This window comes from Dufourea novaeangliae, unplaced genomic scaffold (genome assembly GCF_001272555.1).
Source record: "Dufourea novaeangliae isolate 0120121106 unplaced genomic scaffold, ASM127255v1 scaffold8, whole genome shotgun sequence".
NCBI lineage: Eukaryota > Metazoa > Arthropoda > Insecta > Hymenoptera > Halictidae > Dufourea > Dufourea novaeangliae.
Genome location: NW_015373923.1, coordinates 1 through 63,513, shown reverse-complemented (window position 1 = coordinate 63,513; position 63,513 = coordinate 1). Strand labels below are relative to the sequence as shown.

At 39.1% G+C, this 63,513-nt stretch overlaps 10 protein-coding genes and 1 long non-coding RNA gene across 13 annotated transcripts; 5 read left to right on the top strand and 6 right to left on the bottom strand.

The window, feature by feature from the left end:
- The first annotated feature begins 15,668 nt into the window (after positions 1-15,668).
- Positions 15,669-22,297, top strand: LOC107194750. The gene is made up of 5 exons (XM_015584429.1): positions 15,669-16,181; positions 19,553-19,714; positions 20,936-21,194; positions 21,458-21,751; positions 22,030-22,297. The coding sequence occupies exons 1-5, from the start codon at positions 15,669-15,671 to the stop codon at positions 22,242-22,244; spliced, it is 1,443 nt and encodes a 480-aa protein (XP_015439915.1). The 3' UTR covers positions 22,245-22,297.
- An 11,209-nt stretch (positions 22,298-33,506) lies between these two features.
- On the top strand, positions 33,507-36,090 carry LOC107195013 (splicing factor 3B subunit 2). The gene is made up of 3 exons (XM_015584761.1): positions 33,507-33,697; positions 33,832-35,940; positions 36,014-36,090. The coding sequence occupies exons 1-3, from the start codon at positions 33,638-33,640 to the stop codon at positions 36,080-36,082; spliced, it is 2,238 nt and encodes a 745-aa protein (XP_015440247.1). The 5' UTR covers positions 33,507-33,637; the 3' UTR covers positions 36,083-36,090.
- A 256-nt stretch (positions 36,091-36,346) lies between these two features.
- On the bottom strand, positions 36,347-39,707 carry LOC107195012 (GPI ethanolamine phosphate transferase 1). The gene is made up of 9 exons (XM_015584760.1): positions 39,694-39,707; positions 39,229-39,542; positions 38,932-39,152; positions 38,637-38,856; positions 38,245-38,530; positions 37,724-38,165; positions 37,328-37,661; positions 36,865-37,255; positions 36,347-36,772 (listed from the first exon to the last, which is right to left on the bottom strand). Exons 2-9 carry the CDS (start codon positions 39,498-39,500, stop codon positions 36,353-36,355), a joined length of 2,586 nt encoding a protein of 861 aa, XP_015440246.1. The 5' UTR covers positions 39,501-39,542; positions 39,694-39,707; the 3' UTR covers positions 36,347-36,352.
- Positions 39,708-40,058: 351 nt separating this feature from the next.
- On the top strand, positions 40,059-40,997 carry LOC107194511 (putative OPA3-like protein CG13603). The gene is made up of 2 exons (XM_015584153.1): positions 40,059-40,328; positions 40,474-40,997. Exons 1-2 carry the CDS (start codon positions 40,187-40,189, stop codon positions 40,995-40,997), a joined length of 666 nt encoding a protein of 221 aa, XP_015439639.1. The 5' UTR covers positions 40,059-40,186.
- A 446-nt stretch (positions 40,998-41,443) lies between these two features.
- On the bottom strand, positions 41,444-42,905 carry LOC107194701 (coiled-coil domain-containing protein 61-like). Its single transcript, XM_015584364.1, has 6 exons — positions 42,882-42,905; positions 42,667-42,818; positions 42,113-42,309; positions 41,752-42,051; positions 41,603-41,680; positions 41,444-41,535 (listed from the first exon to the last, which is right to left on the bottom strand). The coding sequence occupies exons 1-6, from the start codon at positions 42,903-42,905 to the stop codon at positions 41,459-41,461; spliced, it is 828 nt and encodes a 275-aa protein (XP_015439850.1). The 3' UTR covers positions 41,444-41,458.
- Positions 42,906-42,933: 28 nt separating this feature from the next.
- Positions 42,934-43,548, bottom strand: LOC107194702. Its single transcript, XR_001516346.1, has 3 exons — positions 43,452-43,548; positions 43,036-43,205; positions 42,934-42,964 (listed from the first exon to the last, which is right to left on the bottom strand). It is a non-coding gene; the product is annotated as an uncharacterized LOC107194702 (long non-coding RNA).
- Positions 43,549-43,601: 53 nt separating this feature from the next.
- Positions 43,602-47,472, top strand: LOC107194700 (N-terminal kinase-like protein). Its single transcript, XM_015584363.1, has 12 exons — positions 43,602-43,799; positions 43,930-44,076; positions 44,465-44,593; positions 44,664-44,875; positions 45,138-45,228; positions 45,308-45,790; positions 45,870-46,091; positions 46,167-46,419; positions 46,513-46,683; positions 46,762-47,033; positions 47,107-47,215; positions 47,284-47,472. Exons 1-12 carry the CDS (start codon positions 43,686-43,688, stop codon positions 47,433-47,435), a joined length of 2,355 nt encoding a protein of 784 aa, XP_015439849.1. The 5' UTR covers positions 43,602-43,685; the 3' UTR covers positions 47,436-47,472.
- A 397-nt stretch (positions 47,473-47,869) lies between these two features.
- LOC107194510 (probable glucosamine 6-phosphate N-acetyltransferase) lies at positions 47,870-48,699 on the bottom strand. The gene is made up of 4 exons (XM_015584152.1): positions 48,567-48,699; positions 48,423-48,485; positions 48,215-48,342; positions 47,870-48,140 (listed from the first exon to the last, which is right to left on the bottom strand). Exons 1-4 carry the CDS (start codon positions 48,697-48,699, stop codon positions 47,898-47,900), a joined length of 567 nt encoding a protein of 188 aa, XP_015439638.1. The 3' UTR covers positions 47,870-47,897.
- A 2,086-nt stretch (positions 48,700-50,785) lies between these two features.
- Positions 50,786-51,915, top strand: LOC107194898. The gene is made up of 3 exons (XM_015584610.1): positions 50,786-50,861; positions 51,500-51,673; positions 51,759-51,915. The coding sequence occupies exons 2-3, from the start codon at positions 51,502-51,504 to the stop codon at positions 51,830-51,832; spliced, it is 246 nt and encodes an 81-aa protein (XP_015440096.1). The 5' UTR covers positions 50,786-50,861; positions 51,500-51,501; the 3' UTR covers positions 51,833-51,915.
- A 107-nt stretch (positions 51,916-52,022) lies between these two features.
- LOC107195030 (bromodomain adjacent to zinc finger domain protein 1A) lies at positions 52,023-60,395 on the bottom strand. 3 transcript variants are annotated; one of them, XM_015584788.1, is made up of 14 exons: positions 59,983-60,395; positions 59,434-59,572; positions 59,141-59,352; positions 58,564-58,774; positions 58,267-58,496; positions 57,528-58,198; positions 56,991-57,458; positions 56,409-56,905; positions 55,537-56,313; positions 55,244-55,461; positions 54,972-55,153; positions 54,709-54,822; positions 53,828-54,179; positions 52,023-53,378 (listed from the first exon to the last, which is right to left on the bottom strand). In XM_015584788.1, exons 1-14 carry the CDS (start codon positions 60,093-60,095, stop codon positions 53,198-53,200), a joined length of 4,365 nt encoding a protein of 1,454 aa, XP_015440274.1. In that variant the 5' UTR covers positions 60,096-60,395; the 3' UTR covers positions 52,023-53,197. The 3 variants fall into 3 exon arrangements, with proteins under 3 accessions (XP_015440274.1, XP_015440272.1, XP_015440273.1); XM_015584786.1 differs by lacking the exons at positions 59,434-59,572; positions 59,983-60,395 and having other exon boundaries at positions 52,023-53,366; positions 59,141-59,348; XM_015584787.1 differs by lacking the exons at positions 54,709-54,822; positions 59,434-59,572; positions 59,983-60,395 and having other exon boundaries at positions 59,141-59,348.
- Positions 60,396-61,201: 806 nt separating this feature from the next.
- LOC107194794 (probable DNA-directed RNA polymerase III subunit RPC6) lies at positions 61,202-62,503 on the bottom strand. The gene is given in 4 exon segments (XM_015584494.1): positions 61,202-61,276; positions 61,359-61,520; positions 61,587-62,205; positions 62,384-62,503. Coding segments are annotated over 4 exon segments (936 nt in total). The 5' UTR covers positions 62,464-62,503.
- Positions 62,504-63,513: the final 1,010 nt, after the last annotated feature.

The window sequence follows — 63,513 nt, the reverse complement described above, 5'->3', positions numbered from 1 at the left end:
CTTCTAGAGCTCCCTTGATTGACAGGGAGGGAGAATGAATCTTAAAAAATAGACACTTATTTTAAACAGAAGTACAACCCCCTCCCCTAGCCCCTACCTTGAACCGGCGCTGGATTGCTAGACGCGTGATTCGTATACTCAGGTATGTTCGATTCATCGAGAATATCGTGGTGTGAATATGAATGGGTTATTATTGTTGAGGTGGGTGGTGCGATAATGTTGCAAATGGAATTTGCATAAGCTTGTACCCCCACTTCTGGAGTCCCGCAATTGCTCGGCTATCGGGGATACGCGTTCACCCGGAGAGAGCGTGGTCAGCCTCCCAAACACAAAACACACACACACCCCTTCTATTCGACTTCCAGCGCAGAGATTAATAGCCGGTTCTGACCTTGAGGTAACAAGTTTGAAAATTTCCGATTTTAACAATTTAACATGTCGGGTTTGGTAATTGTCTAAATTGAATCACTATGTACTAAAAAATCACCTTTCTCGCACTACGAACATGTCTGTTGCTTTCAACAAAAGATTCGACACGCATGGAACTATCAACGAAGGCCGTAAATAATTTGTGAATCTAATAATTAGATTCGTCGAAAGTCGTGGATCCCACCCCTGAACGTCTGAACGGTTCCTGAATCCTGTTCTGATTTGCGATGATTCCACGGGACGTTATGCTAGGGTCGTTCATGTTTCATTCACCGTGTGTTTCATTATGCAACACACCAGGGGGTGGGTGGTTTACGGGAGTCTATCGCACATGTTTCTGCGGATTAATTGCAATTTCCGACGCGGCGCGTGAACCAGGACCATGTCGAATGAAAACGTACCTCGGTTACAAGCAAATATCGGCTTTTTCTAATCCTGGTTACTTAACGAGACAGAAGATACAGACACGTCGATCCGCTTTATCGGTGGATTTTTCGCGAACGGCCGACACGCAAATAGAGGGACGGGCTAGATTAAACAACCGCCAGGAATATTTTCGTCTCCGTGGCACGGAAAAGGGAAGACGGAACATGCACGGGAGTATTTGTTTATTCGATTTTCTTTGTTTTTTTTTTCTTTTTGGGAATGGGCAATATGGCAGAAAGTTCGTTAATGAGAAACTGAAAAATTGAATGGGAACACCATTTTCAATCAGCGCTGAACACGTTTTCGCTAATAGAGTCGAATTCGATACCTCTCTACAATTTTGAAAAATTTAAAATATTAACCCTTTAACTCCCAATGTTGCACCGGTGCAACATCCAATTTAAAATTGTGCCAAAGTCTGTCGACGGTTAATATTTCATTTCAGTCGTCAAAGAACTTTCTAGAAACGAAACGTTCAAAAATAATTATTCGATGAATTTTGCCACCACACGAGACGGAAACCATGTATTACCGTTCGCGTTCGTTGAAGAGACAGAAAACGATACTTCATAGAGACACAGAAACTTTGTGCGAACTTTGTACAGACTCGCCTGAATTTTTCATAAGCGGTTATTATCTGTACGTCGACAAGTAAATGATTCCGGACTGTAGAGAATGCGGCTAACCGGCGACCTAAATGCGTCAGGGAGTCAAGGTTGCCGCGATTGAGGGTTGAAAACGTGTGCTGGGTCGCCGCCGCGCACGGGGGTGAAGAAAAAGAAATTTTTTCGCAGGGGCACATCAAGCTGTGTGCAATCGATTCCAGTGCAGTCGGCCCCCGCTGCAGATGCGTTCCTACGTAAACCCTGCAACCCGTGATGTCCGACAACATCAGCATTATCCATTGTTTCTTTTTTTTTTAAGGGGTTACATACCTTTGAACTGTTAAATAAGAGGGAAAATTAGAAACATTTTTTCCTATATGCAAAATTATTGTTTATAAAAAATTCAACATGTACATTTTATTATTGTATGTCATTTACTTAGTCATTGTTGAAAACGTCAGCTCTTATATACTTATCAACAGAAAAAAATGGCTGCAATATATGTATACATTGATCGAAGATCAAACGGAAACAGATCGTACCGTGACATCGTTATCCTTGGTTCTAAGTAGAATCAGCGAGCATTAGACAGACCCATTAATCATGTACCTACTACTTATTGCACTAAATGATCGTTCAAAGTCGATTGACTTTGAGGAAGAAAGAATGGAACGTACAATCGGATAAACTGCCGTTCACTATTCATCTATTCACGTTTAATGTACAATCGGAAAAACAGGTACCGTTCTATCACCGGCTATTTAGCTTTTCCACTTCGTGTCCTTTATATGTATCGCTCTCGGTTCTACCCGGTGGTGAAAGGCATAAAACAGTACCGTGTATCGGGCAACGTCGATTTCAATCCAGTAAATAAATAATATGAGGCCAGACAATAAAAAAGAAATCGTCACGGTCTTGACTAACGGGCCTGGTACGCGCCAATACCGTTCGATGTAATTAATCCTTTCGATCGCAAGTGTCCAATGAGTCGGATAATTGGTTCGACGAACGTTGATAAATGGAAGATTGGGAAAAACCGCTGTCATTAACATTAATCGAGCTCCATTTATCACTATACAGATTATCTATTTATTTATCGGAAAACAAAGAATATAGAATTCCAACGAGAAATGGTAATATTTTAGTACAGCTTGGATCGTATAAAGTAGATATTATATGCTGAATTATGGAAAGTGTTAAATTAACGTTACGATATGGAACGAGTATGAATAAAAACGATCGATTCCTGTTGCAGAAATGCTCGTTTATCGAGCGATTCTTTATTCGATACGTACAGATGATGAACCGCCGTAGAACGTAATTCCTCACCGAAGGAACGGACGTTTCTGTCGTTGTTTCGGGATTGTGAAACAAGTATTTTCGACGTGAAACACGAGTTCGCGGCTCGAGGCGGGCCAATACGGTTGATTAATATCGAGGTTAACGGCTCCGGGCCGCGCGGATCCTTATCGTATCTCCCGACAATGTGTTATAGGAGTCATATTTTCCTGCCAAAAATATTCTACTCTTGACCGAGAGCTCTAGAAACCCGGTTTGATCGGTGGGACCAAGTGGTCGGGCCACTCAGATTGTATCGCTTCGCAAGAGTTTCCACTTGTTCCGTCGAATCTCGCTCCTGTCGCGACTGTAACAGCATGAAGTACCAAATGGTAAACGTTTTCTTTTTTTATGAAGCAGTAAAATGGAATAAACTCGAGCATTCGATATATCTGCTATGTTAACTTTTAATAATAGTCCGTATAAAAATATACAAAGCACGGTGAACCAATATATGATTAATTGAGAAGAAAAATAAATATACTCGCAATAGCTGTTTTGTTGTTATAAATAAATACATTTAAGTATTCATCTCAAGCGTCCATAAATTCAACAATTCGGTCATTCACTGGTTGGTTTACCCTATGTCGCTCATCGAATTCAAGGAACCTTACAGTTTGGCCCAATTTGTCTGGACTCTGTGTCGGCCATGTTTCAGTCGATATCGTTCTCCCTCGGCGCAGATCAAGGGCAGGACGAACCGAAATGAGAAACAACGCAATCGGGGTGTAATTGTCGGACGCGTATGTCACGTCAACTGCTCTGGCAACGGAAACGTTTCGCCGAGAATTTATTCCGGGCGATAAATTTCGGAACGGATCCATGGCCCGAAGCTTCGTGTTTGCGTCAAGCGTCTGACAATTCTACTACTTGTTGAACCCACGCGGCCACCGTCAGAAGCCCGTAGAGGATCTTTCACTTTCACTCGTTTTCAACGTTCACGCTCCATAAAGCAGTCTTTCTCCCGTTTCCGCTTGCACCAAAAATTCATCAGCTTTCGAATATCGCGCGGTTACAAACTGTTTTCCTTAACCGAACAATTACCACGGGAATTCTCGAAGTGCGAGCGTGCAAGCCGGCCGCCATCTTAAATATATAGTGGCTGTCAAAAGTGCCCGGCCAAACTGTAATTTCACATTTCTATTAGAAATAGATTATTTTTATACAAGAAAAATGTGTAATATCACCAAATATGTCCTACCTAATCCGGACCTACACAAAATACCTAAACCCCTGCTTCAAAGTCACCCCTTTGTGCACAGCTTAGAACGCGATTAACACTTACCTTTTCCATTGAAAATGACCTCTGATCCCAATCAGAGGCGCGTTTCGAATGAAAAATCATCGGGACATTACGGTGGCGCGCTACGTTGACGTACATTAGACACAGCCGGTAGAACTGAAAATAGAATGTAATTGCGCGCGCGGAGGAATTGTGAAGCAACGGGTGGATAAGTTCGCTTCAAGGCCGTACGCGAGCACGGAATGCAGAGACACACGCAGGTGTACATTTGCGTCGCGATTGTTTCCTTTATATCCCCCCCCCCCTCTTCCCGCCGCCCCACTCACTCTTTCTCTTTTCCGTTGATTCGCGGGGAGCGTTTCCGCGTCGCGGCAACGAATGGGGCCCTGAACCGCGTGGCACGCGGCGATGACGTAGAATCGATTGAAGCCGGTTTTGCAACCACGAAACGCCGTACAGTGAGTCGGATCGAGAAATTCAGTGACATTTTTGTGTAACTTTTGAACCATAGAAGATATTTATATGAAACTTGGACTGAATGATATAGGAATGTTTGGTTGCAGGTAGATCGAATAAAAAAGAACATAAGAATAACAATATATTTATATAGGGGAGAGTGGGTAGGTTTGGGTCGTAGTTTAGTCTTGAAAGTTGAATTTAGTCTTGTGCAAGTATAATGGCATTTTCATGATAATTTTAATACAAATTGCTAACCGAAATAAATCGCTGCTATAAAGTCAGATAAGATATATCGTGCTGGTAAAAATTTTCAGGGATGAGCTTATGTCACAGCAACAATTATAGATAATAAATTATAACCGAAAACACGCGATTTGAGTAACAGAAGTGCATCACTATGAAAGTTCGGATGCGGGTAGTATAGGTCAGAAGTGATCAAATAACGCAGTTGGTACAAGTAGAACACAGAATGTTATTAAATTCGATATTGTCTTGAGTAGTTTTGAAAATCTACAGTAAAAATTCAATTAATAGTTTTCAATATCTTTTTGTATGTTGCGTTATTTCATCACAGTCTTTATTTCATGTTTGTTACGTAATTGTTTCAGACTCTGTATTTCATTTATTCATTTCATTAGTTTTATATTTTATAGAAAACTGACCCAAACCTACCCACTCTCTACCACACAGTCGTTCACGAAAGTGTCCTACCATAAACAGCGATACATTCGTAAAATCCTCGAAATATCTGCGCATACGACTTCGAAGTGGTATCGTGGTTGTAATTCAAAAACAGAACGTAGCATTTTTACGCTCATACTGCCCCAAAGAAATCGAATATACCTTCCCACGATATCGGTTCCCGTCGTTTTTATTTCGTCGGGGTGTTCGGACACAACTTTTGTACTGTTCGACGATTGTAAAGAAGAATCATTTAGGGAAAAGTACTTTTAGATTCGAATCCCCTTGACATTCGTTGGGTTCTTCGTTCGCGACACGTGTAGACGGGGGCGGGGGAGGATCGTTCGCGACGTCCGCGTCTGTCGGGAAATCAACCTTCCCGTAACATTGTTCCTGGTCGGTGGTATCAAACAAAGAACACGAACGTTATTTGTATTACAGCAAGCAAATTTCAGTAACATCGATGTAGCTTCGATGGAACACACAGGCTCGAGAATTAAATAAGATTCGAATGCAGCTCTTCTTCAAGCTCGCGTTCGCGTCATCACGTTGTAAATGGAATTTAACGAAACTAACTTAGGAGGAATTATTTTAAGCGGCGCATCGAGATTCATTTAAAATCTGATTGGACGACGAGCCAGGCACCGTTCCAGCATAAGAATTAAGAACATTTACATAGGCTCCGCTACGGAGTCGCGAAATAATTAGAGACCTTTGTGCACTAACAATATAATAGTACCTCTGAAATGAAAGATGAAAGGAATTCGTTTTCGAAATTTCTGAGTTCAAAAAACAAAATATAAAATATAATGAAATCAAATTGTATATAGGCAATAAGTTATTTTAGATAGTAGTTTCTTATTGACTCACCCTGTATGTATATGCGATTGGTTCGGAGCAAGATCAATGGCCTGGTTATGTCAGTCAGAGTTGTTACACGAGGAAATCAGTGACAAACGGTTTTGAACTGTGCACTTGAATTCCGGGTTCAAGTTTAATGTCTTCGTTCTACTTTCGCTCGGGCGGCAGCTTGGATGCCGAACCCCGTCACCGAAAACTGTAACGCGTGTCGCGTTAAATCGCGTTAAAGGGTTAAAACCGACGCTTGAATAATGCATACACGCGAATGTATCGATGGCTTCCATGGTCATCGCACGACGCACATGAAATCCAACAAATCGAAGCCAATACCTTCTATCGAGTCCTTACTCGGAACTCATCCACGTGAATCTCGTGGTTCTTTCGTAAAAAGGGGGGGATTCCATCGCGATCGCGTGATCCATCCCGTAAAATCAGCAGAACGGACCTGGGAGAACCTCGTCGACGGTGAGATCGTTCCCCCCGCCCCCGTGAAACACGGTGGGACCGTTTCCGACCATTAAGAAGATTAACGAACGTCGTTCCATTTCGATAAGCCCTCTAGATCAAGGCCCATCGATCGCCGTGACATTGTAAGATCGATGGCGTTTCTCGGTGATTTCGGTTTTCTCTCGCGGCGGGAGCCTTCGCCCTCTTCCACGGTTTCGTTCACCGTCCACCTTGAAGCACCTCTATTCATAGTTTTGTCGTATCGCCAGGACGCCCGTTGATGCGCGCAGCACGGTAACTTTAGTTCTCGGCGACGAATGCCAAGAATATAAACGCTCGCCGGTTCTGTATCGTGTAAATAATATTCTCCTGGCCTTCCCTTCGCTATGGAAAACGGTATTATTTATTCGTTCTTCTGCCATTCGATATCTATTGGACGGTAACTGGTACAGAGTTGACGAGTTTGGACCATGTTTCGTCACAAGAACCAGTCGGTTAGATGGGAAAAAAATTAATCTATTTAGATACTGAGTACACACATACTAGATGCAAATTCATGTTTTTACTGGCATGTTTTAACCCTTTTAGTACCTTCAAGCCGATATGCCGGGTTTGTAGGTTTTTCAAAAAATACCTTGAGCCGATATATCCGCTTTACATTTTAAATATAATTTGAGCACATGTAATGATACATTATTTTCAAAAATAAGTTTATATAGTGGAATTACTGAATAGGAAAATACATAAGTAAATACGTAAATACATTTACGGGATAGGAATAATAAAATTTGTTAAAAAAGTAAGTTTCGGTTTTAAGTTTTGGAATGGGAGATTACATTCAGTTTGACTGGTGTTACTTTCGCGCAAATGAAGAAACAATGCTTTTTCCCTGACGGCAAGTTGTCGGTCTCTCTGAAGTTGTTAATTGGGAATTTCATGGGAAATATGGGAGGCTACTCCACTAGTTACGAATAAGGCCGTTGCTCGTTAGAGGCTCGCAGTAGAATACGCCAGTAGTCAGACAGTAGTACGGACAGAAACTTCTCGGCCGGGGAAGATGATACTCCAGCGTTCCTGAATGGGACTAATCAAACAGCGCTTGGAATATTTTCCCATTTCGGCTTTTCTCGCCGAGTACCGCCTTACTCTTATTATGTCGACGGAGTCTAGGTGGCGGAGAAGTAGGAAGCAAGGAGATTTCCGGATAAATTATTAAGTGACTATACTAGATTCTCCGCAATTGGTGTTTCGTTGATGCAGTCTTCTGACGAATATTATGTAAAGAACAACGCTAAGATCATTTCACGATAGCCTCTCCCAAAGGAACTTGAATTTAAGTTGTATACGGCGATCCAGGCATCATATATGTATATCATTTCTTTTATCGCGGTGAAGATGGTGCCAAGTTGGCGATCGGTCCGTAGATTCTTCGAAGTGCAAGGATCGCGACATGGTAGGACCGACCACCGATTTCTTTTAACATTGCTCGTGTTCGCGTGGTGCTCGATGACCCGGGAAAACGGAGATTCAAAAAGAACTCGCGACCACTGCCAACGCATATTCGGGTGGGCGTGATTTTTGGCTAAGCCTCCATTGGGCACACGAGATTTTCATTTCCATTTCGCGGATACCCAAGTAACGCTCTGAATTATGGTTGACGGTGTGTCGTCGTAAATTTCGCGAAAAGCGAACAGGGCGGTTCACCGCGGCTGTCTGGGCCGTTTTTCAGGATGACCTGATCGTGACGGACAACCGTCAGCTTGACGATAATCGTTGAAAACAAAGTATTTCTGGTCGAACGAATTCGATGTTCGTGGAATTCTTGGGAAGCTCTCGTAGGATCCTTCTTGAAAGTTATTTATATCGGATTTGGTAAAAATGATAACGGAATCTCGAGTAGACTAGCTTCGGCTGAGTTTCATGTAAGTCACAACTAAAAAGCATAATGGAAGATCGATGGCCAACTATATTTTTATGTTCTTAGAATGCACCCGAAGCACCGTGCACAAAAGATGAAGATACCAGGTTTTCAACCCGGCTGGAGTTTCCATTATTCTTTTCGTTCATTCTCTCTACGAAACGATAAGTCCATTAAGTGCAATGAGTCACGTGGATTTTAGAATCGCGGTTATTTTTCAAGTCTTTCTCGCCCGTTGAGATACACTCGCTGTTCGATAACGTATTTTGACGATTACGCCGGCCATTTTTCGCAGACAATAGACGGGGCCAGCGTTTGGACGTGCGCGGGATAAAAAGCGTCACAATGTGGAACGTTAAATTCCCCGAGAAGCTTAACAATGTTCAGCGGCCTTTCACGTACGTACACATTCAGTTATACAAACTGCAATCTCAACCTTGTCGATCAACAAACGATTGGTATTGATCTTACAAGGGATGCTCGCGAAGCGATAGACACCGATTGTTCTGCAATTTTGCTGAATTTCACAATATAATATTCAATTCAATTGAAAAGTTTAGTTTAAAAAATAATTTGGTAAATCCCAAAAAGAAACTAGTAACATACATATAAAACTCTCTCACAGCTTGCATATCTAGCCCAATCTAAGATTCCCAAGCAAATCTCAATAATTATTCCATAATCCCATCCACATACCTCTTCGCCACTAATATCGAACCACCGCCAATAGCTTCACGAATCGTTCATTCGAATCCCTTTATTACCGTTCTGAACCGAGATATTCATACTCCGTTCGGTAAACAAAACCGAAAAAAAACCGCCAAAATACGCAGCGCAACAGGGTTGCGTCCCCACCTCCGCAGCACGGCGAGCACTCCCCGAGGGGGTATTCACGGTCCTGGCATACGTCGCGACGCCTCGTGGCTCGCGAGCCAGTGCCAATCGGTCGTCCGAAAAGAACGCCCAAGCCGGTAGTGATCTTGAACGTCCCCCACTTCCTCTCGCGTGGAATGTAATCGTACGGGTCCGCCGTCTCCGTTCGCGGATATACACCATATTGCTCCGGGTGAAAAACAATCTCTACAGTCGTGACAGTTCCGCAAAAAGCAAACGAAACACTGCGAGCCTGGAAGTGTATTTTTAGCAGGGATCGAAAAAGTTATGGAACTTTTTGATAGGTTCCATTTATAACATGAACCGAGGAACTTTTTTCAAAAACGTTCTCGTATTATAAGTTCCTGTAAGAATAGATAAATAAAAGTTTTTGGAAATAAATGTTTTAACACTAAACATACCACGACCGGTCAAATGACCGGTTTTGCCGTTCTAAAACCTTCCTTTTTGAAGGTTTCGGTAGATTTAGTGTTAATTTGCATAGAACTTAGAATATATAAAAATAAAAATATTTCTATAACAGGATCAGACATATAGTTCATCAATATTAAAAAAGTTTTTCACGTAAAATCACCTTCTGCTCGCTTGTACTACCAGTTACGGGACACCCTATAATATACAATTTAATTTACTGTATCTGCAACGTTCGTAGGTCTACTGTCAAACGAAACATACAAATTCGAACATGGGCGTAGCCAAGAGAGCAGGGGAGGCACTTGCCCCCCCCCCTGGACGGAACAAAGTGGCTTTTGCCCCACCCAACAAGAAAAAAATTGGACTTTCCCACCCCCCCCCTCCCTTTCCAGAGTTACAAACTTTTTGCGTACTATTTAATATTGCAGTATAACTTGAAACACGTCCAATAGCCTCTATTAACAAAACGCATACATTTTCAACGATTTATGACTTTAAAAACAAAATAAAGTGTGTCTGGTTACGTCCAGCCTTATTCACTGTGGCAGTCGATATGTTAACCCTCATCCGTCCCTCGTGTTAGTTTGACACATTTTTCTTTTAAGAAATGATGCCATTCTGTTATGTCTGGCAAATTTAGCTGAAACTCCGTGACTTTATTTTGGAGAAATTGCAAATTTAAATGTTATCTCTTCGTTATATTAATTGTTTACCATTATGTCAATTTACCACTGAGGGACAAATTAAGTTCGGAAAATGAGGGACAGATAAGGGTTAATATTTTTGCCCCTCCCTGAGTGATAACCTGGCTACACCCATGACTTCGAAGACAATTTTGTTGAAAAACGGAACATACAAATTCGAGGAGAATTTTGTAAAAAAACGAAACATAACTGTTTATTACGATCCCTGGTCTCTAGTCGTGTGACGGTGTGCGTTGCGACGCGAGTCTGATGGTCAACAGTGTTGTCGCGACGCCTGGTGAACACAAACGGTCTGCGGGCGCGGGAGGGCGATAGATTGCGGTGTCGGGGTCGCGGCGCGGCAGGACCAGCCGCGATGCCTCGGCCCACCCTCACTTTCATCGTGTCGGGCGTCGAGGACACGTGTGTGGTGCACCGTCGCTGTCAGGGGGGATCGATCGATCCTACGCGCGCGTGATCGAGGCCCCGCGGAACAAACACCGTCTATACATACACATATAGCACAGTGCACGAGGAAGAATCGTGGGTAGGAGATAACCGGCCTGACCGTCGATCGGCGGCCTTGATGCTCGGCGACACACATCACCGCGACGCCCGTGAATATTTCACGGAACGGTGTATCGATCGATCTAGTGCATAACAGAACACGTGTGTGTGTGTATGCGTGTGTGAGTGTTGTGTGTGTCAACCGCGATCGTGTCTCGGTGATTCGGCATCGGTGGAAATCCACGCACCCCAGAGCGCCTACAGGTACCCAAATAAAGATCGGATCGGTGGACCAGCAACCACATCCTTCGTTATACGTGTCGCGCAATATAATTGTCACACACACACACACACACACACACACACACACACACACGCACACGATCTCAGACACTTTATGGCTTGTTTACGTCCAATGTACCGTTTGTCCTGTTCTTGTTCCTATGGATTGTGGCGTGGATCGTGGTGTGGATCGTAGTACAACGTGATTATACGTCGCATCCCATTGTGTGTGTTTCTGTAAGGCCTATCTTGCCAGGGGGGAGGGGATGATTCTGTGTATGATTACTCGTTACGTGTTGATCCCTGAGGACACCTTTATCGCACGGGACCTTATCCCTGGGGGCAGACACATATGTTCAATGGTAGTAGACTTTGCAAACACCACCGGGGGCTGGACGTTGTTCGGTTCTAATATTCGTTCTGTGGCTTCGCTGTGTTGTTCTTTTTTGTTCTTTTCTTGTTTCCCTAGATAGTAGTGAAATAATCGAAGTGTTTTCCTCGAAGTGTAACCGGCTGGTACTCTCTGTGCACTGTGCCGTTGCTTGGGCTCTGTCTCTGCTTTCCGTGTGTGGCCATCCAGAGAACAGTTTGTGCATGTGACCGTACGGGGAACGCCATGGAAGAACAGCGCGGCGATGAAAAGGTGGTCCATTTTTCCCGTGCCTCTAGGCGAAACGGGAGGAACGCACGATTTTTTTTTTTTTAAACCATCGAGCTTGTAATCTTCGCGAGGCGCGCCTAACGACACATTGGGACGACGGTTTTGCCTTGTAAATCACGACCAGGGACGGTTACTGTCGCGGGCCAACCGAGTGTCGTAACTGACGGCGAGTCGAGACTTAACGGAGTTGGAGGAGAAACGGCGGTTTAACGAATGACGTTCATTAATTCGGGACGCTGACAAGTTGAGATCCCCAGGTGTAATGTTAACTTTTTAATAAGAGTTTAGCACAGTGATAGAGCTTGAAAGTCTAAAACCAATGATGTTTCTTTCCGTCGTATTTGGCCATTAGTTTATGAGATATATAATATTAAAGTTATAGCTAGACTGCGGATTTTTGTTTGAGAAAAACTAAATCGCTATAATTACATGTATCCTAAAACTAAAGGTAGACTGTTCGAATCTGTTCTGTGATATTTAAGGTTTCTGATATCCGTTGTTTATTGAAAGAAGTAGGAAGAAAATTGTATTTCTGGCGTGTCAATTTAAAAATAGACCAGCGAAATTATTCCTCCTCGTTCACCACGCTACATTCGACGCAATGGGATATTCTAGAAATGTATAAAGTCCGCTTTAATACCTTTCTTTACGATCTTGGCTCTGTTTAGTACTTCGCCGAATCACCTTCGAGTATACACGCACGGCCAGATCGAGTAGGGAAACGTACAAAATTGTTCTGTTGCACTTGCGCCGCGCGACATCCAGATTCTCATTCAATTCTTCACACGCTATAATCGATTCGAAGATTTCTTTATAGGAGTGTCGAAGAGGAAGAATGGATTTTTTGGTCCACGAGGAAGAAAAATCGTTTGTCATCGTGCACGTGGCACCATTAGTCTTCCTCCCTCGAAAAATCCTGAATGAACGGATCCGTGACTCCATGGACCGTTCTTCTTTTTTTCTTTTAACCGGATGGTTGATGATGAAGAACTGGATTTCGTTGGATCCAAAAGATTCTGAAAACTCAATTTATATTCCTCCATGAATAACACTTTCCACGAAGTTAATGGTGAGAATCGAACAGATTGTGGTACAATGTTAGAAAACAAATGATTCTCGATGTCATCTTATTCTCGTAGCTTCGAATTCGAAGATCAATGTCACCAGTTCCGAAATATCGTTCTGTTCGACTCAGGGAAAGCTTAAACCTTCGATTAATATGTATAAAATAATCTTGGATCCATAGTATTGTTGTAAACGTTCACAACAATATCGGACGAAACATTTGTAATTCCAACATTAACGGTTGTTCTCCATCCCTTCAACCGTTGTCAGTATTCTCCAAAAATCGAAAGCTGTCCACAGTATTTCATTTAATTTTTACGGGTAACAGCCCTTTTTTTACAATCTTTTACAGTGTACGATGGAAATGTTCTTATCTATCCAACATCGTAAGGTTCGTGACAATCACATCAGAAAAGTAGACAGTATATCATCAAGTACGTGCACTGTAAATTTGTTGCTTAAAGTTGCTCAGTGAATTTGTAAAAAAATCTATTCGGTTCCAGTAGAAACTTGCAGTGTTGTAAATTCTGGTGATAGGGTCAGTTGAGTGGAACCTCGAAGAGTATGACGTTTCGCGATTTTCCCCGACAATGAATTTATCGCCAAGATTGTATGAATCAAACGCTAACCGTGAAGTGACAACAGCTCCGCACATGCACACTCGAGTCGACGATTTCGTTCGGGGAGCTGTTCGCGATCCACCAGCTGCGCCGTGGACGACGGAACGCTGTCGTGACTAGATAGTCCTTGCGGCTGCGGGGCAGATCAATCGGGACGTCGCCGACTATTAAAGTCAGCGTCGGCCCGATCGAGCGAACAGTCCTGGTGTGACGAAGAGGCCGGCTCTCTTCGAGTTTACTCGTCGATCGCGCGTTGATACCGTGATATCGTCGCTCCGCTCGAAAGGCCGCCTAGGAAATTCGATCGACATCTACAAGATCAAAGTGACAACGAAAACCATCGGTTTCGAACGTGTACAATCGTTTCACGTGTTAACCACCGAATCCGAGCCCGATTATCATCTGCATTCCCATTCATAAGTATTAGTATTAATACTTATTGTACATGAAGTAAATTAAATAAGGCATTGCGAAATTATTAAAGGTCTGAAATAAATATTGTCTAGGGAATTTCAAAGCTCTATGGAGAACAGTTACAATAATGTAAACTAGTTAAAGTGGCATCAAAACATTTTCTTCATATAGGCCAGCTGTCCTAGTACTTATGAACGGCAGTGTACATTCTCGAACCTGTTTCACTTGACTTCGATTCGAATTTATAAAAAATGAGTTCCACGGAACGTAATTCCAGGTTCCTAGGGATATCGTGAAATAGAGTCGGAAGTTTCACAGTGTCATGAAAATAGCTCCCAGGGAAAGTGTTCCCGAGGCGTGAGTTGCTCGTTGAAACCCGGTCGCAAATAAGTTTCGAAGCTGGTGAGAAAGAGAGAGAAAAACTATATAAATCAAATCGGAGATCCCCCGTAATAGGAAATCAACGAAGATCATCCACGTATGTCCCCAGGATTGACACGCGATCCGTCATTTCCCGTTCGACCAGGCCGCGATTATAATCCCGAGAACCTTGGTGGTTCTCGTGCCGAACTAAATCGAGCGTGTACCATCTTTACGCTAGAGTGTCCGACGACACACAGTCTTTAGATTTGTGTTCGTTGTGAGACAACCGACAAAATTGTCGTTGGGGTCTTCCTTCGTACAGTGAAAACACGAGGGGTAGAAAAGGGGTGAAATTAAGGTGGATAAAAGGCGAAGGGGTGTGTGTGTGTGTGTCTGTGTCGGTTGGTCCGAGGGTAAAAATAGACACCTCATCTATGAGCACTGAGATTGAAAGGTCTACTAATTGGCTACCAGTCAATAAAGTATTACAATGACTACTGGTTCTTGATTTAATGAAAAAACAATTGTCCTACAAGATACCAAAAAGATGCAGCGAGCGGATTAACGTCTCTGCAAACCCTTCTGGTTGACCGATCTAGTCTACGAACCGGTTCTGTCTGCAGCTGGGAAACCCCTAGCTTTCGTTTATTTTTCGTTCCTATCGTACACACGTTTGATACCATATTCACAGGTGGAGGAAAGTACGTTTCCTTAAGGCCTTAGGTCTCGATACACCCCATTTGGACAACAGCCTTGTTGAACCCACACGACTCTCGGGCGCAAGTGCAACAACAGTTGCGGGGTCGGAAGTCTCGGCAGCCTTTCTATCATCGCTGACTACAGAAACACGGTTTACGGTGCATTTATATTGTCCGTTCCGACACCGACCGGTACCGACGCAGGCTCACGATACAACGTAAGCAGGAAGTATAACAGGATAGTATAAACATATAGAACGGATAGTATAAAAAGCCCTATAAGAAAAATACCCAGAAGAAAGTCTGTCGGTGCCGGGCCATGTTTGATCGGATAATATAAATGTACGTTTAGGCACCCCCGTATGGAAAATCGCTCCAGGTGTCTCGAGAGTACAAGAAAGTATATCGGATATATCGCAAGGGACTGCGAAAGGGAGACAAAGCGTGTGTAGGTGACGGTCTGTGTGTAGGGACGCTTTCGTGATCATCGAGCACCACCACCACCCACCGCCGCTGCTTTGTTCCAAGCGTTTTCCAAAAAAAAAACAAAAAACCAAAAACAAAACAAATCAGTCGAAACACGACTGACCATCTGTCACATATATATACATATATATAACACAGCGACAACGTCGAAAAGCACAGTCGTCATTGTCAGTCATGAATCTTATGTTCCGCAAGAACTTCGCCGGCGAGAGGGGGCTCGGTGGTGGTGGAGGAGGAGGAGGAGGAGGAGGAGGCGGAGGCGGATTGGAGGGTCGTACGACCCTCGGCGGTGTATACGGGTCCGGCTCGTTGGGGTACACGGGTACCAGATTCGGCGTGGTGCGCGGCGCCGGCCAAGCGGCGGTCGGGCCCCGCGGACAGATCAGACGTAGCAAGGAGTTCGGTTACTTTCCATCGATGGCCGATCACGAGCACCAGGGATACGCGTATCGGACTCATCTGTTCCTCACTCCGCCGTCAGGCGGCGCCCTCGGCTCGCCGCCCGAGGAACCGTCCGAGAGACTAGGACCCCCACCCCGGAAGAACTCGGGGCCGCACGTGATCAAATGGGGCGGGGGCGGCGGCAGCGGACTGGGACAGGGGTCCGGGGCCGGTAGCCAACCGAGGAGGAAGATCCAGCAGCCGAAGGAATTGTCCGAGCCGCCGACACCCACTGCCTCTAGACAGGTAGGCGGTTCTTGTGATTCGTTAACACATTCTATGCGGGACACCGTATATAATATATATATATATATATATATATATATATCTATATATATATATATCAAATAAGGTATAATATATTTCAAATATATTAGGAGCGAGTAGTTTTACATTAAGAATGTACCTAAACAACAAATCCTACTGCCGGATGAGAGTTACAGTTCTAATTAAAAAATGTGATAAAGAAAAGTATTTTTTATCGTTTTGAAGTCTATTGGAATACTTATAATAACATATTGATACTAAATACAGAAAAAAAAGAAAAACTTCATTTCTCCAGGCCATGGAGTCGGAAAAACGAAACACATTAAAAAGTTATAACTTTTGGAACAGTACCTACCCCCCAAACGTGTATCGTCCAGCAAATATCCAAACGACGAGCAACTCCACCTGGAAATTATATCTTGTAACCTCATCCCTCCGGACAAGCCAGGTCTAGCTATCGACGAATGTCCGAGCAAGGTCGGCCTGGCTACCTGAAACACGGCCATCCGGACACTCGTGACGATATTTCAGCGGAAAATGCACCGGGGGATGCACGTACGACGGACACGTACCTACCCGCCGGAGAAGAACGACGAGCAGTGGGTTCGAGTCACGGGATAGGAGGCCGGAATTATGGCGGAAACGAGCGGCCGTGCACGGAAAGGGCAACATAAAGTTACACCTACGCCCCCATCTCCCCTTCCCCTCCTTAGATCGCTGACCGGCACGCAAACTCCCTATCGTATTGCACGCCAAGGCGGATCTCGCGACGTGCCATAAATTTTGGGGGAGCCGGTCGACCATGTCCGATACTCGCCGCTCATTGTGCCCATTCCGCGGCCCTCCCGTTCCTGTTCCATTCTGAATTCCGTGTTGGATCGCCAGCTCCGACTTACCGTTTCGCCGACTGGATCCTTGGGAGTGGCCCCTGGGCCTCGTCCAATCGAACGATCGCCTTTTCTGAAACGACGACGGTGTGGACTTGCAGACGAGTATCAAAAAATGATTATAGTAGGGCAATCTTTCTAGATTAAAAGAACCGAAGAACGAACTCGATACGATGAATAATTTCCGAGATATAAATTCTTAAGCACATCCCTGTTTCAGGAAAATAGGCAAAAATCGTTAACTTCGACGGCCTGTATCTTTATAACAAAATCACGAACAGAAAAATAATGACTTAAGCAACCCTGACTTGACTTGACTTAAAAATCCTTGATAACGAGTGCAAAAAGTGATCGATTTCGCGTGGAATGATCCAGAGGATAGGAATCTATGGAGAATTGAGGGTGGCAGAAAAAGGTGGGACATGTCCGTATATAGAGCAATAAATGTTGAATGACTTAATGTCTACACGGTGGAAATGTAACGTTCCATATGAATACAATGAACAAAGGTAACAATCGTAAACAAAGGTGTGTATATGTATTCCATCGCGCATGGCTGCACCGGCGGAAGCAACAGTGTTAAAGTTTTATGGGCGGCGCTCGGGCAAATTTGAAAATTTGTTCACCATGCATTCAGTTCCCCGGTGGAACGTGAAAGGAGCCCACCGTCCGTCAGGCCGACTTTTACAGCATCCATCGGCAGGATATACACGAAGTCGGAGCGTGCACGATACCAGAGTGTAAATGTGTCCGGGGCGCCGACGTCTACCTTCGCAAACGTGACACGCCGCTGCTTCGCGAAGACACGACGAACTGTCCTTCAACAGAATAGAAAAATGGGGGACGGGAAATTGGAGTGGAAATTATTCCGCGTGTCAACCTAGAAGACAACTCGCGGAACCACGCTTCGATTACCGTGTCAGTCTCTGCGAATACGTTAATACGTTACGAACCTAGTTCTTGATCACTTAAGAGTAACAGTCGCGATTTTTTAAACGTATAAGTAAAAAATTAACCAAATCCATAAGAACTGTTGTTGTTCGAATAAATATATGTTTTATCTTTAATTTGGTATTAAGAAAAGTGCAGAAATAGTAATACAATGAAATTATAAATTAACATTTAAAGTACAAAGTGCAAAGGGAGAAATTTCTGATCACCTCAACCATATGTCTGTATCTCATTTGGAGCTGTCGAATTTTACGGTATAAATTTCAAGATAGTAATAATAATTATCAGCTAATTGTTTGGAAAAAAAACCTTTATTACAGTAAAGACACCGGAGATAAAATAGACACTCTCATGAGGAACTTCTTATCCAACTCTCATCGAGTCTTTACTGTATAAAGTATGTATATGTATACTAAATTGATCAGGAACTGGGTTCTGATCGAGATCTGGGTCCGTGATAGTAGTACTATGATTCTCTGTTCGATGAAACGAAAATGGATACCTACTGAGTAACGCGCGCGCGCACTCCCCGAACCGAAATGTCAAAAAAAGTTACCGGGCGTCCAAATGTCACCATAAATCACCGGGACACCGCATCGGACCACCCCGAGAGAACAATGAAAGGAACTGCGTTAACCTACATAACGGAGCGGACCAGGTATCGACTTCTGAACTCACTTGTTACTAGTGGGTGCCATTCGACGGGTACCCGGGACCGTTAAAAATGCAACGAACCCCGTTGTGCAGGGGCACGAGAACCTCCTGGTGAATATGGAGTCGAACCGTGACGCCTACCTTCCTGTTTACAATCAGTAGTAAAGGAACATGCATCCGGCTACGTGCTCGCGTACGACGTGTTCCTTACTTTATTCCTTTCGCGGAACAACGTTATATAGACGGTTGGGGACCGTTTTATTGTGTCGTCAAAGACGGAAGATCATTCTTCGGAGGATTACGATAGTGTGTACCAATAAATATGTAAAATTGAAACCGAACCTAGCTCTTTTTTGAAAGGTCTCTTCGTCGAATTCTTTTTAAGTGGTAGAGTTAAACGAAACACCCTGTATATCGGGTAATTAAGGAGACTCGATGTGTTTATAATACATACGTTTTAATCTATAAATCGAAAAACTTATCTTTATCGAAGTATAGTAGACTCTTACGATATTACCGCCTGGACTATTACCACGCGAGGCACTTCCCCTGCACACGTACTTTCACGCAAACATTCGTTTTCCCACCTCGTTGCGTACGACGTCGCCACGACGGGAGCTCTCTACTCGACGCAATGCCGTTCCCGAGAATTTTCCGGTCGTGGCCATATCGTAAGAGTCCACTTATTATATTATTTTCCTCGGGAATCAGTACCCAGTGAATATACCGAAATATAACACATTTGTCGCTCGTTGTAGGGTACTTTAGACCCGTCGAGCAAATTTCCCGGGGTTTGGACGGAATTCCTCAAGTTTCGGGCAAAGTTAATTATCAGCTTGTGTTGTGTGGTGCTCGTAGGTCTCCTTCACCGGGAACCGAGCATCCGGCGCCTACACGCCCCTGGTGGTTTCCGGGAACAGTCCACCGCGCGGCGAACCGATCTCCCTGGCTACCTTGGACCGAGACTGCTTCATCATTCCCCTCGCCTCTCTCGAACGGTTTTTACCGGCTGGAGTACCGGTACGTGTCACGAATTTTCCCTTGGAACACTTTCCGTATAACAACTTACTTGACTTGCTTTGAATTGGAGTGGTAAGTTACTGGTTTAGTTTACACACGGTACTTAAATGGCTTTCGATGCTTGCACACCGTAGAAAATACATAGTATGTATGTAGTATGGATATAGAACCACAGAGGGTTAAACCTAATCCTAATAGCAACACATAGAAAATAATTATTAGATGTCGAAGGAAAAACGAAGTAGAAAAAGGTAGACGAAAGTTCTAAGTGACCAGAACCAATATTTTACCGCAGTAGAACGAAGAACGTAGTACCACACTATATTAATGTTTATTTTTGGTATACTCTTAATTTTTCGTGATTCTCTTTCGATACGTTCGCCGTGCCTTTCACAAAAGCGTGTTTCGCAACGGAGCTATACATATTTCACGGCACGATCACCGGGACGTTGTTGCATGCGACGATGATCGATTAAATTGGATCGCTATAAATCGTTCGAATCCGGGGGGATGTAGTCGGTTCCTCGGCCAGTCGAGGACGAAATAATAGAATCCGTCGACACGTACCTCCGCGTCCGATGACGCATCGCGTTTTGGCGAATCGGGTCGACGGGATAACTCTATCGTCACGAGATAATATTTTCATGCGTTCTGAGAATTTCTGCGAACTGTCCGGCCCTCGGAGCTACCGTTGATCGGGACCACACCTGCTAAAACCGGAACGCTCGAGTTATTGGCCTTAGGTTGTCTCTTTTCTAACCACGACCAGACCGCGACCTTGCTGGCCCGGCCTCAAACGCTTAAAAATAGACGAAAGCGTCAGAGACTCGGAACAACAGAACGCGTGAACGGACCAATAACGCGTCGTCGAAGCGGAAGTGATACGGCGGCGTACTGCTCGTTAAAAATAAAATATACCATACTTAACACCATTCACTATTTTAACACCTATGAACTCGTTTGTCGAGTGTGACTCGACATCAATTTCATTCATAGGTATATACTCCTATGTCGAATCACACTCGACATACACAAAGTGCTAATTTACGTATACATATAATTAGTAAAAAAAAGTTTGTTTAAATTCGTTCCGATCAACCAACTGTCTTTTGAAGTGCCATTTAAAAGAAAACGCCTAAAATAGTAACGTTTACTTGGAACGAAAATTGCGCAAGTACTAGAGGTGCAAAAAGGGTTAATGCATTCTGTTTCCAATCACAGCTTTATTCCAACTGGTTCCAGCACGCGCCGATCGCGGACAAAAAACGACCAGGTAGCCCGTTGTCGGTCCTCGAGGTCGAGGATCCGAAGCAATGTGTTCTGGCGCACTTCATGACGCCGCTGGAGCCGTTGGATCCATTGGTCGAATCTCCAGTTTCCCGTCCGTTGGTCCTGCAACGCGACACGGCTGCCGAGCTGGTCGCCGAAATCGCGCCATCCGCTTCCCAGAGCATTCTGCTCACGAACATGGAAAAAAATGGTAATTCCTACGACCACGGCACGTAATAGATTAGATTTGATTTTATCAAATTATGTCCTCTTCGATACCAATCAACTTTTGTTTGAAACACTTTACGGTATCACAAATAACATCAGAGATATTCGAGAGGGTCGATCCAAATGGGACACCCTGTATACTTCCTTCGTAGAACCAATACGGTAGTTTTCGCATGGGGATTGAAAAGCGAGAATGCCATTAGTGGATCATAGATGTAATTTAATCCTCGAATGGGATAATTTCAGCCGATTTCCCGTTCATCACGTACTACCTAATAAACAAACAGAACACGGATCCCGTGGATTTTTACAACGAGGTCCAATGCGCCGCCTTGAGGAAATTCGATCCTCGTGATCTTCGATACGCGGCCAGCCACACGCTCGATTTATTCAACGAAGTGGCGACCATAGCCAGGCCGCCGTTGGAACCACCTGGCGTTCGACCGCCGATTCCGTCCACCGGTTACATTGTCTCGATCTTCAAGGTATTCGAGGGCGATGACGGCCTAAAGTTCGAACAGAACTGGCTCTACTGGACCGGTACATGCTTTTACTGTCTTTTAAATTCGACCTGCATTACCAAAAAGTAGCACGTTTCATTTGAATTTCAAACAACAAAATTTTCCAAACATTTTTTGTCTACAATTGTTCAGTCCCAGATGAATTGAAGGTCATTTCAAGATCACAGTGTATTAGGTGGTTGAACCCGCCCAAATTGCGATAAATCGTCCAATTTGGCGACACTTCTTTAGCTCGTTGAGATCTCCTTCAAGAATACCCACGTGGTCTGAACCAAGGCAAATGGTTTTTGTTCGCAGGTGCCCGCATGATGTACCGATATCTCCCGAAATCGGTGGGCTTGAGACGTATCACGCTGCATAAGTCGATGTCGCAGGGCGACAAGATGTACCTATTGATCTGCGAGTGCTCGCAGCTCCAAGACAATCTATCCGCGGCGGCCATATTGTTGCCGGCGTTACGCGCCCGTCTGTGCGGCTACACCGGTCTCTACAGGCCTTCGGTGTGCTTCTGATTCCTCAAGAAACGCCGACGACGCACCCGTAACGGCGTGCTTCAACCATCCGGCCGGGCCACCCTGTGAAACTTCTCCGTACAGGGGAATCACGAATATCATTGGAGAATCAACAAACTACGTCTGTATACATATGTATGTATACATATATACAGTGACACGCGAATTTGTTCATATACTTTTGAAACAATAATTATGTGTAAAAATTTTGATGCATTCTCCATTTCGACATGTTCTGTTGTCCTTTCCTGGTATATTTTTCATAATTCTGAAGTAAAATTCATATTTTCGCTACGTAATATGGTCCAATAAATTCTGAAAGCCTTCCATAAACAAATTTTTTAGTCACTGTATATGTATACGAAAGAAATCGCCGGGGTCGTTTGCTCACGTCCACGCTCAAAAAAGAGTGAACAATCCGCAACATGCATATTCCTCGTGCAAATACAAATCCATTTCCCATATATTAGCAGTTAGACGAACACCAATCAGCTAAGCGATGACTTGGTTCGTGCGCTTCTTGACTGTGTCTGCGCGTATGTGTGGCCCATCGCTATGCTAACTGGAGTTGGTCTAACTGCTAATATCTCGGAAATGGAGCTGCGGATTACAAAACGGTAAAGGACTTTTCAATTGGCATGAGGAATATACATGTTGCGGATTGTTCCATCTTTTTAGAACACCATGTATAATAGTTCAGTCGCGATACAATACACACTAGTCAACCGTGAGGTTCAATCTCGAGAGGAGCGTGTGCTTGCAAGAGACTCCGTGGAGCATTGTTCGGGGATACGAGGGAACCTTTATACAGTGGCTCGTTTCCTCAAATCGTGAAACCGATGCCAGGTAATATCGGTAGCCAGCCAGCTCGAAAACGATACGATCTTCTGGTTCCCTCGGTTTTATAAAGTTCATACTTATTTTCTTACACCAACGTGTGTGTACTATCAACGATGTTAGGCCGGGGGTTCACGGTGACGTTGCACGCTTCTTACGACTTTTATCGAGCTTGGATGCCCATTTCAAGTTCAGTTGACTCGGCCGAAACGACAGCCACCCCCAGCCACCCTCCCGGTGATCGCGGCGAAGGGACATACACATACTCGTGTTACGCTTTAGGGGAAATATCTCAACGAAGAAAAGAATCTTGTACGCTTCGAGGGGGGCCCGCGCAGCGCAACCCGTCTAGTTACGCCTCTGGCCAGTTTGTATTTTTCGACTTTACACATTTCATCCGACGTTTATGCGATAAACGTATTATTGCAAAACGCGTCCCGCTCGATACCCCGAGGGAACGCGCGCATCTGCATGTATATAGAAGGACACAGACAGCAGACAGATATATAAACACTCACATATTATACTCGATAAAACTGTGATATTCGAACGATTCCCGTATATATCACACGGATGAGAAAACGAACGTATCGCGAGATACACTTTTTGACCGATACCACACCCCCTTCTGCCCCCTCGAATCTATATATTATCTCTCTTGGTAAACGGTAGTAGTCTTGCGATAATCAGTTAGACGGAACCGGAAACTCTCGAACGGTTTCTAGAGGTCACCACGTGGCCGAGGAACGCTACGTAAATTAATCCGAATCTTTTATCGATTAATATTTCAACACCATTTGATATTACATACCCTTGCCTGGATTCGTCGATACTCGCGGTGTTTCGATTGCGTGTGACACACAGGGGTCACGGACGATCTATAACTTCGAGGCTTAAATGGCGACTTCCATCAAAATCGACCCCAGTAGAAATCGATTTGTGATGCTCTATACTCTATACCGTTTTTCGTGATCGATATCTACAAGAAAATGGAACGGACAAACGAGTCACTATTTAATTTTTTAATTTATAGCCCGGACGACCCCTTAAGATCGAAAGGATATATCTCTCTCGTCCTTTTTCTCGGGAGTGGGTATCAACGCAGGGAAAGATTATTTAAAAAAAAAAAAAAGAATCGTTCTTAGGCGCCCGGTAGAAGTTTCTAGAAAGAAGACGCGCGTAGCGTGAATTGGCGTTGTAGTACAAAAAAAAATGAGAAATCGTACGAAAAATCAAAATAAAAACGTATAGTCAATATACGCTTGTTGCATACAGACAATAGCTAGAATGATTGCGCAGGCGCGATCGGTAACGTAGATTTTTAAAGACACACGTGTCGACGGCGTATACTTACAATACGTCCCCTTACGTACTCGCTGAAACAAAAACGTGGAACAAAACGCGCACTTTAAGTATAAGACGACGAATAATAATCATTGGATCGTCCGGTGAATTGGTAACGATTTTTCGACTAGGCACTCGGATGAGCGTTGGATACGCAACCCTTAACCTCTTGAGGGTACTGGCTTCAATCATGGTTTTCATTCATTCCAGCATACTTACTTCCAAAGATATACTGATTGAATAAACACTCACTCAGAAGTTTCCTAATAAAAAAAAGAATAACCTACCAATTGATTGTCATTAATATTCATAAATATGTTTTAATACACCGAAGGAGAATGTAGGAAATTGTCCAAAATAATCGCATAGTTACTGATTCTATGGGACGATCCGATCGAAGATGAATTAAAAACAAAACACACACAAGTGAACAAATGAAAACTCGCGATTTTACTGTGATCCCACGTGTATCGCGGCGGAAAACGATACACGGAATTTCGTATGTGCGATTGAGTGCGGTGGCGGCGGCGGCGGCGTCGGAAACCGCACGCGCGACTGTGTGTCTCGATACGTGAGGTGTGATTGGTGTCTGCCACTTTTCAGGCGAATACGCACCGTTTCGCCCGAATAAAACGAGTTTCTTTGCCTGCACAAGTTTGGCTACGTGAATAATACCTTTGCTCCGCGACGGGAGTACGCCTCTTCAGGGTAACTTAACGATCGGATCACGAATTTGGATCCAAACGGCGATCCACGGATATCGTTACGTCGAGGACAAAAATCAGATTGTTCGGGACATTGATACTTCGCAATTACAATAGGTTTATTATATCATGTACAACGAATACGATGAAGTTAATAATAAATCACTTCTAATATTACAATCATAGGAACAGTGCCTCTTTTCTGTCCCCGTGAACTGTCACGCTGTTTGCCAGTAACTGATTTTGTAGTTATTAGTAGATCACCCTTGAATCATTAATACGCCGAACAAGTTTTCTGTTTCAATCTATGTTTCTCTGAATTAGTTCGTAAAAATAAAGATTAATCCTTTCGCTACGGACGGATTCTAAGGCACGGTAGTCCCGCGGAACGGGCCGCCGCGCCACAAGTGTGCACTTGCGGAAAAACTAAAATCGCCTGCTGTACGTTAAATACCGCTGCATACTATGCAGAGTGACTGTAGTCGCTCGTAGAAAGGAAAGGGTTAACAAATTATCACATAACAATAAGCAAGCATACATAGTGAATACCCGTACATAGTGAACGTCAGGCGTTGGGTGACTATAGTCACCGCTCGTAGCGAAAGGGTTAAATAAACACACTCGTAGTCTGTCTGGAGAATATAGTGCGAAAACTGGAGTGTACATCGCATAAAACCAGAGACTAACCGTTGTTGTTATCATTCAGGACTAATTTGACTGAGTACATAGTGTCAACTGACGTCGTCTGTGTCCATATGATATATTAATAATTGCTAATAATAGTGTTTCTCATTAATATTACATTGTTCTGCAACCTAATAAAGAAATTATCAAAAAATAGTACTTGTGCCGCCATCTACGGCCATATGTCCAAGCTATTAGCCAAATAATACATACAACTAGCACTAGATGGCACCACTGTGTCATTCTGCGTGTGTGTGTGTGTGTGTGTGTAATATGATTAGCGTGCGTAAAAGACCCCGTGTGTGTGAGATGTACTGGGTTAGGCACAGACGAGGTATAGAATAGACTTATCATCTTATGGGACTTTGTGTCGTAAGTTCTGAAATAACAATCGTGCAAACAGTCAGAGATTTTTTGCTGGCCTCTACGTTATAATAAATGAGAGTCCGTTAATTGATCACTAGGAATTCCCCTCGCTACAATGTATCCATCGCACGTGCGCGCACCCTACTCTGACGCCTAGCAAGGAAGGAACGGAATACATACGGCTTGTCACTAGTATCATATTCAGCAACAGTCCCGAGGAAACTTTGATTTTCGCAGAGACATTCCAAAAATTTACAAAAATGAACAATATTTTGATATCAATGGCTTTTGCAAATTACGTATAACGATTGAAGAATTGATATATCACCAACTCTAACAACGAATAGTCACTTCTAAGGACTCTAATTAAAATCAAATCTATCATCATTGTCGATACATAGATTTTTTAATATGTATTACAAATTGTAACAAACATTTGCAGAATTATTAAAAACAGAACATTTTGTTTTGTAACATAAATATTCTTATCAACAGTATTTTCAACGTAAACACTTGTGGCACAATAATCAATAACAATAATTCAATACAATAACAACAAAAATAGAAAAGCAGCAGCCACAATAGGGCGCTAAAACAAATGAAACAATCACAGCCTCGTAGGGCGCTCAACCTATTCACTCTTTGCATTTCATTTACTTAAAAGAAAAAACCGTGAGTGAATCATTCGTTTCTCCGCAACACTAATTTATCAAATATGATATAAAAAGATCCCGAGAGCAGCCACATAGGCGCTTATCACTCGCAACACTAATCATTTGTCAATAACTATCCAAATTCTCAAAAAACGCGATAGGTGCCTCTTTTATTCGCCATTCTAATTTAATGAATCCAAAAATCAAGAAAACTCCCATGCACCTTCAATCTGCAAAACGCAACACTAACTTTAGATTGATGCAGTTAGTGCAGCCACTTGGACTGTCGTGAACCACATTTTGCAGCTATTTCAGCTGCCTTGTGGTTCTGCTGTGATTCCAGCATTGGGCATTTCATGGATCGCAACGCTAAAACAAACCCGATCAATCCATATCGCAACACTAATTCAACAAAAGAAAACGACTATTTGAATCAATCAATGCTGTGAGTTTTAATTCAGCAAGACTTTAATGTAAATAAAAAGTATAGGTAATCGCGTTCAGTCATTTTCGCAACACTACCCTGAAAATATAAAAATGATCTTAATGCAAACACGATCTCATCATTCGCAACACTATTTTTTAAGCAACTAAAAAGATCAATATTTAGAATTTACAAAACTAATGCAACCCGTGATTTAGTCTCATCCGCAACACTAATTCAATCCGCGATTTTGCCCAATATTGCTGGTCGTTGGGCCGATATGACGGCCAACATGCAAACTACTGCTAGAACTACAGGCGAGTACAGTGAAAATATATGTATGTATATGAATGGTAATGACTCCACAACCGAAGATGCAGAGCCATTCGTTGCTGCCCTCTTGAGTACACAGTTTGTGCTGGGCCTCTTCTTTTTTTCGGCGGACCGCCCACCTTAAACCCTCATACTGCTCGGTTGTGGACAACCAACAGAACTCCAAAAGTCTGTATGATCGTACCACAAGTGCAATCGAGCAGGTCGTTCGTTTCGATAATCCTATCCTTCCGACCGCAACCGCGACGACGACCCCCTTGGGGTTCGCCGAATTTGAAGAATCAAAATCGAAATCGGAAGCAGACAGCATGCTCCGTCTGGTCCAGTTTCGAATCGACGCTACAAATCATCCCGGTAGCAGGACTATCACGCGAAACCTACGCGAGCCTACCCGATCAGAGAATGTGATAGCCTGCCCCGGCCCCTACCTACTTACAGTCTAATCGTACACATTCACAAACCAAAAAATATGCTACCTACATGCCTAACCCTATATTTAAAAAGAATTTGGCAAAAGACAGATTCTCACCAACACACAACACTCCACGGTTCTCAAGCATACGCCCGGGTGCAAATTAGCCTAACACCTAGGGAGGTCGTCCCGGGACGCCTTCGACACCCGAACGTGATATTCAACTTGCACACTCTAATGTTATTGTACGTACCATTTTCCTGAAATCGACTGACAAAGGCTAGCATCCATTGCGAAAATAGAAACATTTTTAAGCAATGTACATATGTATACTTGGTATACTTTATATCGATTACGTGTTAATTTTCTCGTCTGATAGCGAGGTACCCTAAACCGGTACATATTCCATGGAAATTTAATCATAGACATTGTATAAAGTAATAGAATATGTACGAGCAATACCGGAAATTGTGTTGTTATGAAACGTTAATTGATAGAAATCTAACCGACGCAATTCCACTGCCTAACCACACACGCACACATAAATGGAAAATACGTCGTGCACGGTAAGCTAACGCATTGCCAGTCGCATAGACATGTTATTATTATATGAAATGAAGTCATCGTTCCCAGTTGCTCTCGCCCAACCAAGTAGCACCTGGGCACGTGACAGGGTTCGAGCAACGAACACGGAATAATTATCCTGAAAATCCTGATTAAAACAATTATTACTTTTTGCTCTTGTAACGGGCTACTCCTCTTTGATTCTTTTTCATTTCATTTTGCAATAAAAGTAAGTCGACTTTGTATTAATAAAAATTGAAAATCAAAGATAGACTATTTATTAATATTATAGAATTTAGTTATCAAGACTCTGCGATAAGATAAATGACTACGTATTAAACAAGCCTCGGGTGATCCCGTCGTCAAAGCCAATGGAAGACATAACATAAGTGCAACAGACATGTTACTTTGACGCAGAAATCTACCCGGCGCGAAATGCCTTTTTGTACATGGTCTGTAATACCATATTAATCTTAAATATCTTCACAGTAAACTGATATACACACATATTATGCATATAGGTACTGTATTCAAATAGTAAATAAATTTTAGTTATATTCCTTTGCGTTATTTGTCTACACGCATGACGGTATAACTGTTGAAAATAATAATTAACTCACTGACGGCTGAAATAAAATTTTACTAACATACTAAACATCAATCTAAAAATCATAAAAATTAACTCTAATACCAAAGGTGTCCAAATGGTACCCACGAGCTACAAGCAATTACAAGCTTCCCCTCGTAGGTTTCCCCGACTACCGACCTCAGATTGACTCGAGCGGGTCAATCCAAGTCCCATAGTGAGGGTACCTCCAGAGGGGAAGAATGCTGCGTATAAGTTGTAGATGGACAACTCTGGGCCTGCCCTTTTTAATGGACAGAATACAAATACTCAATCCTTCTGAGTATATACGTCTACCATACAAATATGTTTATACATAATACATGCTGGTGAAACACAGTAGTGCCTTCCCTGCATTTAACGCTCACACTACATTAAAGTGGTCGTGAGTACACGCCAGTACGTCTCGATACTCTACCGGTGTACGTAACCGTATGCGTTCTTTGCCAGTGGCAACGAAAACACCGGCCACGATAACTGGAAATCGCAATGCACTTTTCAATGGTCATACATGCACAACGTGTTAAATTATTCCATAACACGCGGTTTTTCACTAGGGCGTGCATATCGACGCACAAGTGACATAACTTAATACGTCATCTTTTTATGCACCGATACTTTATTGCGATTCCCAGTACACGTGTTCCACTATTTCATGGAACTTGCAAATACGAATGATACCTTTGTGTCTCGCGACACTGGTTCCGGGATTGAAATGTGCTGTCGCGTCTCGTGGTATTGCGCTAACTGCTACGCATGCCTATCCAGGAAGGCACCACCACGTTTTCCTCTCTATCATAAACATACCGGTTTGGTTTTCGTTCTTTCTACTCTGTATTAGAATCTACCGACGATACTTATTTGCACACATTAATGATTTGAATATTATTTTTTTTATCAGCTGACCGTTATTTACAGGCCATTGCGAATTTATTGTATTTTCTATATTCTGTAATTCTCTTTATGTAGAACTATTTGATGCTATATTCATAAATGGAAATGAGTACACAATATACTGAAGTGACTACAATGAAATTATTGTACGCATCATCTTCAAATTACTCCATTTTTTAGTGAAATGTATAACGTACTACCACGATATATACTCAATTAATAAAAACATAACAATTATATAAATAATAGATCGCTATCTTGAAATGTCAAGATCTCATGTTAAATTGAAGCACTAAAAAAAATACAACATATCCAATGTGGTTTCGTTTGCATCATACCAACATTGAATATTTAACTCATAAATATACTTTAAATACAAAATATTTATGAATTATATTACTAATAATAAGCGCGGCGTACAAGAAGACCCTAACCTAACTAAGAAAAATAACAGATCAAATACTACTCGCGAATACGCAATCGTACGATTGCATATCCGCGTTCACTGTACTCGCCAAAAGCACATATACAACCTGTCGCCCGTGCCGCTTCGGACCAATCGTCCTACGACATGATTGGGGACTGGAGGAATAAAAACATGCACTCACCCGATGACTGAAGAGCTCCCTATAAGATCGAAGAATCTCGAGAAATCGTGTAGCTTCGCCCAAGAACGTCCTCTGTAGTGGTCGTTTATGCAGCATCTGTAAAAATCTGAAAAAGAGGAACAGAATTCGTTATAACCTCTTCTCAAAATTTTAGCTGTTTCAGTTGAACAGTGTAATATAATATAAAGATACTTACAATCTCTCTTTGCAGAGCTTCGCCCAAAACATCCTCTTCCGTGATGCACTGACTTTACTTTTCCGAACGAGTACTTTCAAATAGAAAAAAAATTAAAATAAAAGACTATCGCGACCGAACATCTAAGCCGGCGAACAAATGACTTTATTTTCGTGACTAAAAAAGCAAAGAGTGTCCCGAAACTCTGAAAGTAATCGATTATACGCAAAAAACACTGACTCGACTTTCGCGAGGACCTAACGGCATCTGCGGTGAGATTGTAATCTAAGAGTTCGCTGCGCGTAACCATAAAAAACTTGTACGATTGTAAACACTGACTCAACTCGACCGCCTTGCACGCGGCCACCAAACTCTGGAAAAAAAGGAGGGGAAAGAAACATAACACGGCGCACGTGCACCGGCTTAACCTTTTTAGTTTTATATCGACCAAGTGCTTACCTTGAAAAAATTGTCATTCAATGATAAATAAGCGTTCAAATGCAAATGTCAATTTAACCACGAAAAATATTTCAGAGTAATTCTCAAATTTGTTCATATATATTATTCATTACTCATATATATTTGTTATTACTATATTATATTGAAGACATTCGTTATTAGAATTTAAGAATGTTCGTACTTTTTGTCTAATTCGCGAACCGAATTTTATAAATATTTAGAAAATTATTGCAAATATCAAAGTTTCGTAATTTAGTCAAGCTTCGATGAGCATGAAAAATTACGCAGCTTCTATATAATTACACTTATATCTGAAACCGTATATACATGCAAATACGATGACATCATAAAGATAAACCGCTAAAGTTATTAAAATTTAAATAATTTCGCGACCGAGATGCTGTACGGTACGAGTATTTCTAACTGAAAATTCTGGAAGCATCTCGTTTAAAGTTTCTAACGGTTTCTAACAAGGAAGCCATGTTGAATGCTTCAATTACGCGTTTGAATGTGCAATAGTTCTCCAAAGTATTCTGATTCGATTTTAGCAAAGCTAATCATAAAGTCGCGATTATGTTTACGGTAAAAGCAACGAAAATACAATAAAAGAGAAATATGTGTAACCTATTTTGTTATAAAACGTTACCAAATGACACCAATTTCCCGCCGAATTGCGTCTAGTGGGAGTCCAGTCGTGTCATCGGTGGCGCGTTCCTTCTAGCCGGCATTCTGAAACAGAAAATACACGTTAATACGAAGTAGTTATACTAAATTCACAATGATTGAATAAAAAAGAAACAATTATTGACTCAAGGAATGTTGCCAAAGATTGCAAATTGATCAAAAACTGCGTAAATACTAAGTAGTATCGGGGGGACAACAGAAATCGTGAAGCCGGTTCACTTTATCCAGCAATACCGAGTTAATTTACGCTTATTTACGCTGAATCGAATAGATACTAGACGAAAGTAACAGTAGAGTGCTAACGAAGATACCAATAACATAAATAATTTAAACAAATAAGTAATAATACTTACTTCCCCACGAGTGAGATCACTTCACGTCTAATCACTTCACCTTCACCGAGAAGAATGACCGTTACGCTGCCCATGACTGGCTATGATTGGTGGATCAGTGTGTGGAACGCGAGGATTGGTTCCCTCTCTCCGCGCGCCACTTCTTATCAATACGAAATAGAATATTTACCATTGAATTATATTTCAATATATGTTTCTAATATGCATCCGAGATTAATTCAGAAGGGAATGACTATCATAAAAGGGAAACAAAGAGGCACACACTATCCCCAAAAATGTGATATTCCAATTCGTTTTAGATGAAAAATATTAACTTTGCTACCGTCTTCTCGAAGTTTTCAATCGTCCAATAGTACCTCGAACGCCATCTATGATATCCTGTCAATTTCACAATGATACCAAAGTTTATGAAATACAATACAAAAGATATTACTAGTTAAATAATAGATCAAAACTATTCTTTATGGAGAAAACTTGACTAGCTGAGCTGTAGTTAGGTCGAAGTTCTTATTTAATTACTTTCTCACCAATTGCCAGAAAGTAATTGATTGTGTGTATTAAGATTCTTAAGATTCTAATAAGCATCGAAAATTTTTATTCCCACCAAATCATATTGGATACACTACATTTATGAATGGAATATATAACACTTCATTTGTGCTAATAATACTCACAATTCGATGATAGGTCTATTCTATACCTTGTCGGTGGTAGTAGCTTGGTAACTGGGGTCATAGAACCCCCGTAGAATATGTAAAAGACCCCGTCTATGTGTTAGAAAGTGGGGTCATGAAACCCCCGGAACATGCATAAGTGGCCCCCTATGGGTGAGAAGGTGGGGTCATAGAACCCCCCAGAGCAACGTAAGAGTATATTTATTTTATTAACAGTAAATTTATTTCAAATACTGAAAGAAATGTTAAACCGAATGTTAATTTCGCATAAGTTTTAATAACTCCTAGACCAAGTGGTAGGTCTTTCCGTTACATCACTTTTTCCCCTAGCGAAAGCCGAGTTTGCTCGTCGGTGTACGCAAGCCTTCCAATAATATATATACATGAAATCCTCATCCTCATAACTTTTTAATAATACGGTTCATACTCTACAGTTCATGTTGTCTAAGTTTACTCTGATTCTCACAGCGCTCATCAGCGAAGGAAAGTGTTTTATGGATTTTTTCTAGTGCGTCATTTATGGATTTATTGACGTGGATGAAACTTCTTCTGACAAGAGAATCATTCTAAATCGCGAAGGAATGAAAATTTTAATATTCTATGCATTATAATACTAAACATAAAAACTTTCATAGTATGGAGAATATACCAGGAAGTGAGGTTAGTTTTGTTTTCTTTTGTGGATATGACTGTCATTTATATTTCACTTCCTCAGATAAACTTCTAACACAGTCAGTAATACTGATATTTCTGTAAATTGTGATTTAATGTTTATTTCCCAATGTTAAAAACAGAATCAAATGCCCCATCAGTTGCCTCCAATGATGAACATGCCACCGAACAGTAATCACGGAGTACCAGGAATGGAACCCCCCAAAATGTTACCCAGTTTACTGAGCTTAAAAGTGAGTCCACCAAGCGAACTACAAAATCAGAATTCAATAGATGATGGAGGAAGAGAAGCAGATGGTGATTCTGTGAAATTACCAGCAGCTTTAGAGCAGGCTCTAGCTTTCAAAACTGAGAGGGCTAAAGAGGTAGGAGGAGATCCTAATGATATAGTTTCCTTAGAGAAAGCATCAAATCATGAAAATGTAGGGGAAGATGCATCTCAGTTAGATGATGTTATAATTGAACCTGAAACAACAACAGAAAAGACAAACACAAAGTTAGCTAAAACCAAAAAGAAGAAGAAGAAAAAAAGGAAGAAGCACAATATAAGCAAAGAGGGAGAAAATAAGAAAGACGATATAGAGAATTCAAAACCTAAGGATGATTTACCAGAGATTGAGTATGTTCAGGAGATTCCAAGTATTAATGATTTGGAACCTATGTACCGTCAGTTCGCTAGAATTTTTGAAGCATTTAAATTGACTGAACCTGAACCAAAATCTATGGAAGCAGACAAAGGAGAACCGATAGGACAGTATCCTCCTGTAACGAGTTTACAAACAACTGGTACTGTACCCAGTAAAGTACCACCTTTAGATGACTTTGACGACGATGCGATTCAGCAGCAGCAACAGCAGGGAACCGGGGAGAACGGTGCTCCCCGTCTTTCCAAGAGAAAGTTAAAAAGGCTAACACGTTTGAGCGTGGCCGAATTGAAGCAACTTGTTGGACGACCCGATGTTGTAGAAATGCACGATGTCACCGCTAGAGATCCGAAGCTGCTTGTACAGTTAAAAGCGCATCGTAACACAGTACCAGTCCCTAGACACTGGTGCTTCAAGAGAAAGTATCTTCAAGGGAAACGTGGTATCGAGAAGCCGCCTTTCGATTTACCAGACTTTATAAAACGTACAGGTATCACGGAGATGAGAGCGAGCCTTCAAGAACGGGACGATACACGCACGTTAAAAGCAAAGATGCGAGAAAGGGCAAGGCCGAAGCTCGGTAAAATAGACATTGACTACCAGAAACTGCACGATGCGTTTTTCAAATGGCAAACGAAGCCTCGCATGACCATTCACGGTGATCTCTACTACGAGGGTAAAGAATTCGAAACACGTTTGAAGGAAAAGAAACCTGGAGAACTATCCGACGAATTACGTACTGCACTCGGTATGCCAATTGGACCTAATTGTCACAAGGTTCCGCCGCCGTGGTTAATCGCCATGCAACGTTACGGGCCACCGCCCAGTTATCCGAATTTAAAGATACCTGGTCTAAACGCACCAATACCAGAGGGATGCGCGTTTGGATATCATGCTGGAGGTTGGGGTAAGCCCCCTGTGGATGAAACAGGACGTCCTTTATACGGCGACGTATTTGGTATCTCCCGTGCGCCGGGCGGAGATGCTATGGATGAAGAAATCGACCGAGGTATGTGGGGCGAGCCTGAATCAGAATCTTCCGGTGAGGAGGATGAGGACGAAGATGCGGAGGAAGGTGGCGAGGGTGAAGGGGAAGGAAAGGATGCGGACGGTGATGCGAGTGGACTGGTTACACCTGGCGCAGAAGGTCTGATAACGCCAAGCGGTATCACATCGATCCCGGCCGGGTTGGAGACACCGGAAACAATAGAGTTAAGGAAAAAGAAGATCGAAAGCGAAATGGAAGGAGGAGACACGCCTGCTCTGTACACGGTTTTGCAAGAACGACGAACGGACGGTCTTGGCGCCAGCATGATGGGTAGTACACACGTCTACGATATGACCGGTGCAGCAGGAGGTCAAGCGCCACCGTCTGTGATCGCTGCACGCCGTGGTGTCAGTGGCACAACGTCCGACGGAAGAACAGAAAAAGATGGGGCCGTTGAACTGGCATTAGATCCGAGCGAGTTGGATCTAGACTCTGAGGCAATGGCGTCACGATACGAAGAGACCATGCGGTCGCGACAAGCTCATTTGAGGAGAGAAGACTTATCGGATATGCTTCAGGATCATGTACAACGACAAAAAGTAACTATACATTTATATTTACCTGTTAGCTAACGAACGGTACTGAATTGGACGATTTTCTTTTTCTTTACAGAGTAAACGCAAACGGCAACAGGGTCAAGACTCAAAAGCTTCTAAGAAGTATAAAGAATTTAAATTTTAAACTTACTGAACTGACGTATTATTCGAATAAAAATTACTTATTCAAAGAAAGGATGAATCACACGTTATTGAAATGATACTACCTATGGTGGATTTCTTGTATAATGAATTACCGACGTTGCATTGTCCGAAACTTCTTAATTTAACGATATGTAAAAATTTTTCTAAACCTTATTGTAATATATTAATCTACGAAAAAACTATCGGGTATTGTTTAGTCACTTTATTTAAAGAATAACAAGTTATCGGAATTCACGCACGCATTTTTTTTTTATACAATATGTTTCTTTTCTAAGAGCATACGGACCTTCAATGTATACAGAGAAAATGTCATAAGTGGATACGATATATAATACAAAAACAATAAAAGACATGGAAGGGATATCGCGATTGTGAATCTGCTAATAGCGCTACCAATATCTAACCAACTTCCTTCAGGGGTGACACAGTACACGAATGGTAATGATAAACAATCCCCTAACAGGAGCACTGCTAAGAAAATGTTTGATGAGCCTATCATGTGGCTTACACAACCGACTAGCATTAAAGGTATGCTAATTTTTAAAAGTATCAATGAGAACATTATAAACGGCGAGAATACTGTGATAAAATGACGGGTCCAAGAAGGATCAAACGAGCTGATACTTGCCATGTTGCCAGTTCCAAAAAAGCACAGTAATGTATATAACATCTGTAATAAACAGTTGAGGATGCATAAAACTGAGATCAGTTGTCAAATAATTACGATGTAATTAAGTACTTGTACTTGAAAAAAAAGGATACAAAGATAGATGCTTTCAGTAATTCTTCCCTTGTTAAGGACTTCTTAGTACTCTGGTGACTTTGACTAAAATATGTGTTAGTTCGGGGCCAATATGATAGGTGTATTGCAAGGAATACAAAAAAGAAAGGCTCATAAGATGCTGATAATAATGCAAGTGGACAGAAAAGACCTAATATCACTCCGTCCATTCTTTTCTCTAATTTTGTAGAATAAGTGCAGATATGCAATGGCGTTGTGAATAAGAGTGCCCATGATATCCACCTTCGCCCATCTATGACCTCAAAGTACGTCAGTCCTGTAATTATTAGTCGAGAAATTTCTATTGCTTTTTTGTACTTCGATGGAATTTTTACAGCTACGATCGCAATCATTATGCATATGCTGAGAAGTCTGAAAAATACGAAGCTGATATAGAAATTATTTAACAGGATATGGGATAATTTCACGCATGTTCGACCTTACACGATGTAAACGCGCGGATAGGGTTCTACAACAGGTAACAGTGGGAAGATTGCTAGAGACAAAGCTGTCCAAAACAAATTCCTGGCATTCTTGAACACAATTCTTTGAATAATTGCAGTGCTTAACATTCCTATGCTTAGAGCAGACCTGTGTATTAAGCCCATGAACATTGTTGCTAATAACAAAATTATTACCGTGAAGTCTATCCATACTCGTTTACTATTTTTCATTTTCAAGTTCACGGAATTCCTAATTATACTTCTAATTGCTAACCAAAAGGATATTACAGATAAAGATGCATAACAGGGAAGTCTCCAATTTCTGCAATCTGAAACTATTTTTTTTTTTAATTAATAGTCTTTTCGAACAATTGTAAATAGTAATGGTAAATATTACCTTTGTGCATAATAAATATTGTGATTAAAATACAGACGAATGCGACATCTGCAACCCATAAAATTAAACGATTAATAGTAAGTCGCTCCCTTCCAGCTATTTTAACAAATAACAGTACTATCCATCCTAGCCACATTGTGGACAAATATATTAAAAATCGTGATCTTTGATACTGACGAAAGTATAACAAAGATTCTTTAGCTAGTTCAATTGTATCAACTGTCTCTTTCAACCTTCCTCTCGAATCTGTGGTCAGGTATTTCTCTAACACAGAAATTTTGTTATACAATTGTGCTTCTCTCCAGTCTGCAAACCCGTTGTCTTCACAATTCATTTCACGGTTTGCTTTGACTTGATGAGTTAATTGCTTCAAATTATTCAATAGAGCATTGTTCATGTATTTAAGATTGGTGGCATTTAAATATTGCCATGGCAGAACACCCTGGACAATACATGGTACATATAAATACACAGAAGAGACAAACATTACAATTTACAATACACTTAAATACTGTACATACTTCATTATTAGTGGGAACAGGAGCACCAATCAAACTTGATATCAATGGGGTGATATCTACTTGCTCCACATCTTGTCTAGAATTAAGTCGATTAATTCCAGCACCCCAAGTGATTAACGGAGTTTCTGTTTCATCCGTGGAACCACTTCCATGTGATCCCCAATCAGTCATTCCGTGATCAGCTGTGAAAACGTATGCTGTAGCATTATCTCCGAAAAAATTCTCTGTCATTTGTACAACTTCTTCTATTTTCCGATCGACATAGTTCACGTTATCAGTGTATTCTCTGTATTCAAATTTAATGTCAAGCTAATGATATCACAGATACATTAAAAACATAATTTTTCGGTGAACTCTTTTATCAAGAATCCGCATCGGTAATTTCTGGATACCTAGAATAGGGCTTCGCCGTATGCCCGGTGGTATCGCAACCGAGAAGATGAAGGAAAAGAATCACGCGATCGGAATGTTTTACTTTGTGAGCTTCTTCTCGAAGCCAATTCAGATACTTGTCAAACACCCAGGAATCCAAACGCCAGATTTGGCCCTTCATTATATCAAAGTCTTGCCATTCAGGTGGATAGCTGTCTCCCCTTATGTTGTCTTTTGCATCTATATTTAATAAATAAAATAAAAATTCACCAGTTACACAGAGCTTTAATTAGAGTACATCAAATTTATTAATACCTTTTGTGAAAATTGGTATAATGTCAGGACTTCCCCATGCCCATGAAAATTGGCTTTGATTAAAGATAGAGTCAAAATCAACAGGATTTTCCTTCCAGCCTTTAAAAATGGCACTAGGATCTTCATACAATCCTGCACAAATTGCAACAATGCCTGGCCTAGATTCTGTAGGCATTCTTGTATGAGATACTCCCCAAACACCTTTATCTGACATCACGTACCTGAAATTAAAATGAGCTCATTGTATACATTTAAATTGAAACACACTTTAAATATTGAATATATTAAGTTAATTACTTGAGGAAATTTGGTGATTCTTCAATGAAGGTTCTGAACCTTAAACCATCAGCCACAAATAAAATTAATCTCTTTGCTGGAGCATTTTTCAAAACTTCTACACTTGGTAAGTCTGCTATAATAGGCGAGTGGAAATTCACATCAAGTACACCCCATAACAGTATTAAATGCATTAAAACACCCCATATTATAAATGCATAATTGTGGTTCATTCTACTAAACCTGTTATCATACATTTCTTTGGCCAAGAAATATGATTTCATTGAACGCATGATGTATTATTTTTAAAGCATCCTTCCTTCTTTACTTATAGTCTGTAATATAAATATTTCTAATTGTAAATTTTTAGAATTATAGAGGTATCTTTAAACAATCAATTCTATTTAACAAGATTTATCAATATGCATGAATTGCAGCGTGAGGCTATCATTAATTCGTGGCCATATAATAAAAATAGTACTTAACGTTTCGTGAGTTTGTAAAAATAAGCATTAATAGCGAAACAAACATTCAATAATATAAACGTATGTCTAACATAAGTACATATCATGTCAAATGATTTCTTTTAATATTGAGAGGATCTAAAGTAACGCGAATCGCGTGGATCGCACGACTTCTCTGTCATGTCATAATGGCCGTCTGCTACACTCTGAAGTAATATCAGAGGTGAGGTATTTGTTTTCAAATATAAAATACAGCGTGCAATTCAGATTTTTCGTGATGACATCCAGTACGAACGACATCTCTTGTAATAATATCGAATTTATTATATTTCATAGATAAATATGAATGAAACAGACAAGAAAAACAATCAATGTACTTACTTGGCGAATCATTTGTAGTCACCTGTGTACGTTTTAAGTACATATTACAGTGTTTTATGTGCATAATAATTTTCAGGTTGTAACTGGACTGAACACGTGTGATTTTTTAACAGCCTTGAAAATATCAAGAGAAAATGGTAGTCGGCGTTTTTCCGGCTCTCAAATTGGGAGTGTTATTTGTTAAACAAATTAGTAAACCCTTAGCAAAGTTTCTTGTTAACCAAGCGAAAAATCATCCAGTATTTAGGACTTACTTCATCATACCTCCAGCACAGTGTAAGTAACAAAATTTCATGTCAGTATTTTCACAGTTTTCAATTTCGTCATGATATAATCGAGATTGATGTCATTGATAATAATAGTAATTTAAGCTCCTCATACCTGTACAACTATATATGTTATTATTATGAATTAATTATAGTTTATCACTGGGCCGAAGTAAAAGCTAAAATGTATGTAATGAATCTTGGAAAGCCCACGAAAGTTGCAAAGTTAAACGAAGCTATGGCAATAGAGTTAGGAGCAAATCTAATGGGTGAGGTTATCATATTTAGCGTTGCTGGTGGTTGCTTGGTGTTAGAATATAATCGTCAGGTAGCGAAAGAAGCAAAGAAAGAGGAAGCACGTCAAGAACAGATACAGAAGTTTACAAATGACATTGAAAACTTGAATAAAATTACATCTCAACAACAAGCTGAAATTCTGTATCTACAAGAAGCTGTTAAGACTTTGTCAAAGCATACAAAACACAAACTCCCTTTAAATCCTATAGCAACAGAAGTAAGTGGTCAAAAACAACAATTGCACACAAATGGAAAACAAGATTTGAACACTAGTAAGATAATAAACATGGAAACACATAGTAGAGGGAATGAGAATCAGTCATTGATTGAGACAGCTATTATATACTACCAAAATGATGTAAGAGCTGATAAACTCAATTAACTGTAATTTTATAATTTTATTAACAAATGTGATAGTTTAGGTATAATACTAATAATATAGAAAGCAACAAATAGTGAATGTATTTATAATGCTGCAGTGTACATAAGGAATATTTTGTACATAATTGAAAGCATAGTTTCATGAAGCAACATGTCATCCCTGCATGCTTGGAAAATATCTAGTATTTTCTACTTATACTTTTACAGATGTAACTTATTTTTTATCATCAATGGATTCTCAAAAGCAAATACATTGTTTTAGAAAAATTTATACAATACATAAAATGTTTTTAAGTCTAATATTTTGAACAGTAATTTAAATAGATGATTTGTTATAACTCTGACAGGTTGCTTAAATTCATCTCAACTGTATTATACACAAAGTACAATAATAATAATGATAATAATGACAATAGTGTGTATTAATATATACTTAATTATGCGCATGTTCATAAGAGATTTTCAATTCAGATTTATTCCTTCCTTTAACATTTTCTGCAATGTATGAATTCTTGATTCCAAATTCTCAAAGTCGATTTCTGCAAGGAAATTCTTTTCACTTTTTGGATTAGAAATATTGTATGTGATTGAATCTTTAATACTAACTTGAATTTTTTGTCCTTGTACACGTTTTCGTATTTTGAGAAGGAGAGCTGCGAACTCTAAGTGATTCCATTGAGCTGCCTATAGACATTAATGTTTCAAACAGTAATTCTTGATTTGAATAAGAAAAGTATTCTGATATTTATTAATACCTGGTGACAAACTAGATCTAGAAGTTTTAACGCGACTAGAAATCGAAGAGGAACGACTTCTACTTTGTCTACAATTTGTATAATTTGTTCGTACAGAAGGGGAATGATTATAACGTTTCAATGCAGGGCTACCATCTCCGGGTTTTCTACCAGCAAATTCTGTGAGTTGTTGCATCTTCAAGAGTAGGGCTGTATTTTCAGCCTTAAGTTTTTGAATTTGTATTCGAAAAGATACACGTTCCTTGGCAACATTACTTTCTAAAGTCTTGATAGACCCTAATAAATGCTTTAAACCTTTTCCTAGATATTAAAAACGTACTTAAAAGACTTATCTACAAACAATTAATATGTTTGAGACTACCTCCACTTGTAAGTCTCTGATTCTCTTGAATAAGTTTCTGATTTGCAATTGTAAGATGTTCGATTCGTTTTTGTAAATTTTTATTCACTCCTGTGGATTGCAACTTTTCAATTTCAGCTTGTAATCTCCTGATGGTAGCTTGTAGTATTATTGGATCGGGTAAACCACAGTATTCCAGAGGTAATGGGTAATGGATTCTTAAGAAGGTGATTGTGTTGGCAAATACTTTACTTTTTTTAAAAACAGTCTATTTGTACAGATTTTGTGAATTTTCTTGTATTCAATACATCTTTACATACAGACTTTGAAACATTCAAGACCGATAACACAGTACATGAGTAATGCAAAACTGTAATTGTTCAGCCTATGAGTCACTACATGGGTCACATACAAACAATATGTAAATATTGTTGACTTCTGTCTTGTAATGACACATCGGTTTTGAATGTGAGTGATGATTGATGAACTCAAATCTAACTATATCTAATTTGCCTTTATATAACATTAACATACGTTAAGAACAGATTTCACAAAATCTGTTAACTGGTGCATACCTATCAAACTCTACCGTGTAAGTTAATATAAGGTACCGACGATTGTTTGTTGCATTACCCAAACTTGAACACAAGTTACGCTCATGCCTACGTGCACGTAGAAATTCTAGATCTTCGAATGTAAGGAGATCCAAGGTTATAGATTCACTGGTCTGCAATTGAATTCTTATTGAACTTCATTTACTTCACTTCATCAGATAAATTATAAATTTTACTTTCAACAGTCCAGACTGCAGCATAGCAACAAACACATCGAAGTGCTTGTAATTCCCCGTTTTGTGTGTCAAGTTTTCAATATCTTGAACAGTAAAAACAATAAAACACAATCCTAAAATAATAAACACTTAATAAGAAAGTCAAATAACAAACATGCAGCATCGTAGGAAGATTGCCAATTTTCGCCGGTGTATTTATCAGTGACAGTCAGGTCCAAATTTCGCTGGCATCCCTTAAAAGCGGTAATTTTTATCTTGACGACGTACTCTTTACCGTTTTTGAACGTGTAAGTTGTTACTAATGATGGACCAACTTCGTTCATACTTAAGAACAGACATTAAAGTAATATTAATACAGACCGTAAAAATATCGAGATTGATTCTTTGATTCGAAATATATATAATGAATGAACTTAATAGGTCCACTTGTTGAAATGTCACGTCGTTTATGTGATAATGGAACAACGTCGTTCATACTTAAAAACGACCATTAATGTAACATTAATCGTGAAACTATTGAAAAGTGTTATTTAATCCAAAAAATATAACGAGAAAACTGAATCGACGCACTTGTTGACATTTCATACCGATTTACGCAGCGTTATCACACATCGAACACATCCACCGCGAGCAAGAGCACAACCAAGCACAACTGAGCACAACTAAAATAGTGACTCGAGTGTGAAGATAGGCTGAGATAGGCTGATGGCTGATGCGTAACTGTCATGTCAGTGACATCACGATGTGGTATTAGTCGAAGAATGAGCCTGATTTACACTTTAACAATTAATTAAACCAGCAAGAATGTGGTCCTTTTTTTCAAGAGACCCCACCAAGGATTTTCCTTATGAAATTGGCGAACCAGTTCCCGGTTTGGATGACAAAAACATCTGGACGTTGCACAGGGCCAAAAAAAAGGTACCATAACCTGGCACGGTAAAGTCATAAATTACGATACTTGCTAGATATTTACATTTCTGTACCTTTATGTTATTTCTCTTATGTTTAGAGTGTGTATATCTGTATAATTTGATAAATTTCCGTACAGGGCTCGACAGGAGGCGAAGATGTTTCTGTATTTGTATTTGAGGCTAAAAACGGCAATGAACATCTCCTGGATTTAGCACGTTCAGCAGTGAAGAGATTAAAAACCCTTAGGCATCCTAGTATACTTGCATATCTCGATAGCCTTGAGGTATAATGACAATACATTATAAACTGTTACTGTATTGGGCGAATGTGAAAGTACTATTGATTTTCAATGATTACTTACAACAATTATTTTAGATTTTTTCCTATCTAATTTTAGATTTAACACTACAATCATTTCCTTGCATTTTCTTTCAACCAATCAAAATCCATTGGGATTAACAACAAATAATCTGGGTTTTCTTTTAATAAATTGGTAACATAGTTTAATTTCAAAACCTTATTTCTTATTGGATGATGTTAAAAAGCAAACATAAATATTATTGAAACAACGTAGGCTTTAATTTCCATGAAAGTAGATATTGAATTAAAATAAAAATAGTGGATTACACATTGGCACACCTAATAATCTCAAATGTTTCTTATAATTTCAGACTGAAAAAATGGTTTATTTAGCAACTGAACGAGTGGAACCTTTGTGCAACCGTTTGACAAAAAACTCTAAAGGTGATGAAGAATCCAAAGAAGAGTTATATTTTTCTTGGGGAATATTTCAAATTACAGTGTGTATGAATGCAAACATTGTAATCTCATATATTGCAAAGTACAGATATTAATTCATATTGTTGACAGAGGGCATTGAACTTCTTAAATAATGATGGTAATCTAAGACACAACAACGTCAACTTATGGACGGTTTTTGTCAATGAGGAAAGTGGCGAATGGAAACTGGGAGGAGTTGAATATATGACAGCAGTAGATGCTCCTTACAATACACTGCCATCAACATTTCAAGCATACTATCCCCCAGATACTAAGGATAATGTAAAACCAGCCACTAAATGGTAATAAAAGATTCCTGGTGGTAGAAATATAATGTATCATTTGTGCATTACTTTCTGTTAGAACTAAATTATTTTTGTTCATAGCTACAGTTCTTATTTAACACATAAAGCATTGACAAACGAAATTCTCTTGCTTGGTAAAATAATAAAAGTTAGTTATCACGTTATTATCGAAATTTACATTACAATACCAGCTTTTCTATATGTAAAAATTTAGGTTTATTGTTAACGCTATGAAACTGATGAATAAATAAAAAAACAGCTCGGTTGACATGTGGGGACTTGGATGCCTGATCTGGGAGACATATAATGGTGCACTGACTGCAGACACACAATTAAAAAACACTGACAAAGTAAGAATCTGAGATTAATATGAAAATTCGAAATAATGGTTCACGTCTGTCTACAAATAGTAAAAAACATCGATTACAGATTCCGAAACAGTTACAAACTGTGTATCGAGAATTGACCAGCGGCAATGCTGAAGGAAGACCAAATCCTGCCGATGTGATAGCTCGTTGTCGTAGTAATGGGGGATTTTTTAAGAATGGGCTTGTAGACGCACTTTTATTCTTAGAAGAGATTCAAATGAAAGAGAGAGGGGAGAAAGGTCGTTTCTTCTCTCAACTCGCTGGTCAATTGGAGTCGTTCCCGAATGGTGTTGGCAGATATAAAATTTTACCGCAATTGCTAGCCGCTTTCGAGTTCGGTGATGCTGGAAGCGCAGTGTTACCACCTCTTTTACAACTTGGTTGCCAATTACCTGATGCTGAATATCAGAAAAGAGTTGTACCGTGTGTAGTAAAGTTGTTTGCATCGAATGACAGAGCAACCAGATTGAGATTACTGCAGCAATTAGACAGATTTGTTGATCATTTACAACCAGCAACTGTTAACGAAGCTATCTTTCCACAGGTAATTGTGATCACAATTTCTTTTTTATTAGTGAAAAATACAGAATGCTTGAAATATATGTTAACATTATACGTTGTAGGTAGCCAGAGGTTTTTTAGATACAAATCCTGCGATTAGGGAACAAACCATAAAATCTGTTGTACATTTAGCACCGAAATTAGACTATAATAATCTCAATGTGGAAACGTTAAGATATTTTGCGAAACTTCAATCCAAAGATGAACACGGCGGCATACGTACTAATACTACAGTTTGTTTAGGAAAAATTGCTCAGCACCTTCATCCTCAGATCAGACAAAAAGTAATTTAAAATTTAAATATGAAATTACCGAATCTATAATCGTAGCTAAAAATCATAATTAATATATAATCGTAGGTATTAATCGGAGCGTTCATAAGAGGTACAAGAGACACATTTCCACCAGCTAGGACAGCAGGTATTTTAGCATTGGCCGCGACGCAGCAGTACTTTCTGCTGCAGGAAGTTGCGAATCGTATTTTGCCAGCTTTGTGTCCGCTCACTACAGATGTGGACAAAGGAGTGAGGGACAATGCATTTAGAACCATTCGAGGATTTTTATCTAAGCTTGAGAGAGTATCTGAAGATCCTGGGTTGCGGGAATCTATGGGTACTTGCATGAAATCCCGTTTTTTATATAAAACAAATGTACTAACAAGTAAAGGTATTAATATTCACTTACATTTAAATGATTTAATTGCAGAGGCAGATGTAAATACAGCAACACCTAGTCTTAGTAATGCGGCAGCAACGTGGGCAGGATGGGCTGTAACAGCGGTCACAGCCAAATTTTATCGTAGTCAATCGGATACACCTAAGTCATCGAATCCTCATAATGCCTCGAGAATCTTACTAAATAAACCTGCATCACTAGGTACTTATAATTCCTCATTTTTTTGTCGTTGTACACTTCATTGTTAGATGTTATTCTTAAGGCACGATTCAATTATAGAACAGGCCAGCAGTTCACAAAGTAGCGCCAGTACAACTGCCACGACAAGCAGTGCGACGAGTATGACGTCACTGGATCACGATCATGAGCATGACCTACAACATGCCACAAATACGAATTCAGATTGCGACTGGGATTGTTGGGATGCTGACAATTGGGGTGACATGGAACAACAGCCTTCTACCACCTCGACATTTGGGACACGCAACGTCTCGCCATCCTCGCATTCGTCCAAGGCGAATGATCAGTGGACGAATCTGGAGGAAGAACCGGTTTGTCTCGACAATCTAAATATGCCATGTTTTATGTTCGAAAAAGAGCAAAACTTTAAAATGTTATTCGTAGGAGGAAGAAGCAGCACAAAGTATAGAGGACAAAAATGAATCTACCGAGGTAGTTTGGGAGGACTCAGAGTTTCAACCTTTAGAAGATTTTCAACCATTAGAACAACCAGGTATGGTTGTATTATTGATATAGGATTCAAGTTATAGAATGATATTCATTTACTTGTTTTGTTATAAGGAAATACTGAAAGTACCGGTACGCTTAATGGAAATAATAAATTGGAAGAAGCTAGAAGAAAACGTGAAGAACGCAAACTAGCCAGGCAAAGGCAAATGGAAGCCAAAAGGGCAGTGAAATTAAGAAATACTACCACTGCAAAAAAGATCTAATTTAAACGCTACAATTCTTTAATTACACTCGAGTATATGAAACACAATTTTAATTATGGATTGAATTATGATGGACGAGAAATTATTTTTTTTTCTATTAATGGTATGATCTGACTGTTTAAAATGTCGATTTCCAACTGTTTCTCCAATATCATTTATTATACATTGTTAGAAAATATTATACATCTATCCAGTAAAATATAATAACATTATTTTTACAACCTGTGTAACTCGGAACACTCTGTTTTATTCATTCAATATATTTTTATTCTATTTCATAACTCTTGTAAAAAAGAATACAAATATTTGTTGAAAGCAACTGAAACAGAATTAGGGGCTATTCTCTGAGATTTACAAAAATGGTAAAAGATTTTTATTATTTGCTTTTTTACATTAGAATATGCAACTTTAACTAATTTCAAACAACAGCCTTTTGTAAAATTGTTAAAACATTGTTTATTGTCATAAATGAGATTGCTCTGTAGTGTTTTCATTAGGAAATCTGATATTGAGATAATTAGCATTGCTAGGTTCACGTTTGAAACCTAGACTTTCATAAAATGGTATCAGATGGTCTTTACAATCTAATGATAATTTGTAACAGTGCAAGTAACGTGCTAGTTGCAATACTATATTTACTACTAATTTGCCCAGATGTTTACCCCTATATTTGTTATTTACCACCACATCTTCTAAACGTCCCCTCTGCAACAAATTTCTCATTTGAAGTATCCCAAATTTATACGCAAAAGAACAATAAAAAAGAAATAGTAACGTACCATGGCACAATTATGAATAAACTTTTGTTCTGCGACTAATGTAGCACTTGCTATAATCTTTCCAATGCTCACATCTTCTACCACAATAATATAGTAGCTACCAGTGGTTCTCATCATATGAAAACGATCTATATGTTTTAAAACGATATCAAATATTTTCTCATAATCATACTACTAGTTGATCAGAATTTAATTTCAAGGAACTTACTCAGGAATTGTTCTCTATTAACATTTCCAACTTCAGTCAGTTGAGTTAACAGTTGAAGAAAACCTGTCACACAAAAAATACATCAGAATTAACAATGTACATACATTTATTTGTAGCTACAACATTATTTCAAGATTAATTTACCTCTATCGTAATCACCAGACTTTAAAGGTCTGATTAATAAACCTTCGATCTTTGACAATGACAATCGCTCCAATATATTTATGTTAAACAATTCCGTTTCTGCATCCCCGATAGTCGATCCCTGGATAAACATATTGAACGAAGGTTAGTTTAAATGCCGCAACATACGACTGATAAAACTGGCGTGATAAAATGAAAATTGTAAATTCCTGAATGTCAAAAATTTGTTGCTATACCTTCCTCAACAAACTAACACTGTTAAAATATTATCACATAAAACACACAGACTTTTCTTGATATCAAATTCGAAATTAGATTAGAAAGTATACAACCTGTATAGTATTCATGGTAATTGCAGATACTGTTCTAGACTTCCCGTTAAAATTAATTTCGTCTCAATGCTTGTATCTTCTGCACGTGTCCAGTTTTTCGCATACACAGAATTATACACTGAATTCTCTGCAAATGTTCCAAACGACCCTTCGTCGTGGCATAAGGTGACACTTTCACGGAACTGACGTGAGCTCCTTCCAGATTTTTATGCTTTATATCAAGGAGTGGATTAGTAATGTTGACATTGAAATTCCGTTCTTTTCAGTAGCGTAAAACAGGTAGCAGTAGAACAAGTCCTAGTCCTACCTGTTGCCAGACTGAACCTAAGCTTTCATGTGGACTAAATGAACATTTTTTCTCAAAACGGATGTTAACGTAGAGATCAGTAGAGATTAATATCTATTAAGTCTATTAATAACAGCTATGTAAGATAAATCCATTAATAACAATTGTAAAAGTTATGGAATATCTTTTTATATAATGAAAACGAATCGTCAGTGAAATTTGTAATTCCCGCAAATTTTGGTCAATCGTCTCCTATGTATCTAATCTCTCAGCATTAAATGTTTTCAAGTAATTTCGCAACTATTCTCCTTCAAAAAGCTATTTATTTAAATATTTAATATAAAATTTAAAATATATAAACATAAACATATGTATAAATTCCAAACAATATCCGTCATATAAGATATACACGATAAATAAATATGTATGTCGGGACTTGATTGTAGTTTTGCGCGTTAATTTTGAATATTGAAGTTTGTTAATAATTTATTGATTATTTCAGATGTTCAGTTTTGATGTTTCATTTATCGATCCTAAGTTTTGTAAATAATTTTATTAATAAATTTATCGTTGAGTTCAGCCGTGTGTACTTTTATTTATAAATCGTTGAAATTCTAATTATACATCATACATCTCACATACACGGGGTCTCTTCAGCATGCTTCGGGGGCTCCGTGACCCCACATTCTCAGCCCACGTGATCAAAGGCGCCTCCACCAGGGCCGCCGTGCAGGGTCTATGGCGCCTCCACCGGGGCTCCGTGACCCCACGCTCTCACCGCGCAGGGTCTATGGCGTCTCCACCGGGGGCTCCGCGACCCCGCGGTCTCTCCCCACGTGATCAATTGCGCCTCCACCGGGGCCTCCGTGACCCCACGCTCTCACCGTGCAAGGTCTATGGCGCCTCCACCGGGGGCTCCGTGACCTCACGTTCTCACTAGAGATGATGTGAACTGCTACTTGTTAATCACTCGTGATTCGATCACGTTCGTTCTCAATCACGGTAATTTTTCACAGTGATTTGTGATTTCTCGTGATCGTTTCTCATTGGTGGAGAAACCTAACAGTTCTTTACACGCAACACATAATCTGTATATTTTATATTTTATATTAACGACATCAAAACAAAAATTCGAGTTATATCGTATAAAGTGAAAGAATAATTAGAAACAATGAAGAATAATGAATAAATTAATGATTATAAATTATAATCTACATGTTACCTAGCAAATCATTCTTTTAGAATTTCTTGTTTTTTCTACTGATTTTTACAAACACAGTAATGTAATTCATCGTAAAATCATATTGAATACGTTTTTCTGTTTAAAGATTAATGACTTACGATTTCAGTGAGCAAATTCACTCAAGATAAAAAAATCGCAATCACGGTCGTGAATGAAATTAAATCACGATCGTGATCGTGATTCGGCGATCACTGTGATAAATCACCGTTAGTGATTTTGCACGCCATCTCTAGTTATATTCTTTTCAAAGTTGTCCAAATCTGAACCAATAAACCGTTTAACTACAATCGAGAACATTCAACGATACGATATTCTTCGATATATTTTAGTAGAATGCCGATTATATAATTTTGTTCCATGACTATGAAGTGTGCAGACCGTTGAATTTATCGGTGAAGGTTCGTAATTTTGTCTTGGTTGAACAAAAGGAAAAGGTAAATATTACTTTATATTCCCTATTCAGCTTTGTAAAACTTTAACACGGTTCATTGTAATTGCGTTTTAACAATTAAATAAATCATTTTATAGAAGTTTAAAGAAAGATAATGAAACGAATGGATTAGTAGCGTATATATTAATTTATATAAACCGTAAAAATTATTAATAAAAGTGAGACTCGTTTCTTGTACCTGTAAATATAACAATGCTAAATATTTAATGCACGATATAACTTTACAAAAGTGTCATAAATTAAATAATACACTAGTTACTCACAAATATATGGTTGAAAGAGAATGAACAAAATTTCATTATTTACTAATATATTGGTTTAAAGCAATCTTAAAAATCTGTTGCTATTATCATGTTGTAATTTCTGTAATATAAAAATGTATTTGTCAAAATATGCTCTTTAACATATGGCATCACAAGGGATCCTTATATTAATAATTTTTTGTTTTATTATTATACTCATTTGTACTCATCAAGTGCAAAGTAACATAATCATTATTATGCATATCATAACAATCGTAAAAATCTATAATGCTTGTAATTTTCTTAAGTATATAAAATACATTTTGTTGAAAATATGAGAACATAGAATAATAAAAAATAACGGTTACATCATTTTTAGACATGTCTCAAGAAGCCGTTAAACGACCTATGAAATATCCATATACACTCTCTGCAAAACTTGCGCAATTCCCATATGCATATTATTTCCATAACAAAAGCAGTTGGGTGTTCAAATATTGGGCAATCAGCTTTTTCGTATGTCTACCTGTTTTCTATAAAATCCAGAAACTCAGTAAGTATTTAGCTTTAACAATATTAAAGAGTATTCTATCATAATTAATATTTTTGTTATTCTCATTTTCCTTTTTTCATTCTAGGTAACCATCCAGACAATGTGAAGAAATGGGATGAAATACATAAAAAAGAATTTTCAGGAGAGGTTCATCACTGAACTGTACACGATAATAGTGTAGTATGATGTATAACAAATATGTAGGAAGAAAATACATTTAATCTTCATACATTAAGCTTAAATTCATAATAGTTCCATGCATTTCTTTGTATCTACCACTTTCTCGAGCATTGTGTTATAAACAGATTTCAATTACAAATCTATTTTAAAAGTTTATTACCAAATTAATTGTATAAAACGTACATGATTACAAAGAACTGTACCTACAACTGCTGTACAATATAGAGAATAATAATAATTTGTACCGTAGATTTTGTGTAGGGCCAGCCTAAAATTTTTAATTTTCTTAAAATAGGCTGATCATTTGGAAACAAATATATATATGTAAAAAAAAAGGGGGTAAGAAAAAATCATAAGTACCATTGATACGTTTAACAATTTGGCAGAATCGAACATGAGAATTGTTTAAATAAAATTTCCAGTTTCCAATGAGTGCGTGCAATATAGGACGTGTTATACTCGAATCTCTGATAAAATCTATTGTTTCTTATAATAAATACACGTGTAGACGTAGTAACTTGTTACGTATTAACGCGAAATATCGCATGAATATTTTCCTCGATAAAAAAAACCGTCAGTCGTGTTACCACGTTATCGCACGCCGTGTGTTTTAAATATACCTACGTAAAAGGCAGGTAATGAGTAACACGTCACGTAATGCGTGGACTTCGTGTAAGTAAAAGCGTCAAGGGTCTAGAATACCTTTAGGAAAGCCCTTGAAACGTTTGCAATTGTGAAACTTAAACGTATGATGCGATCGTACACAGTGGTGCTAAAGTAATAAATAATTATTATAATGTAAAAAGACTGTCCGATAACAAAAATTTGTTTCCATTATAATAATACTAAACGCAAAAAAAACTATATGTTGTACTGGCTCGAGCGAACTGAAAGTTATTTGCTCGCTCTATATAAAATGCTCTACGTTCATGTACTTCGAAAAGTCCGTGAGAGCAATTATACCATGCGTAAAATTCTAAGAATAATACTGTGCATGTTTTCTTCCTGGTTTTATTTTAGCAAGCCTAAGAAAAATAATTAAGGACGTTCGATAAATAACGAAGAAAGAGAGATAAACACTTTAAACGTATATGCCTAGCTTGCAATTATACATATATCTATAGCATTTCTTCTAATCCTTAGCAAAACGAAGTCTTTTTTTTTTTTCGGTAATATATACTTTACAGAATATCTTTCTCGCATGGTCACGATTTTATACACGGTTTATACTGTCCTGGGTACCAGTGTAAAAATCCGCACGTTATTTCAAGGTACATCCAATTTACATATTGGGAATAAGAATTAATACCCAATAAGTATAATATCGAAATGTGTATTCCGATTCTATCTTGTCTTTTGAAGTTCATCAATCTCTTCGTCCTCACTATCTGCGACGTCAGTTTCGTCCAGTCTTGGTTTTTTCGCATCCGGTGGCCGCGCTACCTCCTCATCATAATTGAAACCAAGTTCTCTGCATCGTTTCTCAATGTACTTCAATAACCTCATACCTGCCCTGTATACGTAACTATTTTTAAAATGACATAGTCGAACGCTCATATGTTTAATTAGTTGGATGTGTTCGGAGGCTAAAGATTTTGATTATACTTCAATGATTACTGCTAGCGTTTCCACTGCAATGACTTTGTTCGTTTCTTCAGTTGCACGATGTCTCAGTTGTATTCTGAAGATTGAATTTCTTTAAGTAAATAGTAAATTTTACGAAATTATTGTTATTTGATAAAGCAACAAAATGCATTCAAGTTCTTATATATTGGATTATTTTATAAATAACGTTTCTTCACATAAAACATTTTACAATTATACGTATATTATGCCATTATATACACCTAATCATGATTAAATTCAAACAGCAAAAGCAGTATTAACGTAGCACCTCAATATTGGTAGTTCATCTCGCAATCTTTGGCATCCGAACTTATGTATTAAAGTATTTACGCCGCCACTGTTACTTACTTGTATACTGCACTATGCTCCTCATTATATGCCTGACAATTAGCGAATACTAAGTGACAATCACTGAAAAACTGTTCCGGCGTCTCATATTCCCCATTATTCAATTTATACTTGATTGTACCGAAATCCATAGGATTGGAGATAATCTCATGGTAATCTGGGACTTCATCTTTTGTAACAGGTGATAGGAAAGGCCATGAATCCCTGTGATGCCGGATATCAGTGAGCAAATCTTGTAACCGTGCCATGGGTCTTTTAACTGTTCCCCTATCTACTTCTTGTTCTACTTCAGCAGCCCTCTTTGTAGCTCTCCTGGTCTGCCTTGGTTCAGCGTCCTCTGAATTGCTGCTGTCTGTATATGAACACGTCTCTAGTTAAACATTTGATCTTTTCGTTCAAACGGGACGCAATTAATAGCACAAACAAAACATTACCACAAGAATTTACATAGAATAAGAATACATCTTTTTGACAAACAATAAACATTTATTACAGATTGTGGTTTTTATGCATTATAAAACTCTTTAACAGAGGAAACAAATTTCTGCGACTTAAATATCCACAGGTCGATTCGCGATAATGATTCTGAAACTGTAACCAAAGATTTCTCTGCAAGGAAATCGACACCAATTTACCGGTACTGTATGAGAAACTTGAAGACATTTCTCGATTGCTTTACTTCAATAGCAGAATAAGGGCCTTTTGCAGATACATGCAATGAAGCCTTACGTACTTGCCATTATAGATAGACTGTACTAATGAATAATGCACGAATAAATGAAGCAACCTATTATCTAATCAATATTAATGCACTGTAAAAAGAAAAGATTCAACGAAAACGTGAATACTAAAACAAAGTAGAATGAAGTCACAATACAGACCGTCCCAGTCTGTGGATTCTGTAGTGAGGAGGCTCTTGGCAAAGCCATGGATGCGAGAGCGTGCTGCTGCAGCGCACTGTCTCTCCTTGTCCCTTTCCCTTTCGCGCCCCCTCACTAACAACACAATTCAAACTAAGAAACTGATTTATTATATTAATATTTAATATTAATAATAAAATGGTACAATGTATTTTAATGTTTCTGAAACTTACTGCAATATTTCCGGCACCCATTACGCGTCTACCATACTTTCAATTACTCACCATGTTTTGTGCCGCTCCTCCTATCTTTCCTGTCCTTGCAATCCAAACACATCCATCTTCCACGGGGAGCCCTCATTATCGGTGGTTCTATACATTCTACATGATAATAGTTTGGACATGCATCGCAACTGATTAGCTTTCCACCGCTCCTGCATGCAGTGCATACGCTTATTTGACTACTTCTGAAATATAATTATTATTCTGTCACATACACGTAACTCGATCGACGATCAATGAGTTCGTAATGAATTGTCTTAGAAAAAAGTTCTTACAAATTCTCATAACTCGTCTCATCTTCCGGTGCATTGTCTTCATGGTCTTCTTCCTCTTCACTTTCTAGAACACGTTTGGCTCGATTATGTCGTGTCTCTTTAGTTAGTATCACTTCCTCTTCCAATTCATCCTCGAATTTCTTTCGCTTTTTAATCTTCCTCTTCGACTTGGTCGGTGGTTTACACGATTTGCAATACCAATCTCCGTCCGGTACAGCCTATAAACAGAAAAACAAAGGTTAAGCATCGTGTATACAGACTGTGTAGTTTTCTTTTACAGAAAAAATACTTGCAGCCAGTTTTGGTTTTAAACAATACAAATGGTGGCCTTTGTTACACCCGTCGCAGAGTAACATTTTCTCAGCGTCTTTTCGCCGTCTGCATATGAAACACTGAGCGTTCAACGCACTCTTATCCCATGCGATGCTGTTCTCTAATGTACTCAAATGCAGAAATAATTGTGACCAACTGGTCGACGCCATGAGCGATTGTTCCCATCTTTCCCTGGTGTCGTCGTTAGCATGTTTTTTCTCTTTTTGGTCAACGCCCAACGGTCTCTGGAAGTACTTCGGTTCGATGGCTTGGGATAATTGTAAAATAGCGCAAGCCATCTGTTTTATGGTCACCTGTTGCTTTAGATCGGGAAGTGGTTCGCTTTCACTCGGTGGACCCAAGTATTTCCCTGAATCTTTGTAAGTCTTTATGTTAATGCTCCCAACCTCAGAGTCCGGAGTACCTGGCCTGCTATGCTTAGCTTCATTTTTAACTTTATCGAGCGTTGCGTTGTAAGGTGTATCTATGTCCGCCTCGTTTCCACCATATATTAATTTATCACATTGTTTATCATAGTGCCTGTTACTAATTGCACTCCTCCACGCATCGCGATTATTTACCTTCAAACTTCCCAAACAACCCGCTTTCATTTTGTCTTCAAGATCCAAGATAAAATCTCGCAGAGTTAATTCGAAAACATCGTCGACAGGCGTCTCGGGAGGGAAGTTCAGATTAGCATTTTCGTATTTACTTTTCTTTGACGATTTACCAGGCTGTCCCTTGATAGGTTCTGAAAACTGCATCCAAAGTTCCTTTGTAACGCGTTGAACTGCATTTCTAAGCACGTTATCAATATACAACACCGATTACGAACATATTACAAAATACTCACAACTTCTGGATTAAGTTTCTGCCTGGGGCATTCCTCGATAACAGACATTAAACTCGTCATTTCTTGCACAATGTTATTTCTGAGTTCTCCTTCCCGAATGCCTCGTTTACTCAAACCATTCACCAGAGCTTCTATATCCTCTCGTGTTCCAAAGAAACTCCATTTCTGTTCTGGTCTTTTCCAATGAACCGGGCACTCCTTATCCCCTGTACACGCCATTAAATTCTTCTTTATATCGGATAGTTCTTGCTTAAATTCTTTTCTAGGTATCACGTCCTTCCTCGGGGATTTGAGTCCATTTTTGTCAGAAAATGATACTATTTTCTTTGGAGACTTCTTCGCCTTTTTGAAACTATTTTCTTTATCGCTAAATTCATCTTCAAATTTATTTCTCAAATATGCATACGTGGATTCCCCATCTTGCAATTCAGGTTGATAAGGTGTACCTTCGGGGAGGCAAGGACCTAGAGAGAATATATCGCTATCCACGAATATTCCTAGATACATGAAATATACAGCTTATTCAATTGGCTCCTTCGATTGTTTTATTAAACTCAAATAGCGTAAGAAACATGCATTTACCTGGTATAGATAAAAGTCTCCAATACCTACGATAGGCTCTATCAGATCCCAAGTAAAGCATCATTTGATCGTCTTTAGATGCTTGCTGAAGCTCTTTCAACCTGATCTCGTATTCTTCTTTCTTCTTTTCTTCCTCGCAGTTGCCACGGGTGACTTTTTTTGGTAAAGCTTTAGCGTCTTTATCCTTCTCGCGCTCTCGCATTTTCTCTCTCTCTTCCCTCTCCTTCTTCTGCTCAGCCAACAAGAAAGATCTCAGTTCTTTTCTTGCTTGCTGAAGCTTCTCGTGTCTCTCCTCGATCACATCTCGTACCGAGGCGAATGTGAGCAACTGATTGATCAGGCATGTCGCCACTTTCAGTTTGTCGTCGAAGTCAAGTTCGTGAACGCTGCGATGGCTTAACTGTCTTAGCACATGCGCCTCGTTTATCCTCATAAACAACGCAGGATCATCCTGATGCGTGTATCCTCCTGAAAACAAGAAGAGGATTACACAATACCTGTACCGTTTCAATTTGTCGAACAGCTTTTAAAGCCTACCTCTCTGAGAATACCTCCATTTAGAAGCTACTTCACCCATTCGCCCTCCAGAACTTAACAAGTGCTGCCTACAGATCTCGCTCAAAGTCACATGATCCAATGTTACCTCAGACAGCTTGTAACCCTGATACGTCTGACTCCAGGTGGAAGCAATCGTAGCAAGTTTTACCGCTTTTGTCATCGAGGAAGCTCCTTCATTGGTGCTGATATCATTTACTACTGTATCAGATGCCTGAATCTCATCTTCCTCATCTGACTGATATTTAAAAATGCTCGACAACAGTAACTGCAAGAGGTCACTCCAAGGTCCGGATGCTTCCTTCGTTAACACCGCTTTTTCCAACAAGTCCAAGGTAAAACCGTTTGGAAAATATGCACTGACTTCCAATTCTTCTTTAAAAAATTCTAGAAACTCTAGAATCATGCAACAGTCACCGAACTTGTCGTTAGGTATGTCAGTATTGATCGGTATCGGTTGTGGAATCGGGGAAAGATCTTCACACTGGAGATCTTCCCTTGGTTTATTCCATTGCCTCACGTATGCAGCCAAAGCGGCTAGTTTCTGTTTCTGTTCCTTTTTACGTTCGGTAGTCAACATTCTTTCTTCTTTGCGTTTCGCTTTTTCTTCGAGCGCCTTCGCTTTGAGCTCTTCTTTGAATTTTCCGTTTGTTCTATGGATGAAGTACAGAGTGAACACACTACCGGAAATTCGTGTTTCTGATGTGACAAAATTATTTACCTTGGTTTCTTAAACTTCTTTATATCCACACCAGTCTGATTTACCTTTTTGAGGGGATCAGGCTTCTGTACTGGTTTCTGCTTCGATATATCTGCTGTAAGAAATTTCTCTATCGATTCTTGCTTGTGTTTAATAGGTCTCTTAACACGTGACGTAAAATCAGGAGGAGGACCAGCAAATATGGTATCAAAACGTACTTTACTGATTCCGTACTTCTGTAGTACACTATCCTGGAAGCAAACACTTTTCATTATTGTACTTCTTATATAATTCATGTTGGGGATTAAAGTTACTAACTTTAACAATCCATATACCGCTCTCGTTCTGCTCGCACAACAGACGTAAAAATATTTTATTGCGTTCTCTGCTGTAATGTTGCTTTTTCCTTCTAACTTGTGCTGCTTCTACTATCATAAGCTGACTAACATCGGAATCTCCGCAGTCTAACTGTTCCACTTCATAGCGAAACAATTTTGCTGGTGGATGATACTGTTGCTCTTGTGGATTCCTAACAAAAGCAATTATATTAGAATTTTTTATCAGTATATAATACATATAGAATGTCTCAATTATTTATGTTGTCACTTTCTATATGTTTGTCAATTTTAATATTATTTATATAACCATTCTCAAATATTTTAAACATAGCAATAAAAATCGTATATTTCAAATAAGTTGTTGCATAGTGTGTGTTGAAGTTTAAAAAATAAAACGAAAGACATGAACAGTTATCATTACACTTTATTGCTTGGAATCAATCATTTTGGCTTTTGAAAGGTTCCAATCGCTAATACTTTTTATGGTGAATTGTTAATTCTATTAAGAATATGAACCCCAAAGACACATTACATGTATATATTAAGTATATTTATACCTATTTTCTATCATATATGCCTTTATTTGTTGCTCAGATGGTGCAATAACTTGAAGGACATGGCATTCGCACCAAGAATCCTCTGTAAAACTTGCTTCCACCATTTCTCCAACAAAATAACGATCCCTTGCAAACTGATATACATCTTCTATCATTTCATTAAACGAAGATCTATTTGTTTTACTGGCAAGATTTAATATAGGAATACGTAACTGTAATATAAAACACATGAAAATAATTGTATTTAACATTAAAAACTTACATAAGAGTTAATGTATCAATAAGATAAATACCTCCATAGGGAATTCTTTAAGACTTCTCTTTGCATTTTCCTCACACTGCAAAGCCTCTTCGTATGTCATGTTACTTTTCCCAGTAATACTACATGACCATATGAGTGAATTGCACAAGATAATCCTCTCGCAGAATTCACTGCAATCATTAAAAAAATTAAAACAAAACAAATATATATATTAAAATAACAATGCAGTCATCAACAATAATGAAAGGAAATAAATTTTTGAAAAAGGATGCAGATCCAGAGGGCCAAGTGTCAACAATCATTCATACGAAAATCAAAACAACGTGTTTCTACCAATGATCGTTGCGCGTTTCAGTAATTTTCGTACAATCTACGACTCCATCGGTTCTTGAGAAACCGCAAAAGGGAATACACAAGGAACAAATACACATAGGTCCGTTATCTTACGTACACATTTACCGAAGACAAAACCAATTAAACGGAACGAAATCGAAAGAGAACGAAATAATTGCGTTCTACGTATCGCGCTAAAGGAATCACAGTACATGTCTCGCCGCGGTCTCGGCTGTCATGGTCTTACTTGTAGTCCTTGAAGATCTCGTTGGTAACCTCGCAGTGGAATACTTCGTCGTCGTCCCTGAAGTCTGAGGAGACGTGGAGTCGTTGAAACGGCTGTTTGCGAAGCAGCGGCATGTCAACGATTCGTGGTTTCGCTCAACGATTCAACGCTGTCCTCCGTCACGTCTCGAGACTTCCTTTGAGAAATCAATTCTGCGTCGAAGACAGTAACGTCCGCTCTTTCCGGGAACACCACGGGCACATGCAGCGCACACTTAACTTGCAAACGTAGAGATTCGTAAGATCACTGTGGACAAAACTCGCGTCACGATACACGCGACTCGTCGTCCCTGTGATTCAGTCCGTTCATGCGTCGGATACGTAAAATACCGAAGATATTTGACGAGACATCTCAAGTCTCATGACAATGCACGATTTAACGGTGCTCGTGGAAGCGCGCATTCACATCTGGCACCCCGAAGCCGGAAACCAATAAAAGGACCACGTTGCCAACTGAATCGAATTACGGTTCAAAACGCGGGAAACAAATGTAACATTAGCCACACTTTCCCTTTTGTCGACGTATTTGAAATTCTATATCTTTATAAATGTTTATTCTTTTTGTGTACTTATATTTCGTTAAACTACTCGTAACGTAATATACTTTTGCGACAGACTAACATAAACACGAACGGGATAATATTTTTGCTGTTGGTAAGCAGTATCCGGTTTAAATGGACATTAGGTAAATTTCGCGGGAACAGATACGGTCACGATTTGTTGAACGTTTGTTTGACCTTATTTTTGAGGAAATTATGATCTGACCTTTACGATTATCTAAAGCACAGCAGTGCAATGAAACATTTAGTGTATATACTGTTAGATGTTTTGACGTTATAAGACTATAAATAATGTGTTCAAATATAACATACTGTCGAAAATACTATTGGTGAATATAAATAGTTGATAACGAATAGATCGCGGATCTTATGCATTTATATATAGCTGACAATGTTTCTGTGAATCGGTTTGTATCGTAATTTAGTAACGAAAAGGGTAACTAGAAACAAAAATTCCGTTACTTTGTCTACTCCATTAAAAGTTTTTTTAAGTTTCAAATACAAGAATTTTTTCTGTTCTAAATTTTACCTATCATCTAAAATTCTTAGTCTACACATACATATATACATTATGGAGTGGACAAACGATTATTTCAATATTTATTTTTATTAAAAAAAATGTTATTCCAACCATTCTGTTATGTACTGGCATTTTGTAGGTGTGACATCCCCTATGTCACAACAGTTTTTCCTCACCTGCAGGCAAATAATTTTATTATATGATTAAACAGGTAATAGTATGATTGAAATTGCATTTGAAAAGCCTGTAAGTACTCACAGGGCAAACACCACAAGTAGATTTAATTAATCCAGGTGCGCTTAATAAAGATTCTACTGCTCTATATAAATTACTTCCATCCCCTGAAAGAGTACGTTCTACTTTTCCATCATAAACCAAAGTATTCAATATCATCTCCAAATCTTCGACTGATAATTTTACCTGTAAATAACTATATATTATCCATAGTCATATATACATTAAAGAAAGTCTCATTAATATTAAAACCTTGCTTATTCCTAGATCAGAAATGAACTTCCAAACTTCTTTGGATGAAGCAAATGTAACATTTCTAGCTGCAATTGGTCCACCTCTGCAAGAATTCATTTGTTCGCGTTTCTTTTCTAAAAATCTATAACATTGCTGATTGAGAACATCTACAAATTCTGCCTCAAAATCTTGGTCTTGATACCAGGCACCACCTGTTACAGATGTGTCTGGTTCCAAATTATACAACATATAAACCTTCTTCTTGCTTGCTGCTACAGACTTGACAGCTTTGATAAATTTTTTAGTTTCTAAGCTTTTCAAAATCTTATTCAACTGGGTTGGCATTAAGTTAGACTTGAATCGTATGTCTCTAATCCATATTCCCTTGTTTCCTGCTTCTTCAATTATGGTATAGACAATCTTTTCTTCATTGTCTGCACCTTTTGCTATTTTTGCTTTGGAAGGATCTTTTAAACGATACAACAAGGAACCACCTTGTTTAAATAAGTCAAAATGACCCAGAGATAACAGTTTATTTATAATTTGGGCTCTTTGAGCAGGCTGCAAATCTGGTATTTCAATTGTCAAATCTTTGTCCGATATACCTTTTGGTCAAGCTTGAGCCAATGCAAGAATCCTGAAAATTTAAATACTACTCATCAATTGAATACTTAAAGTTTATTCTTTATTATATAATAAGGTAACAATGTCAGTGTTTATTTGATTTATACTATGTAAGGAGTAGTATACATAACCTACAGATCACATAAATAATTACTCGGGTAACAGTTAGTAAAAGAAGAAAAAAAAGATACTTTTGTTCAATGGCTTCCACTGAATTAGTGTCTGTAACATTCCCATCTTGATCCTTCGAAGTACCGGCTTCTGATTCCATTGAATTACTTAATTATAAAAGATTATACAGCCTATCTGATTATTTTTATATTTGCTAGGTTATATCGTCACGTTTTTTCATTATTTACAAATAAGTTTTATTAGTCAAGACAAATATTTGGTGATATATTGATACAATGTAATTTTTAAAGAATATGGACGAATCTGCATCTACACCGGAAGTTGAGGAATCTTTGCACGTCGCTGCTAAGAACTTTGTTAGAATTATAAATGCTGCTAAGAAGGTATTATTTATACACAATTAAAATTGTATTAACAACATATATTCAGTATTATTTATATATAAGTAAAATTTATATTGATATATATATACTTATGTTATTACTTTTATAGGGTGGTTACAGGGAGGGAGTAGAGAATGGATCAGATTCTGTTTTTCAAGAAGGTTTTGATAGAGGATTTGAAGAAGGTTTCAAACATGGTTTTGTGTTAGGAAAATTTAAAAGTTTATTGAGTGTTATGCCACAGAATACTGAGCATCCACAAGATATAAAAGAAATTCTTGATAAAACTAGGAGAGGAATCTGCTATATCTGTTCAAAAGAACCACTGATTATGAATCATGAAATACAAAAACCATATGTAGAAATCATTGATGAACAAAAAAGATATTCTACGAAAGTAATGCAAAGACTACATCAATATTTCCAACCATATTTAAAAGACTTAAATTTTGATTAATCCAATATATTAGAAATACCAAATTATGTTTCAGATCTATCCACAAACACTTAATTCATTAATCCAAATATAATTTTTCATATGTTTCTATTAGTCTGTGTAACACGTTACAATTAAACTGTATGTGAAGAATATTAATTGTAGACTTTTTATAAATACAATCCTTCGGGTGAACCCTCTTTTTTCCGATACAAAACACTTTCCTTAGATTTTTTAAAGTCATCACTGGTAACTTTCATACGGCGTTCACGTAATGCCATTAAACCAGCCTCAGTACATATAGCCTGTGAATTAGAAATGTATCTCATTATTTTGAAAATGTTTTGCTCTATTAAGCTACTATCCAACT

Coding starts and splice junctions, on each gene's coding strand:
- LOC107195030 (XM_015584788.1), bottom strand. CDS start 60,095: ATGCCGCTGCTTCGCAAACAGCCGTTTCAACGACTCCACGTCTCCTCA. Junction 57,459..57,527: donor ATGGAGGTATTCTCAGAGAG/GTAGGCTTTAAA, acceptor TCTTGTTTTCAG/GAGGATACACGCATCAGGAT. Junction 54,180..54,708: donor AGAATCCACAGACTGGGACG/GTCTGTATTGTG, acceptor GTTCATATACAG/ACAGCAGCAATTCAGAGGAC.
- LOC107195012 (XM_015584760.1), bottom strand. CDS start 39,500: ATGCGTTCAATGAAATCATATTTCTTGGCCAAAGAAATGTATGATAAC. Junction 39,153..39,228: donor GAATCACCAAATTTCCTCAA/GTAATTAACTTA, acceptor TTTTAATTTCAG/GTACGTGATGTCAGATAAAG. Junction 36,773..36,864: donor TACTGAAAGCATCTATCTTT/GTATCCTTTTTT, acceptor TGTTTATTACAG/ATGTTATATACATTACTGTG.
- LOC107195013 (XM_015584761.1), top strand. CDS start 33,638: ATGCATTATAATACTAAACATAAAAACTTTCATAGTATGGAGAATATA. Junction 33,698..33,831: donor AGAATATACCAGGAAGTGAG/GTTAGTTTTGTT, acceptor TGTTAAAAACAG/AATCAAATGCCCCATCAGTT. Junction 35,941..36,013: donor ATCATGTACAACGACAAAAA/GTAACTATACAT, acceptor TTTTCTTTACAG/AGTAAACGCAAACGGCAACA.
- LOC107194750 (XM_015584429.1), top strand. CDS start 15,669: ATGAATCTTATGTTCCGCAAGAACTTCGCCGGCGAGAGGGGGCTCGGT. Junction 21,195..21,457: donor CACGAACATGGAAAAAAATG/GTAATTCCTACG, acceptor GGATAATTTCAG/CCGATTTCCCGTTCATCACG. Junction 21,752..22,029: donor GAACTGGCTCTACTGGACCG/GTACATGCTTTT, acceptor TTTTGTTCGCAG/GTGCCCGCATGATGTACCGA.
- LOC107194898 (XM_015584610.1), top strand. CDS start 51,502: ATGTCTCAAGAAGCCGTTAAACGACCTATGAAATATCCATATACACTC. Junction 51,674..51,758: donor CTATAAAATCCAGAAACTCA/GTAAGTATTTAG, acceptor TTTTCATTCTAG/GTAACCATCCAGACAATGTG.
- LOC107194700 (XM_015584363.1), top strand. CDS start 43,686: ATGTGGTCCTTTTTTTCAAGAGACCCCACCAAGGATTTTCCTTATGAA. Junction 44,876..45,137: donor GTAAAACCAGCCACTAAATG/GTAATAAAAGAT, acceptor ATAAAAAAACAG/CTCGGTTGACATGTGGGGAC. Junction 46,420..46,512: donor TGGGTTGCGGGAATCTATGG/GTACTTGCATGA, acceptor ATTTAATTGCAG/AGGCAGATGTAAATACAGCA.
- LOC107194701 (XM_015584364.1), bottom strand. CDS start 42,905: ATGCTGCAGTCTGGACTGTTGAAA. Junction 42,310..42,666: donor TACACGGTAGAGTTTGATAG/GTATGCACCAGT, acceptor CACCTTCTTAAG/AATCCATTACCCATTACCTC. Junction 41,536..41,602: donor TACAAGGACAAAAAATTCAA/GTTAGTATTAAA, acceptor ATTTCCTTGCAG/AAATCGACTTTGAGAATTTG.
- LOC107194510 (XM_015584152.1), bottom strand. CDS start 48,699: ATGTTTATCCAGGGATCGACTATCGGGGATGCAGAAACGGAATTGTTT. Junction 48,343..48,422: donor TAATAGAGAACAATTCCTGA/GTAAGTTCCTTG, acceptor TAAAACATATAG/ATCGTTTTCATATGATGAGA. Junction 48,141..48,214: donor TTATTCATAATTGTGCCATG/GTACGTTACTAT, acceptor AATTTGTTGCAG/AGGGGACGTTTAGAAGATGT.
- LOC107194511 (XM_015584153.1), top strand. CDS start 40,187: ATGGTAGTCGGCGTTTTTCCGGCTCTCAAATTGGGAGTGTTATTTGTT. Junction 40,329..40,473: donor CATCATACCTCCAGCACAGT/GTAAGTAACAAA, acceptor AATTAATTATAG/TTTATCACTGGGCCGAAGTA.